Raw genomic sequence first — 72,089 nt, 5'->3', positions numbered from 1 at the left:
AAAAGTTACAAGCTAAAAACAATTGCCTGCACAGAAAAGCAAACGTAACTCTGTTGCAACAAATTTTGTCATTGTAATGATGATAGGATGACATCAATTGTCTTTCTCACAGTCCAAATTGTCTAATTATTAATTATCTTATCAGGAAGAAGCCTATTACCGCAGCTATTTAGTTGGTTTGATTTGAGTGAAATGAAATAATTAAGAAACAGATCACAGAATTGAAAATCTACATTTTCTTAATTTGTTTGGAACAATAACATCTGACCTCAAAAACCCACATTTCCATTTATTTCAATCACCACAATTTCTTCAGCATATCAGAAAATTGATTATTAAAGTAGTCTAGAACATTGTGTTCCTTTCAATTTGTTAAGCAATTTTTGGCTAAGTATTTCATAACTCACTTGGCTATTCCAGGTCCAGACATTGCCAATGAGCAACTTTGATATTAGGATCTAGGAATATGTTTTCCATTCTGACTGAGAAAATGTTTGTGAGAATTGAATTGTCAGGACAATCAGAGCTGTCTTGTGGCTGTTTCCAGAATATAACAACTGTTTATAACACAGAGTTAGCACAGCAGTGAGATAAGATATATCTAAAGATTATAACCTACTGCTTTGAAGTGAAGATTTAATGGTTTAAAAACAATTCACTTTAGTCAATTTTTGATGAGCATGTCTAATCAAAGAATGGATGTTGAAAACTCCTAAGCTGTCTTCTATCTGTACACATGGCACTCCCTTCTGCTTACTGCATTGCATGGTTACTCACTTCACATCTTACCATTTGCTCATTGCATCCATTACAAGACTTCTACTATTCCAGCATTTTTTTCAACTGCAGGAAATTGAGTGTTTTAAAAAGCAGTTATGTAAACAACCTATTTATTTAATTAATTGTATTTAATAGCATAGAGTAAAAGAACGTAAAGACACTCTTTTCCAAACATCACATGCTACAGTAAGCACTTAAATGTTTCTGCCCTTTATTGCAACTGAATAAGACATAGCAAAATTTGTTGTATTGAATTTTCTTATACTGTTGATAGTATAAAGTATGCTAGACACAAAGTTACTTGGAATAATTTGTTTTGTCTCTATTTTTCTCCATTAAACTCTGATCCATATAGATTTAAAGAGGAAAAAAGGTAACTATATTAAGAACAGATAATTTGCTTGCCAGGGTCTTGAGAAAGTATGAGATAACAAAGTGTGGAGCTGGATAAACACAGCAGGCCAAGCAGCATCCTAGGAGTATAAAAGCTGACATTTCGAGCCTTGACCCTTCATCAAAAATGGGGTATGGGGACAGGATTCTGAAATAAATAGGGAGAGAGGGGGAGGCAGACCGAAGATGGATAGAGAAGAAGATAGGTGGAGAGGAGAGTATAGGTGGGGAGGTAGGGAGGGGATGGGTCAATCCGGGGACGACGGGCAGGTCAAGGGGGTGGGATGAGGTTAATAGGAAATGGAGGTGCAGCTTGAGGTGGGAGGAGGGGATAGGTGAGAGGAAGAACAGGTTGGGGAGGCTGGGACGAGCTGGGCTGGTTTTGGGATGCAGTGGAGGGAGGGGAGATTTTGAAGCTTGTAAAATCCGCATTGATACCATTGGGCTGCAGGGTTCCCAAGCGGAATATAAGTTGCTGTTCCTGCAACCTAGGGGTGGCATCATTATGGCACTGCAGGAGTTCCCACAACTGCACCTTCCAGTCGCAAACCATTTTAACTCCCCCTCCCATTCCTTGGATGACATGTCCATCCTGGGCCTCCTGCAGTGCCACAATGATGCTACCTGAAGGTTACAGGAACAGCAACTCATATTTCACTTGGGAACCCTGCAGCCCAATGGTACCAATGTGGATTTCACCAGCTTCCAAATCTACTCTCCCCCCACTTCATCCCAAAACCAGTCCATCTCATCCCTGCCTCCCGAACCTGTTCTTCCTCTCACCTATCTCCTCCTCCCACCTCAAGGCACGCCTCCATTTCCTACCTACTAACCTCATCCCGCCCCCTTGAACCATTCGTCCTCCCCTGACTGACCTATCCCCTCTCTAACTCCCCACCTATGCTCTCCCCTCCACCTATCTTCTCCTCTATCCATCTTCGGTCCTCCTCCCCCTTTCTCCCTATTTATTTCAGAATCTTCTCCCCATCCCCCTTTTCTGATGAAGCACCTAGGTCTGAAAAGTCAGCTTTTATGCTCCTAGGATGCTGCTTGGCCTGCTGTATTCATCCAGCTCCACACTTTGCTATCTTGGATTCTCCAGAATTTGCAGTTCCCATTATCTCTTGAGAAAGTACATTGGGCCTCCAAAATGCTGCACCTCATTGGTTATGAGCTGCACCCACTATTTTCAAAGGGTTGAACTTTTTAATCTCAATGGTGCCATCAAGAAAGATATTGAACAGAATTTAAATTCTTTCCTAGAATAACATAGGGTGAATGGAAAATCGAGTAAGTGATCACCTTATGCACACAAGTGGATTTTCTACTCTTCAATTTGAAGAAACTGTGAATAAGATGTGTACTGGGGATTTTGCATTAGATATTTTTCTCATGTCTAATTTTTTTGCCTACTTCTCTATTTTTCTCTGCATGATTACTTGGTCATTGCTGTCTTCTGGTTTTAGTTGGAGACCATAATTAGAACATCACAGGCTGAACAACACACATTCTAATTTGACTCATGCCATCAAGTATATATTCACACAAAACTCAGAAAATGTCCATAATTGTTCCAAGGAACATTAATAAACTTAAAATGCGTTCTCGATCAACTCCATTCCAATACGATCTAAAACATTTTTTTCATGTTTTAATCCAAATGTAGAGCTCAAATCAGTTCGGGCTGGGAGTCAAAAGCCTTTGGCCTGACTTACACAATAGCAATATTTTTTGGGTTTTGTGATAACTGCAAAAATAGTTTATGTGAGGATGGCTCCAAAGTGCTGTACGCAGCCCAAACGAGTGCTTATCTCTATCAGTTGATGGTAATTCTTTAACATTGAATGACCTCCATGTGATTTAAAGCCAAGATGTTGCAAAGTGTTCCTTAACATTCTATTTTGCCCACTGAATACTAGCGTAAAATGTGGAAAAATTGACCAAAATCAGAATTTAATTTCAGCAACACATCACAGCTTTAAAATGCCGCAAAAAGCCCAGTCCAACAATTTAAGACACAATCACGTACAATGAATAACCTGTGAACAAAAAATCATTTAAAAATACTTCTGGTTTTAGTAATTGAATGGGATCTGACCTCATTCGCGAATTAATTGCAATTACGTGACCACAAAAATCTGCAGATTTCCTGCATTTAGCGCTAATGGTGGTAGACCAGCTACATTTTTCTTTCAATAGGGCCAATTTTCCCATTACCAAGCCCAACAACTGAAAAATAATGCTGTGTAATGTAAAATTTGTAGATTAGTGCAAGTATAAAGGAGCAATTCTTTTCTTTGGAAACTGTTGCTTAAAGTATTACACTAAACACGTTGCTTTGGTCTATGGAGCTAGGAAGAAAGGGAAATTCATTCGTAGACTGTTGTCAACACATTCATTCCAATATTCTTGGTTTCTTTCTGACAAACCCAACATCTCCACTTCACATTAATCTGTTATTAGGGGTTCAGCAGAGTGAATATACAAATTTTATCCTAACTCAACAGTCAGGAAATTCATGGGATCAAATGCTAAACTAGTTATTAATCTTGCCTAATTTTACTCTTACTTCAACCTAACATTAACCTTTTATCACTCCCACAAGTATTTCAATTTAACCACCTAATTTAAAAATCCTTCTTGGAAAACAAATAATTTTAATGTTGTAGTGAATATCTGATGGCATCTTACTAGCATTTTTCTGCTAAATTCCATAAAAATGCAATGTATTGTCATTTGTATTGCTTGAGGATATAAAAAGAGTCATATCAGAGAGCATTTGTGCTCAAGTATTTAATATAAAAATAAAATCCCACAGGTCATTCCAAATTTTAATTTGGGCAGTTCTAATTTATCAAAGTAAATTTGTTTAGGTTTGTTTTGAGATTCATCAAATGTGCTATCACTTTAATCGATGCAATGCTTGCTTTTATTTAGCCACGTTCAGTTTGTGCTTCAGGAGTTATTTATGCCATTTGAAATTAGTACTGCAAACTAAATGAGAGAATTGTATCTTATTACAAAAGATATCTCCAATTCGTCCACAGTGTCGCTGAGTGCTGTAATTTGATTTATAAATATCAGATAATGTTTGAAATAGATTTGTTTCTGGTGATTGTTTTCTCTTTTCCCCCTCAGGATTGAAACATATATATGACTCTTTAAAAATCAAGTCCTGCTTTTACTGTTTTTATTTTAAGGATTGTATACACTCAATTCTAACAAAACAACAGACTTATAATTATTTGGTTATGTTTTATTTACAAACACCTCATTTCTGAAGAAGTGTGAAACGTTAGCTTTCCTGTTCCACTGATGCTGCCTGACCTGCTTTGCTCCTCCAGCTCCAGTGTTGTCTCTACAGTCAAAATGTGTTGTTTCTTATCAAATCATAACTAAGTTGGAGCTATTGAAGAGAACTGAGGAAATTTTATGGCAACATATGAAATTCTTGTGCAATGGATCCTCATTACAGCCACCTTGTTTAAAAATATACCAAGTACATTCATTGTCACTGTCCCCCTTTCAGTATTAGGACCTAACAGCCTGACTGGTCGAGTGTGAGAGAGGACAATTACTTTGTAGTCTAGCAAAAAAAGGGTCTTCTCTTAAACATGATGTGATTCTTAAAATGTGAGGCTGGATGAACACAGCAGGCCAAGCAGCATCTCAGGAGCACAAAAGCTGACGTTTCGGGCCTAGACCCTTCATCAGAGAGGGGGATGGGGAGAGGGAACTGGAATAAATAGGGAGAGAGGGGGAGGCGGACCGAAGATGGAGAGTAAAGAAGATAGGTGGAGAGGAGAGTATAGGTGGGGAGGTAGGGAGGGGGTAGGTCAGTCCAGGGAAGACGGACAGGTCAAGGAGGTGGGATGAGGTTAGTAGGTAGCTGGGGGTGCGGCTTGGGGTGGGAGGAAGGGATGGGTGAGAGGAAGAACCGGTTAGGGAGGCAAAGACAGGTTGGACTGGTTTTGGGATGCAGTGGGTGGGGGGGAAGAGCTGGGCTGGTTGTGTGGTGCAGTCGGGGGAGGGGACGAACTAGGCTGGTTTAGGGATGCAGTAGGGGAAGGGGAGATTTTGAAACTGGTGAAGTCCACATTGATACCATATGGCTGCAGGGTTCCCAAGTGGAATATGAGTTGCTGTTCCTGCAACCTCCGGGTGGCATCATTGTGGCAGTGCAGGTTGCTGGAAATGCTACACTTGTCCCCACACCTCCTCCGTCACCCCTATCCCAGGCCCCAAGATGACATTCCACATTAAGCAGAGGTTCACCTGCACATCTGCCAATGTGGTATACTGCATCCACTGCACCCGGTGCGGCTTCCTCTACATTGGGGAAACCAAGCGGAGGCTGGGGGACTGCTTTGCAGAACACCTCCGCTCAGTTCGCAACCAACAACTGCACCTCCCAGTCGCAAACCATTTCCACTCCCCCTCCCATTCTCTAGATGACATGTCCATCATGGGCCTCCTGCAGTGCCACAATGATGCCACCCGAAGGTTGCAGGAACAGCAACTCATATTCCGCCTGTGAACCCTGCAGCCATATGGTATCAATGTGGACTTCACCAGTTTCAAAATCTCCCCTTCCCCTACTGCATCCCTAAACCAGCCTAGTTCGTCCCCTCCCCCGACTGCACCACACAACCAGCCCAGCTCTTCCCCCCCACCCACTGCATCCCAAAACCAGTCCAACCTGTCTTTGCCTCCCTAACCGGTTCTTCCTCTCACCCATCCCTTCCTCCCACCCCAAGCCGCACCCCCAGCTACCTACTAACCTCATCCCACCTCCTTGACCTGCCCGTCTTCCCTGGACTGACCTATCCCCTCCCTACCTCCCCACCTATACTCTCTCCACCTATCTTCTTTACTCTCCATCTTCGGTCCGCCTCCCCCTCTCTCCCTATTTATTCCAGTTCCCTCTCCCCATCCCCCTCTCTGATGAAGGGTCTAGGCCCGAAACGTCAGCTTTTGTGCTCCTGAGATGCTGCTTGGCCTGCTGTGTTCATCCAGCCTCACGTTTTATTATCTTGGAATTCTCCAGCATCTGCAGTTCCCATTATCTATGATGTGATTCTTGTTTGGTGTAACGATCACTTTTCTTTATTTACCTCTGAGGAAATAAAATGGGAAAAATAAACATTAGTTTAAAAAGGAAAAAATATAAGGGCTGTATCGTATTGAAATTGGCTAGGTGTCAATTTTTCTGAGATTCCTAATGGGTTTTCTCATGCCATCTTCACAAATTTCCTTCATTACCTATTACCATACCCCTGTGACACCCTGTTCATTGAATTCTCCCAGTCTTAGCAGCACCTGAGATTCCTGGCACTGGCACCATCTTTAATGCTCAGCCATACACCCGGTCAAGTGTTGGCAGATTCTGTCTGCTATATACAGTTTCTGCCAACTACCCCAGGCATGCTAGACAGAGGAATGTTATATCCCTACTTTGCCAATAGGGAGCTGGAGGTCTTGGTGGGTTGAGTTTGTACGGCCTCTGCGTTTGGACTGTGCTTGGAAATATTGGCGACTGGTGTCCAAGATGAAGGGCTGGATGAACAAGTTGAGAGGTTACTGCTCTGACTTAAATGATGAGAATTATCACCATCATGTTTCTATCTGGTGGCTAGGAGAATGTAAATTGCAGTTCAATGAAATGAGGTGGCATAATAATGTGGATTTTAATACATGCAAATCAGCCACTCGCCACTCACAAACAAAAATCTATCTCACTATTCAATGCTTGGATGGAAAACTGGAATTTTTGCTTTCAATGTTGAGAAGCTCCTCACTGGACATCTCACATAATTCTCCAAACTTCCTCGTTAATGCCTATTTGGTTCAGTGCTGGTGAAGTTCCCATCCAAAGTATGCAAGGAGTAAGTTTGCACCTCAGAAAGAACTAAGCAAAGCTAAGTGATCACTTTGAGACAACGGTAGAACTTAAGGGGGCCTAAACAATGTGAACTATGTTGATAAATCTAGTAGAATCACAGGCAAAATCCAGCGAAGCTGATCTTCATGTTGGAAACAACTCATTGCATCTTTTAACTAAGTTCCATCTGTTGAGGTGAGATTCTCACCAGGCAGAGGTGAGTTGCTATTAAGAAGGATTATTGTTAATTAACACCTTACTAACTACAAATCTCACCTTATTAATATGCAGCTTTCTATCCTATCACCCACCACAAGTAAACTAGATGTCAACAATTCAGAACATGGAAGCCAGGGCAGATGCCTATTGACTGCAGTTCGCCATGGGCTCTCAGGGAGCCTCCATGTTGGTCACCATGACATGGCACCTCAAGACATGATTAAGGAGCATCAACTGCATGGGCATGAGCAACCAATAATTGCCAATCCCACAGGACCTTCCTGACATGTATTTGATCCACTTGCAGGATGTTTGTGAAGTTAATACTGGCTTTTAGGGGCAAACTGGTAACTTTCAACTCATGCTCCTGGACTGGTACACCGTGAGCAGATTGGACCAGACTGTATCTCAGGGCTGTATACTTGCTCTCATAGCACTTACTTACTTAGCGTCTACCTGCATACTTATTGGGTCCTTGTTTTAGCTTGTCACAATTTGCTGAGATTATTAGTGCAGTGACAAAACCAGGAAGCTTGTTTTGTGGTCAGTTGTCCTCAATCAAGAGGCATCTCGTTCTTTGGCACCATGCCACATTAGTCTCACAAATGCATCCTATGCTAGCAGTTTATGCAGCAAACACATTGCACACACAGCACGCAAGCAGCTTGTCTGAACCCTTCATGCTGGAAATCGAAAATGTACAATTGGAAAGAAAATGACCACAAATGGTGACAAAGAAAATCCTTTTGCCTCAGGGACAGAAGCCCTCCATGGATGTCAGCCAAACTGACACAGCCAAAACATGAAAGAATTAGCCCAATCTTACGTTTTTGCCTGTATTAAACCAGACAAATTGCTACCATCTGTTGTAGGTTCACAAAATCATCATAAAATACCAGCAACACCATCTCTCTGCCCCCTTCCTTTGTTGTTTGATCTCTGCCATTCTATCAGAACTGCAGGAAAAATTATATTCAGAGATACTGAAAGAACTAATTTTAAACTGTAAAGGAAAAAGAATTACTAAGGTCCATCTAATTAATGTATAAATTAGAGACTGTAAACAATATCACTAAGACTCACGAAGTTTGCGAGAACAGCTCATTCTACTTTTGTGGATTGGACCTGTGATACAAAACTGTATTTTCCCTGACAATATACATTGTTTCCCACTCAGAATATTTGTGTCAAACTGATGTCTTTTTCATTATTTATGTATAAATGTGTATTTGAAGTAATATGGTTGTAAGCTGAAGTTTAATAATAGTGGATTAATTATTAATAATCCATCATCTTTTTGTAATTTTTTATGAAGTACGAATGATAAATAGAATTCATAATGCATATAATTACTTTTCTTGTTCATTATAAAACATGGTGTGCATGACTTTTAGATTCCAAATTACAGTCAGGTTAATTAATTTTCATGGTTGCATTAGAAACATGCACAATTTTCATGCCTCGGGAATAGTGGGGCTCAATTATCAGTGCACTCTTCCCAGCTGGGTTGTGGCAATGAGGTACATTTTTATCTTAAAAGTTCGTAACAAGACTATTTGGGATATGAGAATTGGAGGTGTATCTGCTTCAAAATCAAGAGCTGATCTCCTACCCCAGCCCAGGCAACCTCAGCATATTGGATGGTGCTTAATGTCCTCCTCAGCATTTAGATTTTCAGATCCTAGCACTTTATGTGGCAGTAATAATTTGTGCCATGTTATTGACGTAATAGTCAGCATCTATTTCTAAAATCGTACCATTTTATTAGCACATTATTGTGCAAGTACATAGCTTGCCAGTTGATTACAAAAGTGTTGTTTAAATATTTTACAATGATCATTACAATTACAAATTTAAAATTTCATGGAAATTAATGTGTACCATACATGTACTTCCTCCAACACTTTTTCCAATATGCCTTGATTTTGACAGAAGAAAATTTTACTTATTTGGTCATCACATGCGACTAGCGCTGACGAAACATTGTGCATGGCATGGCCAGTGTTCCTATTGTTAAGAAAACATACATTCTCCAACTCAGTTGGAAACAACTCCATAAGTCAGCTGCCAGTATATTAAATGCTTTAGTCTGTTTCATATCCCTAACACAGCAGACATCACAGTTCAAAGTGTTCTACATTGTCACAGGTACAAAATGACTTTATTAAAAAGAGAAATAGTGCAATTATTTATTTGGAGCCAGGAATTTACAATCTACATCTGTTGATCTTGATTACCATCAGGAAAACATGCGTCATTCCCTTCATTTGTTGGATGGTTACACAGTCAGTAAGTTCTGTCATTAGCTAAAATTTAAAATGAACTCAAGAAATTCCTACAAGTAAACCCGTGAAAACCTCTGTTGACGGGGGAAGGGCGTGCTCTGGTTTAATCTGCTTTGCTTGTTCATCATAACTTGCTTCTCCCTTTTTAATTGCCTGCATCTAAACAACAGAGATGAGAGCAGAAGCAGCCGAGCAGCAGAGAAACATTGCTTTTATTGAAAGACGGTGTGGGAAGGACATAACAAGCAATTGTTGAAAATGTTAGAGGACACCTGGAATAAGGCCTGCTTACCCTCAGAAAAGATATGCTTGCTTTGGAGATCCAGATGAGGTTCCCTATGTTGATCCTGGATACGGACATTTTCTTACGAAGAACGGTTGACTGGGTTGGGCCTGTTCTTTTGGAGTTTGTAGAATTAGAAGCAATATTATTGAAACAAATAGTATTCTTAGGAGATTTGTCAGGCGCATAGGGATAGATTGTCCTGGGAGAACCAGCACCAGATGGCATAATCTCAGAGTAAATTGTCACCCAGTTAGGATAGAGATAAAGAGGAATTTCTTCCCTCAGATGTTAACTTGTGGAATTTTTTAGAAAGACAACATTCAGACCATTAAATATATTGAAGGCTTAGACAGATGGATTGTTTTAATCAGTAAGTAAATCAATGGTTATGGGAAAGGTAGGAAAGTAGAGTTGAGGATTGTCAGATCAGCCATGATCTCAACAAAAGGTGGACCACACTTGGTGGGGTAAATGGCCTATTCTAATCCCACATTTTATGGTTTTATGGAAGATTTTAAGAAGTCTATTATTAAAAGCCATTTGGATTAGCGTCACCTGAACTACTTGGCCATTGTCATCTCCTGTTTGGGTTCTTTGCCTGAAGGCAGGTCCTTGGTGATCATTCACTGATCCAAAGCAAAATGCCATGATAATTTACCGCCACTACAGTGAGAAAGCAGGAATAAGGGGAGGCAATGATATAGTGGTTAATCCAGAGACCTACGTACTGGGGTAGTAGGAACTGCTGATGCTGGAGAATCTGAGATAACATTGTGTGAAGCTGGAAGAACACAGCAGGCTAAGCAGCATGAGAGGAGCAGGATAGTTTGCCATTTCGGGTCGAGACCCTTCTTCAGAAGAAGCATCTCGACTCGAAATGTCAAACTTTCCTGCTCCTCTGATGCTGCTTAGCCTGCTGTGTTCATCCAGCATCACACCTATGTTCTAGGACTAGGTTCAAATCTTGACACAGCAGATGGTGGAATCAAGAGTTTAATGATGACCATGAATCAACTGCCAATTGTTGGGGAAAAACTCATCTGGTTCACTAATGTACTTTGGAAAAGGAAGCTGCCATCCTTCTCTGGTCTGGCCTACATCTAACATCGTACAGCACGGAAACAGATTCTTCAGTTCCACTTATCCTTGCTGACCAAGTTTACCAAACTAAACTCATCTCACTTGCCTGCATTTGGCCATATCCCTCTAAACCTTTCTTATTCACATACCTATCCGAATGTCTTTTAAATGTTGTAACTGTACCTGCATCTACCAATTTCTCTAGCAGTTCATTCCATACATGAGACACCCTGTGTGTGTGTTTGTGTGAAACATTTGCTACAATGTGGAGGTACCAGTTTGGATATTGGGGTGGACAAGGTCAGAAATCATATGGTACCAAGTTATTCACCCAACAAAGGGGCAGCGCTCTGAAAGCTTGTCATTTCAAACAAACCTAGTGTTGTGTGATTTCTAACCTTGAACAAGTTGCCCTGAGGTCCTGTTTAAATCTTTCTCCTCTTAAAAACACGCTCCTTAGTTTTGAAGCCATCTATCATGGGAGAAAGACCTTTGCTATTCACCTTATCTATGCCCCTCATGATTTTATAAAACATCCATAAGGTTGACTCTCAACCTTCTATGCTCCAGTGAAAAAACGTCCCAGCCTATTCATCCTATTCTTATGATTTAGATCATCTTGTCCAGGCAACACCCTGGGAAGTCTTTTCTGAGCCCTCTGCAATTTAATAATATCCTTCCAAGAACAGGGTGACCAGAACAGTACACAGTACTCCAAAAGTGGTCTCATCAACATCCTGTGTAACCTCAATATTATGTCGCAATTCTTATACTCAGATGTCTCAGCAATGAAGGCAAATGTGTTAAACACTTCTGAACCATCCTGTTTACCTGCTACTTTCAAAGAACTAAGTACCTGAAACCTTTGGTCTTCGTTTAACAGCACTACCCAGGTACTTACCATTAACTGTATAAGTCCTCTGTTGTTTGTTTCACCAAAATGCAATACTGTGCATTTATCCAAATTAAACCCCATCTGTCACTCCTTAGCCCATAGCAATATGATTGACCTTTAACTAGCCTTTGGGCAATTCATGAAAATGCTAGCCGAACCGGTGGTACCATCATCCCATGAATGAATAATTTTAAAAAACCTCAAGTCTTCCATAGTCAGAATAGAGGAGTGAATCCTCCCCTATTGATGTTAGTCTGATCTACAAGCTAGGAAGTTAGGCAAATGAAGTAAGAAGGCCCCCAGTTTTCATGGGTACAGGCACTTCAATGAGATGAAAGCTGCTTACTCAACACCTGTTTCTGCTTTAAATAACTACCAACGCAACTTTGAAATTGACAATAGCACAAATTGTTTTGTGCCATTTGCCAACTGGTATGTGGGCACTTTGAGTTTTATTCTAAGAACAATAGTGGCTTTGGAGAAACATCTTAGTAACTAAGAATAGCACTGTGCTCCAAACCTACTAGTGAGCAGCATCATAGGAAGCCTACTATAAACTAAATAATAATTAGAAACAAGTGTTTTGTTTTCAATTCACTTTATTCTGTATTATAATGGCTGTGCCACATAATTGTCATTGGTAGTTGCAAATGACTTTGTTTTACATCATAGCATTTGGTTCAAATTGTAGCCGATTAACTGATTAAATCCTTTTGTTTTCAGAATGTTGAATCTAATTACTAGATATTCCACTATGTTGCAGTTTTTGACCTCTTCATTAAATGTGAATTCCATGCAATTTCCTCAAATTTATAGCTACTAGTGAAGTTTAAGGTTGTATTAGGTCTCTGATAGCAGTATGATCTGTCTTACAGTATTACAAATAAAACTGAGCTGCCCTAGGTGAAAGGGACACAGGCAATTTGAAAATACAGGCATACAGATTGTAAGGAACACATATGTCAAACTCATTTTACAATGTGCTTTACAAGATTATGCTGATTAAAAAAACAGTCATGCCTTAACACATCATCTGCATTACTACTTTGAACTTATGATTTTCTTTTATTGCTGTAAGTGTATTTGGTCTCAGGAACAGCACTATAGATCAGATAAAGTTCATATTGCTCTTCACAATGAAATAAAGATCTGAAGGTGCTTTGAAATTAATACAGAAACTACATTATAAACAATCCTCAGAGTAGCTTTCTTGAATGTCATCAAAGCCACAAATATGAATGCTTTATACATTCAGAAAATGAACTACAGGTTGCACAGATCCTGTGTGTGCAGTCATATAAGCAAAAGGGTGCAATACCCCAATACCCTTTTGCATTTGAGATAATTAACATCATGTTTGTTATATATACTTATCTTGGAGTCATGTTGGCTGACTGTCATATTGTTTCATAGGCACTGGGGGGAACATCTGTACATTAAGATCCATGACTCTCCAAAGCCAGGTGTATACCGTAATATAAACAAATATAGATGACCACACAGTGCTGCTTTGTTACTATAATGCGAAGATATGAACTATCAATTTTCAATGCCCATTAGGAAGATGATGTTTGTACCTGAATTATCTTGCGCTGAAATAATTTCAAAAGAGAATTGACTCTGACTTAAAAATGACACCTGTAATCACCTGACCACAAGATGAGCCAAGTTTCAGGAAATCATCAATGAACAGAACAGTCTGAACTGAAATCAATATTTTTATCAAATTAACTGAAACTAGTCAATGACAAAGGAGACTGTCTGTCTGGTTTAATTTGCACTTTTATGAGATCTTCACATATTGGAAGTATACATCAGCGGCAATGATTCAGCTTGGAAATAATGCCCAGATGTTCTGATTGCTCAATAATCATTTTTGCAGAGTAGATAGGAAGAGTGAATGGGGACCCTGTGGAGACGCCGTAGCAGACTCCAAAGGAATTGCTCATGAAATTTAAGATTGTACTGGTCAATTCCTCCATTCCTGGTGCCTCCCTTAAAGTATCTATTTAAATTAGCAATCTTAGATGCGCCACGCTGCATCCATCCCATACTCCCTCCAGAGCTGATCCCCACTGCAGTTAACAAAATAGTTATTCTGAAAAAGTTAGAATATTAAATACCTCATCTAATGCCTGAATAACTATTAAACTGGTTCTCAACTTCTATTACGCCCTCAACTACATCTCTCCCAAATCATTAATAATCTCCAGCCCTGATGTGATTCCCGCCTAGTACCCCCAGAACCCAATACTTGCTGTTATCAAATCGGAGAGCCTACTCCTCAGACCCAACAGATCACTCTGCCCCTAGGACATGATATTCTCCGCCCCCACCCTCCGGTACCTGGCCCCCGTTCCCCTGCTCTGGACCTAAAATCCCCTTCCCTGACTATCTCCCACTTCAGAGTCATGTCCACCTACCCCGCTACTCATTACCCAGTTCCAGGACTGACACCCACTTCCTTTGCTGCCAGATCCAACTCCTTCTTCACAACACCACCTCCACTTGTGCCAGACATAAACATGGCCCACCTCCAAACTCTGGCACCGTTAATACCCACCCACCCCTCCATATCCCAACCACTATCACAACACCCTGTGCCTGATGACTCACCCATCAACCTACCCAAAACACTCTGTCACTTACTGGGCACCATGAATACCTGGTTGTCTATGACAACTCAGCTCAACTCTGTTTCTCATGCCACCAGACTGCATCCATCCTATACCGCCTCCAGAGCTGACCCCCACATTCCCTGTCCTGCTGGTCCTGACCAGCCTTTCCCCACTCCGGATCTGACCACCTCTTACCTCAACATCTGACCCAACTCCTCTCAATCATTCTGGACTCAGCAATTTCATTACTCATGACAAACATAACTAATATTTCCTTCCTTCTCATCCTTTCCCCACAATACATCAGATTGCCTATTCATTCTGACCTACCATAAATACTCCATCACCTAACTAGCCCCCTTGTATTTGATGTATTTGGTACCCTACCATCTTATCACTTGGGACACTACCCACCTGGCTTCCTACACCTTCTTACCTATCATCTTGTTTACCTGTCACCCTATCCCCTATCCACCTGGCACCCAATTGTCCCAACACCCTAACCTCACATTTACATGCAGACTCCCTCACAGGAACTGCCAAAGAAGCTGCCTGTGTTGCCCTAATATTTAAATTACAGAATATGGCGACTGAATACATGAGAAAGAGTGCTGGTCTGTCTTCCCCTGACTGTTCTATGTTGCAGCAATCCCGTCAGAATGGACATATGGTGCCACATTCCTGAAGGAGCCCTGATTGCAATCTCATTTCAGAAGTGTGGAGATTTTTTGTTACGTTAAAAAGATCGGAAAATAATCTGCATGTGATTGCCAACCTTCGGAAAATCTTGCTCAATTTTTTTTCCCTAATCTCTCCTGGTATGTTGGCATTGTGGACTGGCTAGCATTTATTGCCCGCCCTTGAGAATGTGGTGTTGCGCTCCCTTTTGAATGCTGCAGTTGATATGCTGTAGGGTGACACACAATGCCCTTAGGGAGGGAATTCTAGTACATTAACCAGCGACAGTAAAGGAACAATAATATATTATCAAGTCAGGATCTTGACTGGCTTGGAGATGAAGACGCAGATGGTGGTGGTTTCATGTATCAGCTGTCCATTTCCTACCAGGCATAAGTAGAAGTGGGTTTGGAAGGTGCTATCTGACAATCTTGGATACATTTCTGCAGTGCACCTGGTAGATAGTTCACACGGTTGACACTGAGGATCGGTGGTGGAGAGAGTGGATGTTTCTGGACGTAGTGCGAATCAAGCGGGCTGCTTTGTCCTGGAAGGTGTTAAGTTTCTTGAGTGTTTTTGGGACTGCAATCGTGCAAGCAAGTATTCCATCACACACCTGGCTTGTGGCTTGTAGATAGCAGACTGGCTTTAGGGAATCAGGAGTGAATTACTTGCGGCTGTATTCTTAGCCTCTGACCTGGTCTTGTAACTACTATTTTTATGTCATGAGCTCAGCTGCGTTTCTGATCTGTAGTAAACCCGAGTATGTTGATAGTGGGGGATTCAGTGATGGTCACGCCATTAAATGTCAAGGGACAGTGGATAGGTTGTCTCTTTTTGGCAATTGTCATGGCCTGGCATTTGTGTGGTGTGAACGTTACTTGCCACCTATCAACCCAAGCCTAAATTTTGTCCAGATTTTGTTGCATTTGTATATGGACTGCTTCAGAATCTGAGGAGATGTAAACGGTGCTGAACATTGTGCGATTATTGGCAAGCAACCCCCATCTGACTTTATAATGGAGGGAGGGTCATTGATGAAACAGCTGAAGATGGTTATGCCTAAAACATGATGCAGAAGAACTCCTACAGAGATGCCTTGGAGCTGAGATGACTGACGTCCAACAACTACAGCCATCTTCCTATGTACCAATCAGCTGAGATTTTACTCCCTGATACCCATTGATTCCAGTTTTGTTTGTGCTCCTTGATGACACACTTGGTCAAATGTGACCTGAATGTAAAGGGCTGTCACTCACACCTCACCTCTGGAATTCAGCCCTTTAATCAACATTTGAACCAAGGCTGTAATGAAGTCAGGAGCTGAGTGGTCCTGGCGGAACTCCAATTAGGAGTAACTGAGCAAGTTATTGCTTGAAAGCACTGCTGATGACACCTTCCATCACTTTATTGGTGGTCAAGAATTGGGTAGTAATTGGCTGGGTTGGATTTGTCCAATTTTGTGTCCAGGACATTCCTGGGCAATTTTCCACATTGTTACATTGAAGAGCTAGCTAGGGAAGCGGCAAGTTCTGGAGCACATGTGTTCAGCCTTATTGCCAAATTTTGCAGTATCCAAAGCCTCCAACCGTTTCTTGATATTGCATGGTGAATTAAATTGGCTGAATCGGTAATGCTGAGGCGGCCAAGATGGATTATTCATCAGATACTTCTAGCTGATCATTGCTGCAAGTTCTTCACTATTACCTTTTGCACCGATTTGTTGAGTGCTGCCATCATTGAGGATGGGGATATTTGTGGAGCCTCTTCATCCAGTGAGATTTTAATTGTTCACTACTATTCATGACTGGACATTGGGTAAGACTACAGAGCTCAGAAATGACTGGTTGTTTTGGGATTGCTTGGCTCTGATCATCATTTGCTGCTTGTGCTTTCTAGCATGCAAGAGGTCCTGTCATGTAGCTTCACCAGATTAACACCTTATTTTTAGGTCCAGATATGAGAACACATACATGAATTGCAGTGAAAGCAACTTCGGGTGGAAATGTTGCAGGAGCTGCAGAAGGTTCTCTCTCTCTCTGCTCAGCTCTTTTGGGAAGGACTAGGCCCGGTGACAAAGTAAATTTGAGAAATATTGAAACACCGAGAACTCAAAAATATCCATAATGTTCATGAACGCTAGTCATCTAGGATCTCTAATCAAATATTTTCTCAGGTTAAAACCTAGCAACCTCAAGAAAACCATAAAGACTTTAAAGCACATAATGTCTTCCTTTCTGTATTGGACACCATGCACTGATGCTTATATGTGTTTGTACGTTGTTACTTTTCTTTAGAAAGAAATTGCCCTTCTTTCCACTCAAGAAAACCTTATATTTGGCATTTTTGGTGACAATATGCTAGTTATGTATATTTCAATTGAAATAACATACAGCTGCATGCCAAAACAAGCAGAATATTTTTGTTGAGGCCAAGCAGATGGGTTGAAAAGGAGGAGCTGGTTCATTGCTCATCATTTGGTTGTAACAGCATATGTAGCACATATTAGGATAAAAGTGGTGCACATATAGCAAATTACATGTTTTCCTTTGGTGTTCTTAATGGAGAGACAACGACTGTAATTTTCATCTTCCCCTTCTCTATCCTTTTCAAACTAATGTCAAACCATTGCTGAAGGACAGGCAATTTGCTTAACTCGCTTGGAGATTATTTTCTATTTGTTTATGGATTTTAAGTTCTAGATAAAGTTCTAGGCAGTCTAAATCACTGAGTTTATTTATTGCAAGAAATTGATCTTAAGAAAACCAGGGGCTTATTGACAATAGAGTGGTCAAACTTTCAATGTATTCTAATTAACTTTTTAATGTACATAAACAGAGATAGGATTGTGAGCAGAGATATTCTGAATGCTTCAATGAGAGAACAAAATAGATTTTATAATCACTATGAAGAGCTCCAAAAAATTCAAACAAGCCATGTTACAGGTGAATTTCAATATACATTTTGATTTCCAGTTCCACTTTTGCCCATTCTATTCTTTGCAAATATAACAAAGATGCAATCATGCAACTAATTTTCTATTGTTATCAATCATCGCATTATCTATGAAACCATGCAATGAAATTAATTCACCTTGACTACTTCCTGGCTGAAATTGATAAGGAAAATTTACTTAGTCAAAAAGCAGACTTTAAATTAAGTATAAAATCCGAATTAGTGTATTAACTGGCTACAGACTGTTCTTACTGTAGAATGTCATGAAACATTATCAGCAACACTTTCCTGCCAGCTCAGGATTCATTTCCTGAAGTGATAAAATTCTGCTTGCGTGCTGTGATTACCTTCAAGATGGATTCTTCATGATTGAATGAAGGGTGGATGTTGTCTAGGAACCTAAAGCATAAGTGGAACATGTATGGTCCTTTATCTGAAGAGACCTATCAATCAGTTAAGGATATGTCCACAGCCAGGGACTAAATATGCTTTGCAGCTTCTCAGCCTGATAGCAATGGGCAGGATTGATTTGAGGATTCAAACAACAGGAATTATACAAATAGTATCTTCTTTAATCTTCATATTCTTGAAAAAATTGTCGGCAAGGGTGCAATCTTCTGAGCTGGAGTGACTAACCTGCTTTCTACTTGTCAATCTCATCCCAGCCCTGAAGTCATTTAAATTAGATGCTTTTGGATCCATCTCCAATTAAGTAATCAGAACCGCTGTGCTTAATGTTCATTCAGGCGAAGAAGAAATGATTCTTTTGTATATTGTTGGAAAAAGACATGTTGTTGAACTATGATGTCTTAAACCTCTCAGGACAGGAAAATGTTACCTCTGCTATTCTGCTTTGGTTCCATACAGGAAAGAGGTCGGTAAAGAGTTTAGGAGTCTTATGACATTAACAACCATTCCCTTTCGTTTAACCATGGTAACCATGGTACATGACAAGACTTCACCTCAGTCACAGGGCTACTATACAGAACAATTTTCTCACAATGGTTTAATCTTACATCACTTCCAAATGGTGATGTAGACTGCCCCATACGCGTGTTCACATTAATCTTTCACACTGCACTATCACTTGATGATTTTCCATGGTGCTTGGAAAAATAGATATTGAATACTTATCTGGTCACATTTTGCTTCTGTAGTCTGTCATTTTCCAGTAGGGGTCTCTGATTCTGATAAAAAAATAGACAGAATGTTTTTTAAGTTCTTTTTTATTTAATCTGTGGTACAGGAAGTTGATGGTTGGCATCCCAGGGCAGCAAGTTTCAGTGTTAATGGGGGCATATAACCAGGTCCTTGGAAGTAGATTTGAAGGCATGAGATAAATTAGAAATATCACATTGGACATAAATGCCACTATGTCCTTATAGCCTCCTGATTTTCATGGAGGAGGCTTCTATTTTTCACCTAATTTTCCTAATCAACCTGTATAGAGGTGTTATTACACACCTCTGGAACAGGTGGGACTTGAACCCAAGCCCCTTTGATCCAGGGGCAGGCCTGCCTAGCAGCAATGAGAAGCAAAGTAAGATCAGTTAATGAAGCAATCGTCAGACATTTCCCAAGGAATTGGAATTTTACTGACAATACTTTCTGCAGCATTTCAATTCACAGGAGACAAATGTCAGCTGGAGGTCAGAGCATCTTGGAAATAATATGCAATCTGCAGGTCAAAGGCACAACTTGTTAAACTTGTGGACATCTGTAGGGTTAGGCTTGCAGTTGCAGAATTATGATATCACAGAGGATGGGGAAGAAATTCATTTCCTTAATGATTTTGTGTCTCCATTTCCACCTGCCTCACTTGTGCCATTTCCCTCAGCAACATTTTCACTACAAACATATTGAAGACTGATGGGTGTGCTTAAGTGGATGGTGATCCCAGACCTTAACTGGAAGATGTTACCAGCAGTACTGCTTCAGTGATTGGGTTTGCAACCAATGTCCAGAAAAAAAATGCAAGGTAGGAACATCAATCTAAAATTTCCAATATCTTGCTCAGTATCAGGAGAGAACTTTTCTAATTTCCTCAGGCCTTGTGTTTTTCTACATAAATTATGTTTGAGGAAGGGGAAGGGACAATAGACATGTTTGATTTTGCTGGCACAACAAATTGGCCGTTTGCCTCAGCTGAGTTAGATCTCATCCTAGCGGTGTAATATTGTATTCAGTTTAATATTGTATTCAGTCCCTCTTGGTGAAGAAGCAAGTATGTGCATCGTGCAAGGTAGCTAGGGGTGGAATGTGTTGTTTACTGGTGGCCAAGAAATGCTTTTATTTCAACTTGCTGTGGGATTGAGATGAAGATCAAGGTCAGCCATTTATTCCAATGTTGAGATGAGTGCCAAAATTATGAACTCTAAAGTAGAGGAGAAATTAAATTGAAACCTGAAGAAAGATTGAAAATTCAAAACACATTACTATTTCTACTTGTAGTCATTCAAAGAATGTCTACCTAGATTCAATTCAAGTGCTCTAGTTAGATGGCAAATAGATAATTCTCACTGTCTTTAGGGAGCAAGAGCATCTCATTACTTCAGCCTAGTAAGCTCTGTGATACTGGAGAAATAACACATTCTTTAACATTGGCTTAGCATTATATCAATCACAATGACTCAACTTTTAGCATCTAATGTCAAAGGAATCCTTAATATTGACATCAAATTGAAGTTAAATTTGTCTTTCCATTGTCCCATGAAGGAGAAAGAGGTTTATACAAAAGGCACACACATTCAGAGCTCAGATCCCAAGGGAAGCTAAATATACAAGAATATTTGTGATTACCTTTCCACTGGGAGATGAATGACATATAATGATATGAGAGTAATGTTACAGGGAATAGATTTTCAAAAGGAATGGTTCTTTTCAAAATCTGAGATAGCTGGGTGAATGGCCAAGATGCATTATATATGCTGAATGTAATCGAAAAATATGGCTTTGACCTGGTGAATTATGATAGCAGTTCTACATGAGTGTGAGAATGTGGCTAGATGATGATTTCAAAATCCTGTGAAGCTGTTGAAAGAATGAAACACTGAAGGACTTAAAGAATTTAGTCCTTTTTAATGACCAATAATTGGATACGCTTAGGTATTTATCCCTCTCAACACAATCTGCCAATTTTAGTACTTGATGCTATTCTTTGAATTCAATAGTAAGCATTCTACAACTTTGTTTATACAACTCAATATCTCATGTTGCAGAGCACCAAGGTGCCATTTGTGACTTGGGTCCCATTGATAGTATGTTATCCATGTTGCTTTTGTCTTGATTGGGTTTGCAGAAAAATGTTAGTTACACCTTCCTCTCTCTGCATAGGGTGGGGGGTAAGGGTGGGGGGGGGTGCGTGGGGTAGAGAGAGATGGAGAGAGAGACGGAGAGGGAAAAGGAGACAGAGGGGGGAGAGGGAGAGGCAGAGGCAGAGAGACAGAGAGAGAGAGACAGAGAGAGAGCAACACCAATTATTAATTTGTCTGATGGAATTGCTTGATTCAGCATAATTGAAGCATCTGTAGAGGCTGCAGACCCAATCAAGGTGATCAAATCAAAGAGCTCATCATTTTGTCCACTAAACTGCCTGACTAAATTCCATTATGTACTTTCCCACATGTGTTTGAGGTTGGATGGAATAAGTCTTAAAGTTTGACACATAGTTCTCAAAATTACTAGAAATTAAGAACAAATCCCTTGATTTATTGCTCTTTCTCTCCTTCAAATTCAGGGTGTGAAGCATCCATTCTTGTTCAGCAATTTCTGTTAGGAAATGTGGCATTTGGCAATGTATGAAGGCAGAATCAGCTTTTTGATGATGGCCTTTATTTCTCTGAACACCTACATTCAGGATCAAATAAACTGCTTGGGTGGACAAAGGGAATGCTGGATGAACATAGCAAAACAGGCAAATTCTGGAGGAAAGGAAAGTAACTGCTTTCTGTACATCGATCCCTACATCAGCACTGGGATATTCCCAGGTTGTCTGTTCAATGTTCTGAAGAACTGTACAGGCCCTTGAAGAAGGTTAGTGCTATAATAATCGGAATATAGTAAATATGCTCAGAGATCATGGGAGCTGCAGATGCTGGATAATCTGAGATAACAAAATGTGGAGCTGGATGAACACAGCAGGCCAAGGACATGCTATGCTGCTCAGTTAAACAAATTGTTATGTGTCTTCAAATTCCTAGATGTTGACATAATCACTCTTTTATCTTGAACGGATGAGAACTCTTTGCTTTTTGTGTAACTACCATCGTGCCAGGCTAGAAAACCTCTCCTCAGCTACAGTTGTGGTACACAAAAGCCTGATTCTACAGTGCACCCGCGAATGTTGCCACGACAACATTTACACATACAATTGGTACTTGGCTAATTAGTTCTTTACAGACAATATGACGACTATATTACAAATAATACAAGTATAATCTAATGCGAGAGACAAAAGTCTGGCACATTGTTGTGAAAGCCCATGGTGCAATTTGTCAGCTGAAAGAGACATGAAAAACTGGTCTCATGAAACCATATTCTAGCTTTTCAGTATTTACAATGCAACAGTTGTGTATCTATATGGTTGAGATTTAGGCATTCTATTGAGAGGCTTTGTTGTTCTTCTTTCTGTAATTTCTTTCTTATTGTTATCTGAAGGGATTGAAGACATAGTCTTTAATCAAAGCGTGATTTCAGGTAAACAGCATTGAGCTTGGAGAGTCAACCAAGCACTTTCACAGAAAATCTAAGCTTCCACATTTTTGTGTGCTGCACAGGCTATGTTTATTTCTACATAAATATATCCCATCCCCACAAATGTTGATGATATTCCAACCCTCGAAATAAAGTCTGTTTTGCTGTCTAAAGAAGCTATATTACATCTTTTAAACAAAACTGAGTAGATTCAATTGGCCCATACTCTGCAGTAATGTTAGAATGTAACGAGATAACACCATGTAGGTTTGATATATATCATTTTTGTGTGTCTGTTTTTCATATCCACTGTATAAAAGTCATTCAATGAACAGAGGTTTCTTTAACCTTCATTGGCACGAGGCCTAATGTTTTGGCAATGAACATGTATACCTAACTCTAACTTTACTCTTGTTCTTCCTCAGCTGTTAATATTCTGTGCTACATGCACTTTCACCATAATCCATCACCACTATATTCAAATCAGATCTTATTGCATCCATTCCTTCCCTGGCTTCAAGAATAGTAGAGTTGCTTTAGTTTTCTCTAGTTTTTGAAATCTTTAGGGCTTTGAAATTCAAACTTTTCTTTAGCCAGCATTTCCTAATTTATTTCATATTCACTCCACTTCCTTTCTATGTTGATGCTGATATCCTGCACTGTGGAGTGTAATGAAAATAGTCCGAACGGTTACTTGACAAGTCTCCAAAGTGGATTTTCCAGCATTCGGATTTTCATTTGGGAAGTGGATAGGATTAATACTAAAAATTACAGAGGCAACATAATTTCACAATAGTCAGTCCGTCTAAGTTGTCAAGGTTACAACTTGGAGACAAAATGTGGTATGCTTTAAATCACTTGACATTCTATCTGAAGCTGCTTGTGCCCTCAGTAGAAAACACCAACAAGTTCTGGTAGTTTATTTTATACATATTTCACGTAATCAGCCTTTTCAAAGTGATTGCCACTTATCAATTCTTCGATTTTTAAAGCTGTTAATGAGACAAACTTAAAGTTAAGGTGATACTGAGCTTAATTTGAATGGACTTAAGGCAGAAGTAGATTGATTCTTGTTAAGATGGGAGGCAAAGGTTGTTGTGGGTAGATGGAAATGTGGAATTCCAAACACAAACAGGAAAATAGAGTCATTGAGTCATGTCGTCAGAGAGTAATTCAGAGTGGAAGCATACACTCGATGCCTTGACCGATGAAGGGCAGCGCGCTAAATGCCACCTTCACCACTCTGTCCACCTGTGATGCCACTTTCAACGAACTATATACTTGTACTCCTAGGTCCCTCAGTTCCACAAAACTCCTCAGGGCCTTACCATTTACTGACTAAGTTCTACGTTGCTTTGACTTTCCAAAGTGCAACACCTCACACTTATATCTATTGAATTACTAATCTTCAGCCCACTTCCCAACTGATTATGATCCCACTGTAACTTTTGATAACCATCCTCACTATCATCGATACCTCCTAATTTTGTATCATCCACAAACTTACTAATAATGCCTTGTACATTCGCATCCAGATCATTTATGTAAATAACAAATAACAAAAGTCCCAGCACTGATCCCTGTGGAACACCACTAGTCACAGGCCTCCAGACCAAGAAACAATCTTCAACCATCATCCTCTGCTTCCTCACATCAAGCCAATTTTGAATCCAATCATCTGGCTCTCCCTAGATCCCATGTAACCTAATCTTCATGACTAGCCTGACCTTGTCAAAGACCTTACTAAAGTCCATATAGACAACATCCACTGCCTAATCCTCATCCATTCTCTTGGTAACCTCTTTGAAAAACTCTATAAAATTTGACATACATGACTTCCCACACAAAAATCCATCCTGGCTATCCCTAATCACATCTTGACTATACAAATGTTTGTTGATCCTGCCTCACTTTCCTCTCTAATAACTTGCCCACCGCTGATGTCAGGCTCACTAGCCTGTAGTTCCCTTGCTTGCCTTTGCTACCTTTCTGAAAAAAAATGGAACAACATTAGCCACCCTCCAATCTTCTGGGCCTTTACCAGTGGCTAAAGATGAAGCAAAAATCTCTGCAAGGCCCTCTGCAAATTCTTCCCAGCCTCGCACAATGTCTGACGATAGACTTGATTAGGCCCTGGGGATTTATCGACCTTAAAGCACTTTAAGGCTGTAAACACCTCTTCTCTGGTACTATGTACGCAGTCCAAAACACCCCGCTTGTTTCCCTTATTTCCTCAGCATCCATGATTCTCTCCAAAGTCAACACTGAGGAGAAATATTCAGTAAAACTCTCCCCCATCTCCAGTGGCAGCACACACAAATGTCCATGCTGGTGTTTAAGGGGACCTATTCTCTCCCTAACCACCCTCTTACTCTTAATGGAACCTCTTGGAATTATCTTTAACATTATCTGCCAGATCCATTTCATACTTTCTTTTTGCTCTTCTGAGTTCCCTTTTAAGTGTGGCCCTACACTTTTTATAGTCATCTAGTGCTTCACTTTAGCGCAATGGCTTGAACTCAGTAAAAGCCACCGTCTTTTTCCTGACCAGAGCCTCAATTTCCCTCATCAGCCAGGAATCCCTAAACCCGGCCACTTTTCCCTTCATCCTAAGTGGAACATACTCTCCCTGGACTCTTGATTTCACACTTTTAAAAGCCTCCCATTTGCCAGCCGTTACTTTCCTTCAAACAGATTTACCCAATCGACCTCTGCTCGATCTCACCTAATGGTCCCAAAATTGACCTTGCTCCAGTTCAGTACCTTAACCTGTGGACCTGTCCTATCTTTTTCCATAACTACACTAAAACTAAGAGATTTAAAGCCACTGGACACAAAGTGCTCTCTTACTGACACTTCAGTCACTTGCATGACATTGTTTCCTAAGAGGAGGTCCACTGTTGTACCCTCTTGATAGGGCCCTGTACATTGTGATTTAGGAAACTTTCTCAGACAAATCCCACCCTGTCCGGGCCTTTTATAGTCTGTGTGGCCCAGTCAATACGGGGGACATTAAAATCTCCAACTCAATTATTCCTACAGGTATCTGCAATCTCTCTACACATCAGATCGTCTAGTACCCTTTGGCTATTTGGAGGTCTACAATACAGTCCCTACAGAGTGACCATAGCCTTCTTGTTTCTATATTCTAACCATATGGCTTCCCTTAATGACCCCTTAAGAATATCCTCTCCAAGCACTGTTGTCATGTCCTCCATCATCAAATGGACAACTCCCCCTCCACGCTTACTTGCACTTCTGTCACACTTGTAGCTTCTTGGTTGGTGGAGGAGGCTTGAGAGTTGAATAGCCTACATTTGTGCATGTTTTGTCTGTTTGTATGCTTCTTTGTTCTAATCAGCAAAACCAGTTAATCCTGAAAATTGTAACACATCTGACCTAACTTTATGGCCAAACACTAAAAATCATTTCAGTTACCCATCAACAATAAATAATTTAAGATTTGATGGTCATGATTTATAAATAATTATACTAGTAAAAAAAGATTAGTTAGTGTCTTTCTGGTCTAATTTTCACTTGTCAAATAAGGTTAGTTGGTTGAACCATTTGCTATAAAATCAATAAGAGCAAATTTGAAGCAGTTAGGGCAAAATAGATATCAAAAACTGGGAACCAGTTCCCCCAGATAAGAAAGTATTGTGAAAAATCATTTTGCTGTAAAATCTGCTGCATTCCCGGTGCTGAATGTAAATGCCAGCTGAAGTAATCATGTTTGGAAAAGATAACATGGCATTTCTGAGATCTAATGTTCATTCTGTGAATGGCTATTCCAGATAAAAACCTGTTTCATCAGTCATGAAAGAACTCATTGCAGAAATAAGATACTTTCATTATCAAAGTATTATTTTGAACGTCAAAGAGTTAAATACATCAGGGAGGGGACTAGCAGCATAACTATAGCTCTAACCTGGACTGGGTTGACAGAGTGAACCTTGTTAGCCAAGCTTGAGGTGTATAGCATACCCTAACCTTGGCCTGGCAGTAGGTAATGCGTTAAGGAGTTGAGCAGAAAGCCTTCAGGGTTTGTGTGATACCTTTAGGTTAACATGATAGTACACTGACTCCAAGTTTTTACAACAGAGTGACCCATTGCTGATGTAAGATTGGAAGTTGTCTACAAGATTGAAGACAAATCGCTAGTTTTCAACTCTGCATAGTAGCTTCCCATTTCATAATGCCCAATTATTTATGCAAATTTACAGAGCCATTATGAACAAGGCAAACTACGTGTGGTTTTGAGCCATTATTAGTGGAATCATTGAAAATAAATTGTTGTTTGCTTTACGTTGCCTGCGATTTTGCTGAAAAACCAGGTTTGGCACAGCGTTCATTGTTGTAACAAGACTTTCAGATCTTGAGTATGAAGAGCTCAGTGCTTCTACCTTCAGAACTGTACTTTATTAAACTTTCCCTTGTTTGAGAGAGCCCCATTAAAGTTATTGGGTTGCCAGATTGTCACAAGGATTTAGTAACATGGTAAAAGGCCCTTTGGCCTATTGTGTGCAGTAGTCTTCAAGTATCTATCTCCCTCAATCCCATTTTCCAGCGCTTGGCCCATAGCCTTGCATGGTCTGATTTTATACCCTTGACCCCCAACCAAGACTGTTTCAGGCAAATAAGGAAGTAATATGCTGCCGATGCTGGAGATTTGATAAATTAAATACTTGCTTTGAAGAAGAGCCATACTGGTCTCAAAACATTAACTTTGTTTCTCTTTCCACAGATGATACCATGTTTGCTGAGTTTTACCAGCATTTTCTGTTTTTATTCATGTATGTTTAGATCAAGTCCAGAGGGTTTGCAAAGCTGCTTGCCCTTAAATTGTATTCAATTCTTTTGCCAGAGTGGGTTATGTAACATTTGAAGTTCCATTTATCTTCAAAGTCTCCACCCCTTTTATGTATAGATAATAAAATGTGAGGCTGGATGAACACAGCAGGCCAAGCAGCATCTCAGGAGCACAAAAGCTGACGTTTCGGGGCTAGACCCTTCATCATGGAGGGGGATGGGGAGAGGGAACTGGAATAAATAGGGAGAGAGGGGGAGGCGGACCGAAGATGGAGAGTAAAGAAGATAGGTGGAGAGAGTGTAGGTGGGGAGGTAGGGAGGGGATAGGTCAGTCCAGGGAAGACGGACAGGTCAAGGAGGTGGGATGAGGTTAGTAGGTAGCTGGGGGTGCGGCTTGGGGTGGGAGGAAGGGATGGGTGAGAGGAAGAACCGGTTAGGGAGGCAGAGACAGGTTGGACTGGTTTTGGGATGCAGTGGGTGGGGGGGAAGAGCTGGGCTGGTTGTGTGGTGCAGTGGGGGGAGGGGGACTAACTGGGCTGGTTTAGGGATGCAGTAGGGGAAGGGGAGATTTTGAAACTGGTGAAGTCCACATTGATACCATATGGCTGCAGGGTTCCCAGGCGGAATATGAGTTGCTGTTCCTGCAACCTTCGGGTGGCATCATTGTGGCACTGCAGGAGGCCCATGATGGACATGTCATCTAGAGAATGGGAGGGGGAGTGGAAATGGTTTGCGACTGGGAGGTGCAGTTGTTGGTTGCGAACTGAGCGGAGGTGTTCTGCAAAGCGGTCCCCAAGCCTCCGCTTGGTTTCCCCAATGTAGAGGAAGCCGCACCGGGTACAGTGGATGCAGTATACCACATTTCCACTCCCCCTCCCATTCTCTAGATGACATGTCCATCATGGGCCTCCTGCACTGCCACAATGATGCCACCCGAAGGTTGCAGGAACAGCAACTCATATTCTGCCTGGGAACCCTGCAGCCATATGGTATCAATGTGGACTTCACCAGTTTCAAAATCTCCCCTTCCCCTACTGCATCCCTCAACCAGCCCAGTTAGTCCCCCTCCCCCCACTGCACCACACAACCAGCCCAGCTCTTCCCCCCCACCCACTGCATCCCAAAACCAGTCCAACCTGCCTCTGCCTCCCTAACCGGTTCTTTCTCTCACCCATCCCTTCCTCCCACCCCAAGCCGCACCCCCAGCTACCTACTAACCTCATCCCACCTCCTTGACCTGTCCGTCTTCCCTGGACTGACCTATCCCCTCCCTACCTCCCCACCTACACTCTCTCCACCTATCTTCTTTACTCTCCATCTTCGGTCCGCCTCCCCCTCTCTCCCTATTTATTCCAGTTCCCTCTCCCCATCCCCCTCTCTGATGAAGGGTCTAGGCCCGAAACGTCAGCTTTTGTGCTCCTGAGATGCTGCTTGGCCTGCTGTGTTCATCCAGCCTCACATTTTATTATCTTGGAATTCTCCAGCATCTGCAGTTCCCATTATCTCTGATACCCCTTTTATGTATTCCTGTTTTAGATTCTGCAGCCTTAATATCAACACAATCAAAAGCTATTTGTTTACATTTCATTAATATTAGACCTTGTGTCATTGTAGGGATACTTCAATCTGATTGATTGAAGAGCCTAACTGTCGATTGCCTTATTTATAGATGTCACAGATTCCCTGAAAAAAGTGTTATTCTAAAAAATATCAGTGTTCCTCAGCTCAACAATCTTCACCTGCTTCATTAATGACTCTACCTCCACCATAGTGTCAGAAGTAGAGATGTTTGCTGCTAATTGCATGATGTACATCACCAATTGTGACTCCTTAGATACTAAAGCAATCCATGTCTGTAGGAAGCAAGACCTGGACAATATTCATGTTTGGTTCATGTGTTAAGATCCCAGATGATGTTCTTCTTGACTAGCGAGATCCCAGATCAGGAACCCAGCTTCATAGGCTATAATTTTATCTGTTTTCATTTTAACAAAATGGTTGCTTGCTAAATCACACACAATACAGATTTTGTTTTTAACAACAAAATGGAATTTTATTACGGGTGAAACAGTAGAATTTAAAAGTCCAAACATTTCTCTTAAATACAAATTCAAAGGTTTTAAACACACAGTAAAAATATAACCTAAATAACCCAAAACAATTCCATGTAAATTTGAAAGAAAGAAAGAAAGCAGATTCTGTATAGCTCCCAGAGCACCACGACTGGCACAGTTCCCAAAAACGCCTCTATGACAAAACACCAGAATCCTTGTATCGAACGCTTAAGTAGATTTAAGGCATGTGCAACTTTAAGTTTTAGACTAGAACGGCTATCGCTTCTTTCTGGAGCTGCCACATACCAGAGTTTCAAAGTATTCCCACCTATGTAACCACTTCCAGAATTTTATCCCAACACTCGTCCAGCCTGTGAACAACAACTTTTCATTGCAAGATAATCTAATTCATTATATCCATCAATCCCTTTTTGGGTGCTCTGCTCTGAACAGATCTTCGCAGAACTAAAACAACCACCAAAGGAAAAAGTGAAACTAAAAAGTATTTTAGTCATGGATATTTCCTTTCGACGTTAAAAAGAACCTCATTGAGCTACCATTGCAAACAATCTAAAATAAACAAAAGTCCATTGGTGCACAAATCCATTCACTCTACACTGTCTTTAAAATACATCACCATTGTAGCAGAAATACTTACAAGCTAGCTGTTTTAACCTCAGGCTTACAGAAAACTCATTCATTACTAACCAAAACCCAGACACAAACTAACCACAAATATCATTAAAAATTACGTAAATCCCATGGTTTATATTACACATGTAGCAATCATGCCACTTAAGTGACAGGCAATGATCATTTCAACCAAAAGAAAATCCAACCATTTTCCCTTGACATTCAACAGCATTCTTACTGCTGAATTAAACATTATCAACTTCCTGGGTGTTACCATTGAACAGACTCTGAATTGACCACCAACTTAAACATTGTGGCTATAAACGCAGGAATTCTGCCGTGAGTAACTCACTTCCTGTCTGCCCAATGCCTGCCCACCACAAGGCACAAGCCACGAATGCAACAGAAACAGAAGTTGCTGGAAAAGCTCAGCAGGTCTGACTGCATCTGTGAAAAGAAAAACAGAGTTAATGTTTCAAGTCCAGTTACCCTTCCCCAGAATGGGTAATGGGACTCGAAACATTAACTCTGATTCTTTTTTTCTTCACAGATGCTGTCAGACCTACTGAGCTTTTCTGGCAACTTCTGTTCTTATTCCTGATTTACAGCAACCAAAGTTCTTTCACTTTTTATTAAGTCAGGAATGCAACTTGCTTGGATGGGTGCAGCTCAAAAACTCTGAAGTAGTTTGATGCCATCTATGACAAAGCAGTCTGGTCCTTTTGTCATCCTAACTATCTTCATTATTCACTCCCTTCTTCATCCAAGTATGGTGGAAGCAATGTGCACCATGGACAACTCACCCAGACTCCTCAGACATTACCTTCAAAACCATAGAACTGGAGAAATGCTCCAGCACAGAGGAAGCCTTTTGGTCCATCGTGTCCATGCTAAGCCAAAGGTACCCAGATGTCCTTTCTAATCCCGTCTTCTTGCATTTGAACCAGAGCCCTGCATCTTTCAGCACTTCAGGCACAGATCCAGGCACTTTATAAAATAGCCTAAGGTCTCCACTTTTAGCATCAACTCTGGCAGCAAATTCCCAGACACTCACCAACCTCTGCGAAAAAAAGGGATTTTCTTCACATCCCCACTAATCCTTCTGCCATTTCGTTTGAATTCATGACCCCTGGTTTTTGAACTTTCTGCTAAGGGAAACAGGTTCCTCCTGTGTACTCTACCTCTACTTCTCACAATTTTGTATAACTCAATCATGTCACCCTGAGCCTTCTCAGTTCCAGGGAAAACAACCCCAGCCTCTCAAATCTCCTCACAGGTACAATTCTCAAGACCTGGCAAAATTCTGGTAAGTCTTCTCTGCACTTTCTCTGGAGCAATTATGTCCTGCCTGTAATGTGGTGACCACTATGGCTGGACCAAAACTTACCATGATTTGTTTTGTTGGAAGAACAAGGGCAGCAGATGCAAGGGAACACCATCAACTGCAAGTTCCCCCCGAAGCCAAATACCACCCTGACTTAGAGCTATATTATTGTTCGTTCACTGTGTCACTTGGTCAATATCCTGGTTCTCCCTTTTTAACAAATGTGGTATACCTACATCTGAAAGACTGCAACGGTTCAAGAAGGCAGCTCATGACCACATTCTCAAGAGGATTTAGGAATAAATAATAAATGCTAGCCATGTCAGCTCTGTCTACAGTACAAAAATGGATACAAAAAGTGAAGGGAAATTTTGACCTCATTGCTTTGTTGTTGAAGGCAAACCCTGGGCCATTGCTTGTCATTGACTGCAGATGTTGAGTCTAAATTTGGCCCTTAAAGTGTAACTTTGATCCACAAGTTGTTGTCGGTTATCGTTTATTATAAGCTGCTCAGGCTTTGGACCAGTGCTGGCATTCAAATGCGTTGCTTCAAATAACTATTATCTATTTGTCTGGATAGCTCCTAGTACTAACTGATGGAAAGATCACATTGCAAATCAGTAAAAAAACATTTGTTCAACTTGACCAAAGTTATAACAGTCCTATAGGTTTATGACTAACATCATAATTCATTTCACAGACTGTATGAAGTTATGCTTGACTAATGTGTGCCTATATTTTAGTGGATGATTAGGTATTGAAAAAAAATGCCTTTATCTACTCTAAACATGACCTAAAGTGAAATGAAGTAAAGCTGGATAGAAATGTATCTGAAGACGAGATAGGTATCATGTTTCCATATTTGGAATTTAAAACATGCTTTACTTAGCATCTTAGTCAAAGACTGAAAACTCTCTTGCTAACTATAAAATACAATATAAGGACTTAAGCCCCATGTTAGTCAAACAGGAGTCAGTGCACACTCTTACGACTGATTTCCTTCTAGTCACAGTTTTGCTTGTAATTCAGTATTTTCAGTTTGACAACAATAATTTTAGAGTTCCTTTTTAGAGGAATCAGGCAAGTTACAATGATGTCGGTTTACCTATGAGACATGGGTTTGAATCTAACCCAGGCAAATGGAATGGAAGTGTCCGACAGCTATAATGGTCCTAAGTGAAATTAGTTCGAACAGCTTCAACCCATTTCCTAATGGGCACTAGTCCATAGCACAGAACTGCCTGTAACTTACTAATAGCTGGATAAATTCACACAAGGAGGCACTAGGGACAACTGGTGTAGGAAATAAAAATGTTCCCTGTTGAATCCATGATTGAGCCACATTGTTAGGATTGTTGAGAAAGAAAGATATCCTGAAATTAACTTGAGCTACACCTAATCTACGTTACATAGGATAGGAATATGTTAAACATCTCTGCACTTCATTAGAAAAGTAAAAAATTAAATTGGCAATAAAATGAAAATTCCATAATATTTGTTATTGCATCACAACTTATTTGTAGAAAGAATAAAACTTGTTCGAACTTAATAGATTGGTTTTCAGAGATCAATACTTTATGTTGGATGTACCTTTATTATCTAAAGGAGAACAAGTTTGCATAACGATATGGAAACAAACTTCACTTTGAACATTATTTGGATGTAAAGTCCTCAACAAGCTATTACTAAAACAATTTATTGACCCATTTATCAAAATTTTAGTCTTTTCGGAGTAAAGTGGACATTGGTGGGATCTAAACAGATTCGTATTGAATTGGGCTGGGCCACTTCACCCATTTTGTCAAATCAACATCTGAAATTGTACTAATAATAAGATTACATTGGATGCAAAATAAAAGGAAATGAATAAGTCTCAATGAAAGTCATGGGAGAACATAACTCATTATTAATCTTGCCAAGGGAAGGAAGGAAGGAATAAAGGAAGAGTGACTGGACGGAAAACCAAAACTGGTATAGGGCTGCAGGGAAATGATGGAGCAGTGCATTTGAACTTCATTTGACAATTTGTAAAGTAAAGGTTATGTAGCATGAGCTTGATTCGAAGGGATTTTCCTTCCTGTGCCAAGAGTAAGGAAACTAAAGGTGAAACCCTTTACATTACTGAGGAACTGAAGCCTTTCAAATAAGATGTTAAATCAAAACCCTTTGCCCTCTCAAAGATCCCATGGCAGTCATTCAGGTAACTGCAGGGGAGTTTAGCTGATGTCCTGACCAATAATTGCCACTGATTCAACATGAAAATTGATTATCTGCTCAGTACTATGTTGCTGTTTGTGGGAGCTTCCTGTGTAGTAATTGGTCACCATGAACAATAAAATATTAGGCTATCTTTGAATCATAGAATTTGTACAGTTCAGACAGAGGCCATTTGACCCATTGAGTCTGCACTAACCTTCCAAAGGCTATCTAACTGAGACCCAAGCCCTTACTATTATTGCCTCACATTTACAATGGCTAACCCAGATCATCTCACATACCTGGAAGCCACAGGGCAATTTACCATGGTCAATCCATCAAACCAGCATGGCTTTGGACCCCAGGAAGGAATCAGAGCACCCAGCAGAAATTCTCACGGGCACAGGGAGAACATGCAAACTCCACACAGTCAGTCACAGTCACAGCTGGAATCGAACACAGGTTCCTGTGAGGTAGCAATGCTAACCACTGAGCCAGTGTATTATCCTATAAGTCCCCATTTCTGTGACCCCTCAGGACAAAGAAAAATCTGTTCTCATTCTGCATATTTAAAGAGGGTTCATCTGTGCAATTTTAAATGCTCTCTGCCCATTTTCTACTAGGGGAGATGGGTTACAATTCTTTAGAGCCGATGAGGTTCTCCAGAACATCCAAGAAATCTGATTGAAATTACATTGCTCGGCTATAAAATACATTAGAATGCGTTTGTCTAAAGTGAATGAACTGGACAATCACAGGTTAAACAAGACAGTTTGACTTCATTAATAATTTGATACTAATATTAATATTTTGTTCTAGGGCATATAAATAAATTTTTTCAAAAGTGTTATTTAATGCTTGGGATCTGAATTACACAAGCATTAATTCAGGAATTATGGTGCGATTAATTTATTCCAGTTCCTTGTAAGTTGGAAGAAAAAGCAAGTAAAGATTTGGATCTGTGTGCTGCCAACATGATCATAAATTATAAGTTTGCAAGCCCGCTGGTCTTGTTTTGTGATGTTAAAATCGACGGATGCTTTCATAATATTTTCTGGCACATCACGTAACTGGTTGAACACTCATTCTTCCTGGTTCCTTTCCTCAGTTGAGAAATTAAATGAAACATCCTTATTTCAACATAGGCACCTGCTGCAGGGCAGATTTTGCAAATCTTGTGCTGGACAGCTATATAAACAAATTTGTGTTGGATGCATATCAGCAACGTGTAAAACTGATCTTGATTCAAAAAGGCCAGACAAATCGTTACTCCCAATGTCAAATCGATAAGGATTCCTTTGTGAAAAGGCAAGTTAGCCCTTATTGACACTGGCAGGGTTGATGGATACATACATCAATTTGGATTGAAGGTAAACTGCGCCAAAACATGTAACAGGGCCGGCTTGAAATAGATCTGCATGTGCTTAAGTCTGATTCCTAGGAAATATTTGAATTTTCTTTATTCCAGAATAAGGAATCAGGATAAGGGCAGTACTGTACTAGATTGTTGCTGCACACCATAGCTTGGTGAGTTGCAGAATTTAAAATGTTTGCCATCACAGTTATACCAAATTGCCAGACTGTTTCCATGCCTGTGCCTGTATCCTGGAACTGAATTTTCAGCAGGTGTGGATGATGGTTTACAAATTTCAAAGTACTGAACAGAAAATGCATGCGTCTTCTTCAGCTGCACAATCTCAGCTAAAATATGGAAATCAATTTTCATTCAGTTGGCTGCCCATTTCCCACCTGTGAAAAGGATACTCAGTAGTCCAGCAGATGAGGGTACCCTCAGCCTACTCACTGATACCCAAGGCTAGGTGAGCATTTCAACTTCACCTCCCATTCCACAGATGACAAGTCCATCCTAGGCCTCCTGCAGTGCCAAAATGGTGCTACCCGAAGGTTGCAGGAACAGCAACTCATATTCCACTTGGGAACCCTTCAGCCCAATGTTATCAATGTAGGCTTCACAAACTTCAAAATCTCCCCTTCCCCTATCACGTCCCAAAACCAGTCCAGCTCATTCCCGCCTCCCTAACCTATCCCATCCTCCCACCTGAAGCAGTTCCCCTATCTCCTACCTACCAGCCTCATCCCACCCCCTTGACCTGTCTGTCTTCCCTGGGCTGACCTATCTCGTCCCTATCTTTCCACCTACACTCACCTCTACTGGCTCCATTCCTGCCTCTTTGACCGGTCTTTCTCCTCTCCACCTATCGTCTCCTCTATCCATCTTCTATCCACCTCCCCCTCGCTCCCTATTTATTTCAGAACCCCTTTCCCCTCCCCCTTTTCTACAGAAGGGTCTAGGCCCAAAATGTCAGCTTTCCTGCTCCTCTGATGCTGCTTGGCCTGCTGTGTTCATCCAGCTCTACACCTTGTTATCTCTTGTCTGAGGAAGAGGCAGTTTGCACATGCAGATTGGTGACCTTTGCACTTTGTAGAGATCTTTTGTAATTTTCAAAGACAAGTTGGTGAAGTGCGTACTTCCAGTTCATGTCAGGCAATATGTAAACTGCTGATGCTTTCCCAGGAATACTTCTGGGGAAACTTTAGTGGAATCAGAATTTTTTTTGCTGATTTTGAAAAGACACAGAGATTCATTGCCTGTCCATATGCAAAGTTTAAACCCATGGCTGAAATTTAGAGCTCCATTTACCAAATGTGCGGTTAGGTATTTTCAGGGATGTCTGACTCTCCAAACGCACTATTGAGAAACTTCTTTGGATCAAGCTCCAATCACCCACTTAGGAAATGACTGGCCAACTTCTCAGTGACTCACAAGACTCAATCTTGAAGTCCCAGGTCACTAGAACCTTTCAGTCAAAGAGAAGCTGCCAGCTTCCAAGTCCCAGAGATCATCACTGGATTCTTGGACTTTCAGTGTTTATTTGGTGAAAGGGTCACTGGTTTCAAGACCATCAGACATATGAGCAGAAATTAGGCCATTCAGCCCATTGAGTCTGCTCTGCCATTTAATCATGGCTGATAAGTTCTTCAACCCCCTTCTCCTGCTTTTTCCCCATAACTCTTGATCCCCTTGATAATCAAAAACCTATCTATCTCAGTCTTAAATATACTCAATGACCTGGCCTCCACAGCCATCTGTGGTAGTGAATTCTATAGATTCACCACTCTCTGGCTGCAGAAGTTTCTCCTTATCTCCATTCTAAAAGGTCTTCCCCTTACTCTAAGGCTGTGACCTCAGATACTACCAATGGAAGCGTCTTCCCAACACCCACTCCGCCTAGGTCATTCAATATTCTGAATGTTTCAATTAGATTCCCCTTCATCCTTCTAAACTCCAATGAATATAGTCCCAGAGTTCTCAAACGTTCCTCATATGTCAAGCTTTTCATTCCTGGGACCGTTCTCGTGAACCTCCTCTGAGCTCACTCGAGTGCCAGTACATCCTTCCTGAGACATGGGGCCCAAAACTGCACACAATACTTCTCATGTGGCTTGACCAGAGCCTTATAGAGCCTCAGTAGTACATCCCTGCTTTTATGTTCAAGTCCTCTCAAAATAAATGTTTGGAGATACCTGAAGTGGCCACCCTTCGCCTACAATCCCTTCCCAAAAATGGTGCCAGTTTGAGGCAAAGGGAGGCCTCTATCCAACAAGACCAGGAGAAGTCAACTTGGTGAGGAAGGCAGCCACTTTTCTCACCTGATGGGATGATGGTAATCAGGCCGATGGTGAGTTGAGGCCTTTAAATGGCACTTATTGAATATTTAATAGCCCTAATTGGTGAGGAGTTGAGAAGGTCACCAATAATTATTCTCATTCAGTGCTTAATTGGGGAGGTGTTGAGAGGAGGTTGAGCATTTTGCTGCATCCATCTTGACCATTCTTACCATCTTTCTCCCACCTCCAGGGAAGGGGTAACCTTGCCCCATATGGTGGTATACATCAATTGCAAATCACTGTTAGGCTGAGACACTCACTGGAGTGATCTGTTCATTTCTGCAGCCACGGCCACATCCAGTGGGCAGAATGGAAATGTAGAGTGTCCAGACAATGGGATGCTGTGGTGGAATCTGACTCAGACAGTCATTGCATGGAAACAATTTGTGAGCTTGGAAACAGACATGAAAATGGAAATATTAAACCAGATCGAGAACAGCTACAGAAAGAAAAGCTGAGTAAAGCAAACATAGTAAAGCATATACAATTAAGGAAAAAAGTACTTAAAATTAAGGAGGAAGAAAAGAGGGCTGATGAAAAAAAGGTGACGAGGGTCTTTGAAGTGAACATCTTTCACAAAATGTTTTGTTATAATCTGAAATACACTGCCTGCTTGGGTGTTGGAAAGAGATTCAATGATAATTTTGAAAAGGCAATTCATTATATCCTCATTAGGCAACCCATCCATCGGTATTAGTCTGATGAACCTTCTTTGAACTGCCTCCAATGCATTTACATCCTTCTTTAAAAAGGTGATCAATAATGTACACAGAACACCAGAAGTGGATTCATTAATGACCTCTATATCTATGCAAAACATTTTACTGTATACCTCCCCTCACAATAAGCTATAGCATTCCATTACTTTTTCCAATTACTTTCAGTACCTTCATGCTAACAGTTGTGCAGTGGGAGGAATAACATAGTTTAGTTGCTAGGGAAATATTTGACCAGCCTCCTTTCTTCCAGCAAGTATATGGGAGCCAAGTGAAAGTGTGACATTTCTTCTTTGACTCGCAGAATAATGGTGATGGTGTATTTAACAGTATGAGGGTATGATATATTAGAGTGGTCACTTGATTCAACCATTACACAATGGGTTATATCCAAATATGTGCAAGATAACAAAGTGTGGAGCTGGATGAGCCCAGCAGGCCAAGCTCCTGAGATGCTGCTTGGCCTGCTGTGTTCATCCAGCTCCACACTTTGTTATCTTGGATTCTCCAGCACCTGCAGTTCCCATTATCTCTGATCCAAATATGTGTAAGTCAGTTGATATAACATCATTTTTTGATCAGAATCCACCCACTCTTTGCTTTTGGCTGCCTGCCTAGACTGTTAGTCAGTCCACTCCCTGCACACCCAGACATGCTGTGCTCATCTAAGCCTGTGGTTGCCTGTACATGGTCATGCAATATTGGCAATTTCATAATGTTTTGTGATTCAAGCATAAGGACACCCAGATCCCTCTGTATGTGAGAGGTCTGCAATCTCTCATCATTTCGATAATATGTCTTTTTATATTTCTGCCAAAATGAAATTTCAGACTTCCCATGTTATGTTCCATTTGCCAGATCTTGCAATTAACCTACTTATATCTTTTTGTAGAGTCCTCACTTCTTCACAACTCACTTTTTTACCTAATTTTATGTCTTAAGGAAATTTGACAACGATTTGTTCATCCAAATCATTTGAACAAACAGTGAAAGATTTGATGTCCCATCACTAATTTCAGTGGCACGTAAAATTCTTGTATCATGCCAACCTACAAAATATCTATTTGCTCCTAATCTCTGCTTCTTGTCAGCCAGCTAACTTGTCATCCATTCCAAAATGCCACCCCTTAGACCATGAGCTTCTACTTTCCATCGTACATTTTTGATGTGGCATCTTACTTTCTCAAGCAGATGGTTTAACATGATTTCCTTCTCACCAAACTAAATTGACTCTCCCTGAAAACCTTAAACTTATCTTAGGTGAATGTTATATATTCGTTAATAATAGCTTCTGCCTCTTTCAGTAGGTACTTCCATCTCTCCAAACGAGCTTCAGGCCATTCAACATCCACCAACCTGTGCTGAAAACTCTAGTCAGATTTTGACAGTTGTGAAAAATTCTTTCACAGTATTTGAGACAGCCATAAATAGTCAAGAACAATCAACAACATTCTAAGTCAAGCAAACTGTCATATTTTAAAGTATTGTAAAATAAAATAATCCATTTAACCTATCTACCAAAGTTTACCACTCCTGTCAACAATTCTAGGACATGAATCCAGATCTGTTTCTTTGCCCAAAGAACTGTTCTTTCTTTGCCAATATCCTACCAGTATATCAAATACATCCATTCATTTTGGAATATGTTGCTTAAAGATAAACAAAGTAACTAACTAACAAGCAAAACTGCTATCTCTGCCAATCTTCAGTGATGGAGATAATGACAATGCATGGATTGTGTATTTGGTCCATTTGTAGTGGATAGCAATATTGCAAATGTGTTATTTATTCTGAAATAAAAGTAACCAGAAACATTCATTACTCAAGATATGGAACCTTTCAAAGATGGGATGACTTTGCACACTTGCCATATACAGCTGCTAAATATGGCATTCAAAATTGTGGGATAAATGTACAAAGGGATCAGTAGTGATTTGTTGTTAAAGGTCTAGTGGACTCAACTGGCAATTGCTTAGCCATTCTAATATATTGTCGTTGCCAAACAAAAGTGCTATATGTGTGTTTTATTTCAGTTTGTGATCAGCCACTGAAAGTTACAGTTGATGTAAGGCAATTATTCAAGGAAATATTGCCAGACAATTGCGTAGCTGAGGAGTCGGCTTACCCTTGCAAAGAAACCAGCCCACCTCATTCAAGACAGTTTTGGCAGCCAAGCAATGTTTGATCTTTTGTGTACTTATTGCATTGCTACAGGTAGTTATTCTGATAATGGTAAATCATGTAATTTGCTTGTCACATGAATAAATGATGAGGAGCAGCTGTCTATTCTCAATGCAGTTGGCATTGTCCTCTTTATAGTTGCTAAGCTTGGAAAACCAACAGAAATTTAGAATTGTCAAAAGTAAAGCTATTTTGTGGGGAGAAAAGATGACAGTCAGCTTTTCAGCGATGTGGTGATGAATATAACGTCCCAAATAGATTGAATGGGCTGAGTTATGTTTTCTCCAGAAAAATGCTGAGGGACAACTGAATAGAAGTCATTAAATTGTTGAGGAGAAAATGCTTTTATCAATGGCATAATCAAAGTCAAAGCTTATAAATGTACTGCTGAGTGAGCAGAAGTGTTGAATGATGTAGAGTATATATCTACTTTTACAATGTATTTGGTGGGCAGATGTGAACGTTGGTTATTGGTCATTTGTTGATTTGCTAAGATTGGTCACAAAGAGGACATGTTTTAACTGAACTGATCATTAAATCTGTGAAATGGAGCAAATTGACCTGCTTTGAACTGACACTATTGAATACTGATATTTCACGTGACCAATTTTGACTGATGTTTTAATCATTTAAATTGTCATTCTTAGAACAAAACCAGAACAATTGTTTATCACACAATTATTTATCTCAAATCTGTGATGTAGGAAATCATGGATAGAATGATTTCATTTCCTAATTGTACTGCTAAATAATATGCATTTTTATTGATTTCTCAAGAGTGCATTATTTTCATGATCGCAGTAGGTAACAATGGTTTCTGACCAAAGGTCATGTTTCTCCCAAATTGACCTCAGCACTCACACAACTCTAGCAAGCTATGGGAAGAGGCAGCAGTGAACAAATGCATTTGTCTAAACACTGCACATGTCATTTTTTTTGAAAAGTTCCAAAATTTGAGTGTGAGTCCTCAAAACCACATGTCCCAACATAAGCGAAATAGAAAAAAGCAAAGAGCAATCAAATAACCTTATCCAACCCAGTGCGTGAAATTATGCTGAGAAAACAGGATAGATCAATGTACTCCTGTCATGAACTCACATTGGTCTTTCTAGAAACATACATGCAAACTATGATGTTTTAATGTCAATCAATAGGGTGTAGTTATTTCAGTCTGATATATTGGGACACCAAACTCCAAGAAATTGGTGAATAGAATACACATTCAATCAGAAGATGTGTAAAATATTGACGTTAATTCTAAAAATACCCATGTACTTTTCATTAGCCTGTTTCCTAAAACAGGCCTTTAACCCTAAGAATGAAGCTCCAGCATAATGGAGGGAAGGGGCACAGTGATCACTCTGCATTATTATTTGTATGCTAAATTGGCAAAATGTTGAATTTGTGACAAAAAATATTTTAGCAAGATTCCCTATCATTTGAAGCTATTTAACAGTGTTTGTTAATGGTTCAAACATGTTGTAATTAAAACAAAAGTAAAATTAGCAGTATTTGTAACATACTCCAAACTAAAGTAACTGTGTTAAGGAAAATGACTAATTATTTTAACAGCCTCCTTTCTGAATAAGTTATTGACACAATGGAAATTCTCCAGGCACTGTCGATCATACATGGTTTGTGGGAGACTATGTCACTGAAGGATGGTATGTTACAGAAAGCTATTCTGACAGGGAACATTGTAATTTCAGTGTCAACCTTGGCTCATGGGCAACACACTCACCTCAAAGTCATATTCTAGGCATCGTAGTTCTTAGGATATGCCGTAAAGTCAGATTTGCCATTCTTCAGATGAGAGACTAAACAGAGGTATGGACTGCTCTCACTTAGGTGCATGTAAAAGGTCTGTTGTACTCCTTAAAAGAGAACAAGCAGTTCCACTGGTATCTTGATCAGAAGTTGTCTCTCAAACAACAGCATTATAGATCACCTAAACACTTATTGCTGTCACTTCTGAGAGTTGCTGCATCGAAATTGATATCCTTGCTTTCCTTCAATACGGTAGTAGTTATGTTTTAAAAGTACATCACTGACTCTGAAGCAGGTTAATACTTCTTAAGGATTCAAAATGCAATAGAAATACAAGTTCCTTTCTTCTTACTTTATGCAGTCTAGTACATTCAAAATTAATTAGAATAAGTTCCAAACAGAGTTTATTATGCTCTTAAACTGAATATGATTACTATTTAGAATAGCTCAAAGATTAAATGCACAAAGCTCCTTTGACATCAGCTTCTAAATTCCATGCCCTCTACCACCATGACGCATGGAAACACCACCATCTGCAAGTTCCCCTCCAAAGTGCACACTGTCCTAACATGGAAGTGCATCACTTCCTTCATTATTGTTGAGTCAAATTCTGGCAGCTCCCATGGTAACACTCCACTTAGTGTATCTACATCAAATGGACTGCAGTGGCTCACAAAGGCAGCTCATCAATCTCCTCTGATGAGCAATTTGAGAGCTGATAGTGGCCTCTCAAGCACCATTTTAGCTCCATGAAAGGATAAAAAAAAAGTGGCAGTAGGCCACACTGATGAGAACAATCCTAAAATGAGTTCCTGATTAATGCTGAGTTCACTGACGTGCAGAGGTTACAAAAACTTTGGCATCTTGGATTGGGTATGGAGAACAGTTAGCTGAACTTCCTTTTCCCAATTGCAATCCAGTGACCCTGCAGCACAGTTGAGAAATTCTGGAAAAAACTGATATCTGAAGAATAATCACATCAACAGGATATCAAAGATATTAAAAAGAACAACATAGACGGAAAGTGAGAGAAGAAGTTTGAGGCTTCCAAATGGTATTTGACAGAGTGACCTCTGAAGAAGTCATTTTAAACTCAAAACATTAACTCTGTTTTATCTCCACAGATGCTGTCAGATCTGCTGAGTTTCTTCAGCACTTTCTGTTTTGAATTTCAGACTTGCAACATCAACAGTAGTTTGCTTTTATTTGATAGAGTACTGCACAACAGATTTGTGAGTAAAATTAAAGCTGTCAGAACAAAAGTAAAGAAACAATGCAGACACAAAATTAGCTGAGAGACAGGAAACTGAATGGCAGTGCAATTGTTAATAGATGCTCTTCAGCTTGGAGGAGGGCTTTGTAGCAGAGTTTTCCAGAGATCAATGTTGGAACTTTGGATTTTCCAGATGTATATTAATGAACTAGGCCTTGCAGTACACAGCATAATTATAGAATTGGGGATGATACAAATAATGGAAGCATTGCATTTTATGAGGATAGTGCAGAACCTCAAAAAAAGACATAGGCGAATTGATGACATGGGCAGATAGATAAAACTCAATGAGCAGAAAAATATGACTCAATTCATTTTGGCAGGAAATAGATGGAGACATAGTATAAAACAAAGGAAACAATTCTAAAGGGGATGCAGGAGCAGAAAAATCTTCGTGTATATTTGTGTAAGTCATTGAAGATAACAGGACAGATTGCAAGTGTAATTAATAAAGCTTAAAGGATCATCGGTTTTTATAACAGGAATATAGAATATAAGAGCATGAAGTAACATTGAACATGTACAGGCACTAGTTTGGCTTCAGCTGGACCATTACTCGAGCTCTGGGCATTACAGTTTAGGAGGACTTGAAGGTATTTGAGAGGGTGCAAAAAAGACTCGTGATAGAGGAGTGACACTGACAAAGAATAGTGCTATTACATCAACATGCCAACCCCACTTGACTGATCATTATTGGAAAACCTGAAAAACGACCTAACTTTATGTCTACACTAATAGACAAGGCAGGTCAGAATTGCCATGAGCCTGTGTGTGCTGAATGAGATGACAATATGATAAATGGCAAGCCAAGCCAGGAAAGCTATTTGCATCCAAGTAAGCACCAAGTGAGTGAGTGGGAGGAAAGCAAGGTGGGAGTGCTGAGATACATCCTGTTCTGATGCAAGAAGTAAGTGCCTGTCCCTGTGCACAAAGCAAAGTGGCAGCAGCACTACAATGAACGTTGCTGGTAAACTTCAAAGTGCAGCATTGAAGTGGATAACTGTATTCAAAATGAACCAGAGAAATGACTGAATGGAGTAGTGAGGATATTCTTGTCTGATGCCAACCTTTGTGAACAAGGAGTGCAGATGGTTGCTGCCCAAGGAGCATGCCCTGAGAGATTGGGGAAAGCTGGCCAAGATGGAGGTCTCGAGAAGCGAGTGGCAATCTGCAGCTGACAAATCCCAGCTCAGACTTTCAGGTCAGGAATTGTCACTGATTAGTTTCTCCCCCTTGTTTGACAACTCAGCAACTGCATATAATGAAGTGAATTAAGGTGATAATAATGTTGACCTAAATTAAAACACAAAACCAAGAGAATAATAATCTCTAGATTAAGAGATAATACAGTGTAGAGCTGGATGAACAGAGCAGGCCAGGCAGCATCAAATGAGCAGGAAAGTTGACATTTCGGGTCAGGACCCTTCTTCAGAAAGCAGGGTGGGGGGGAGCTCAGAAATAAATAAAGAGGAGGGGTGGGGCTGGGGAAGGTAGGTGGAATGGTGATAGGTGAGTGCAGGTAGGGAGTGGCGGGAATTGGCCAGTGAGGTGGGAGAGAAGATGCACAGTAACCTCTGAATTACTACCTGAGCCACGAGCAAATTGGCACATTATAAACAAGATTAAAAAGGTAAACACATGGCTCCCAGCTTGGTGTGGGAGAAACAAGTCTGAATTCATTGGACATTGGCATCTGAGCTGGGGAAGGAAGGAGCGGTCTGATGGGACAGGCCCCATCTGAATCATGGTAGTGCTGGAGGCTTTGCTAAACACTTAACTAGGGCTATAGATAGGCTTTAAACTATGTAGTTGGAGTTGAGATGAGTTGCATGGAAAATTATGGGAAAAGTTAAAGGTGGGGAGGATTCAGTAAAGGTTAAAATTTTGTGAATAAGTAATAGGGCAGTGATTACAGAATTGGTCAGGAACCTAACTTCAGACACAGCAGATACGGAGACAACTATGAGAAGGAAGCAATCAATGCAGGCCTGAGGGGACTGTGCTTAAATGCTCACAGTATATGAAGGTAAATGAGTTTGTAGCGCAGATTAAAATTAACAGGTATGATGTGGTGTCACAAAGATGTGGCTGCAAGAATATCAGGGCTGGGAACTAAATATCCAAGGATACATGTACTATTGAAAGGAGAGACAGATGGGCAGAGGGGATGGTGTTGCCTTGTTTGGAAGAAATTAAATTAAATTGACACCAAGCAGTGGCATAGAGTGAAAAGGTGCAGAATCTGTATGGTGAGAATTAAGAAATCACCAAGGAAAAAAGACCACAATGAAAGTAGTGTACAAGCCTCATAGCAGTAGTCAGGATGTGGGGAAGAAAATAAATCAGGAGATAGAGAGGACATGTTAGAAAGGAATGATTACAATAATCATGAGGGACTTAATATGCAGGCAGACTGGGAAAATCGGGGGTAGCAGATCTTAAGAAAAGGAATCCATGGAATGTGAATGAGATGGTTTTTGGGAGCAGCTTGCAGTATCACCTAAAAGGGAACAGGCAATTCTGGATTTGGTGATGTGTAATGAGGCAGACTTGATTAGGGAGCTGTAGGAATCTCAATGGGGCACTGACCATAATATGACAGAATTCAGCCTGCTGTTTGAGAGGGAGAAGTTTGAATCAGATGTAATGATATTACAATTGAATAAAGGTAATTACAAAGTCATGAGGGAGAAGCTGGCAAGAATTTATTGGAAGGCAAGGCTAGTAGAGAAGACAGTGGAGCAGCAAATGGCTGAAGTTTTTGGGGTAATTTAGGAGGCACAGCAGAAATGCATTTTAAGGAAAGAAAGAACATGATTAGAGAGGATGAGACAACCATGGCTAACAAGGGGAGTCAGAAACAGCATAAAAGCATACAATGTGGTGAATATGAGTGATAAGCCATAGGATTGAGAAGTTTTTAAAATTAGCAGAGGATAAGTAAATAAAGCAATTAGGTAAGAGATGAAATGTGGGAGTAAGCCAGCTAGTAATATAAAAGAAAATTGCAGGAGTTTTTCTACATGTTGAGAAGGTAGGAGAGAAGCAAGGATGGCTATTGAACTGCTAGAAGATGAGGCTAGAGAACTATTAACCAGGAATCAGTAATCAGGAACAAAGAAATGGTGGAGGAACTGAATAGTTGCATCAGTTTTCATAGCAGAAGACACCAGCAATGTACCAGAGTAAGGGGCAGAGATAAGTGTGGTAGCAAAAACTAAGGAGAAGGTGCTGGGGAAACTGAAAATTCTGAAGGTGTAAAATCACTCAGGTGAGATGGACTACACCCCAGAGTTCTGAAAGAGGTAGATGAGGAGATTGTAGAGGCATTGTTAGTGACGTTTCAGGAATCACTGGACTCAGCTGGGGTCCCAGAGGACTGGAAAAGGCGAATGTAAACGCCCTGTTTCAGTAGGTAGGAAACTATAGGCCAGTTAGCCTGACCTTGATTGTTGGCAAGCTTTTAGAGCCCATTATGCAGGATGAGATAGCAGAGTGCTTGAAAATGTATGCTAAAACAGGACAGAGTCAGCATTATTCTGTCAAGGGGAGATCATGCCTGACAAATTTGTTAGAATTCTTTGAAGAGGTAATGAACCGATTAGATAAAGGAAAGCCAGCCAATGTGATAAATTTGGATTTCCAGAAGGCTTTGGCACAATGCTACTGAGAAGGTTGGTAAATATGATAAGAGCCCATGGTTTTGGAGGCAAGGTACTGGCATGGATACAGCATTGGCTGACTGGCAGATGACAGCGAGTGAGGATAAAGGGGTCTTTTTCAAGATGGCAGCCAGTGACTAGCGAAGTTCTGCAGGGGTGAGTGTTGGGACCATAACCATCCTCATGTTATGCGTTAACAGCCTGGATAAGGCCATTGTTACTAAGGTTGTGGATAACAAAAAGACAGGTGGAGGAACAAATAGTGCTGAGGAATCAGGGAGGTTTCAGAAGGGCTTGGAAATGCCATTTGAATTGGCAAAGATGTGGCAGATGGCATACATAGTGGCAAAGTGTGATGTTATATGTTTTGATTGGAGATACAAGCATAGACTATTTTCCAGATGGAGAAAGACTTTGGAAAGCTGAAACATAAAGGGATTGGGAGATTCAGTTCAGGATTCTCTTAAGGTTAAAATGCAGGTTCAGTTGGCAAATGTAATGTTGGCATTTATTTCAAGAGGGCAAGAAAACAAAAGCAGAAATGTACAGCTAAGGTTGTACAAGCCTCTGGTCAGACCACATTTGGACTGTTGTTAACAGTTTTTAACCCAATATCTAAGGAAATATGTGTTGACAATGGTAGGAGTCCAGAGGAGGTTTACAAGAATGATTCTCGGCATGAAGGGCTTGTCATATGAAAGGTGGTTGAGGACTGTGAGTCTGTTCTTAGTGAGTTTAGAAGGTTGAGAAGGGATCTCATTGAAACATAAAGGATAATGAGATGCCTGGATAGAATGGATATGGAAATGACATTACAAACAGTTGGAGAGACTGGGACCTGGGGCATAGTCTCAGAGTGAAGGGGTGATTCTTTAGAAGTGAGATGAGGAAGAAGTTCTTCAGCCCGGTGCAGTGACTCTGTTAAAATCACTATTGCAGAGGACTGTGAAGGCCTAGTCATTATGTGCATTTAAGACAGAGATAGGTGGGTTTTTGATTAGTAAGGGTACTGAGGGCTACAGAGAAAAGGCAGGAGGATGGATTTGAGAAACATATCGGCTATGACTGAGTGGCAGAGCAGACTTGATGCACTGAATGGCTTAAATCTGCTCTGATATCCTGTGGTTCATAACTTTTGGATAATAATATTCTGATGCTTTCATATAAGCCTTTTGGTGCTCACTAGCAAAATTCTCATCTCATTGTTAAAACCTTGGATGGAAAACTGGACTGATCATTTTTAACATCAAGAATCTCATCTTTGCAATCACGCCATATTTTCCCAACTGATTTGACGTGGCTCAAGTTTTTCAGGGGCAGGGAAGATTCCACCCTATGACTTGAACAAATGGAAACATTAGATTTTTGGAAAGAGAAGAGGGAAAAGCAAAATATTTGTATGCGGGCTGAACGAAATGTTACATACATAATTACTTTTCAGCTCTTAATTGCCGTGGCCTATTCATCAGAAAATTCCATTCATCAGACTGAATGTGTACTTTTTTTTTCATGAAGTGAAACAATGAACCTCACAGTCAGTTAATTTTGTCAATTTTGTATGTTCACCTGTAATCATGCACTTTACAAACAGTAAATCACCTGCACATTCCTAATTATAACATTTGTTGCAAAACCATATGGAGCTTATTACAATTGTTCATTATGATGATTATGACAAATGTAAAAACAAAAACTTGAACTGTTCATTATCACAAAACACTCCCCTGGTCCCCAACTGTAGTTTAATAAAAGTGAACAAGGGAACTGAAATGTTAACAGGCTGAGCTCTTGATAACTTTTGTCTGTCACCCCCTGGTTTGTCGTAACATGAGTAATCCTCTGCATTTAGTGATGCATGAAATTTTTTGGATCTAATGGAACTATAGAAACAGTATCAGACTGTTTTATGATGTGTCTACTAGGTAGAGACTTCTCTAATTAATTTCATTTGTGGCTTTTTGAGCAGTTTTTGATCCTCACGTGTTAGCATTCGATTTGCACTTGGGGCCCCCGAAATTGAAAGGACTGTCTTCGAACATAACACACAACCACAGGCTTCTCTCATATGTGGTTATTTGGAATGTGCAAGGCTGAAAAAGTTTAGATGGAAAAAACTAAACTGGCGGGCTCTGAAGTAAATCTGCTTGCAAATCAATTCGGGCATTGGGCAAAGTATTATTATGGCACAACATACAGCAGAAAGTAAAGTTTTAGTTTTGCTTCTGCACTGGGAGCAGTATAGCTATTAATTTTAAATAAAAATCCAGTTTGTTGTAACAGTCACTTCTCAGAAAAAGAAGTGGCACGTCTGTTTTCTGCTGCCACATGTCATTATATGACTAACATGCTCCACTTAAAGGGCATCGCACTGGTCCCACATTTTCTACTATTCCTGTTGAATTTGGAACAAGGCCAATTCTTTTAGCCAAAAGTTGATTGTAGTTGAATGCATCCAACATGCTCATATTTGTCCTGCCTCTCCTTCATCTCAATTCGTTAGAGACTTCAAACTAACAGTGTATCATCGCTAAAATTGTTCCAAAGGGGTTGAAAATAATTAACTCAGCATACGTAGAATATGCAAATAACATAACCCCATGACCATCATTAATGGGTACCATGTGTAATCTGACATGTGTTGGGTTTCTGGAAATAAAAATTCTCTGCAGTAATTTTCAAGTTCATCATATGAAGACACGTGGATATAAGTTATGGCTTAAATCAATATATTCTGAAACAAAAGGTGTTAGTTAAATTTTCAAATTTTCTCCCCTCTGTATTTTCAAAATGAAAAACAACTTAGCATTACATTAATGTTTTATGATGGTGGAACTCAGCAGGTCTGGCAGCATCTTCAATAAGGATCACTGGGCTCGAAACGTTAACTTTGTTTTCTCAACACAGGTGCATGCAGATCTGAGTTTCTCCAGCAATTTCTGTTTTTGTGTTTCAGATTTCCAGCATCTGCAGTTCTTTGTTTTATTTCCATGTTTTAATATACACTAGAAGTGAAGCAGCTATGGTTCACTAGATTGAGATTAAAGGGTGCACTTTGACAAAGTGAATTAATTGTTCTGTAAGAAAGACAGTTGATTTAATTGACTGATAGAGCTCTGGAGGGATTTAACAAAGTAGACACTAAGAGGCTATTTTAACTGGCTGGGGAGTGTAGAACATGGAGATTACAGTCTCAAGAGCAAGGGCATTCATCTAGGACTGAGATGAGAAACTTCTTCAATCAGAGATGTGAATCTTTGGAATTCTGTAGCCCAGAACACTCTAAATGTTCCATTGTTGATGTGTTGACTTTTAGCCTCTCCTGGTAACAGAGGATGTGAGAAATAGGCAGGAAACTGATGTTAAGGCTGATGGCCCTGAAGTGACAGGAATGGTTTGCGTTAGTTTCTTTGTCTCTGCTGTCAGCTCCACTTTCCTCTATTCCAGACCATGTAATTCCCTTCCAAAAAACAACTAGAGACCAATTTACATCTCTGTGTGTGTTAATCATCATGTATCAGGTAGAAGATGTCTCACAGAGTTTGTACCCTGACTCCTCCTCATCGAATGTTCCTCTTGTAGGGTTCGGAATGATAATGCTCAATATTTCCCGTGCTAATATATGTGAGATTAGGAACTGTGCAACTTAAGATGTCAAACATGGACCCTTTATTCTCATGTTGCCATATGTTGCTGTGTGTGATTCTGTACAAAAACCCATTTCATGTTACCATTTGTCAACATGTGGGGTCCACATGTATGTTAATCAGCCTAGATTCTTACATCTCTGTCTACCTAGGATGTTTGTCATTTGGTTAGTATCATCTTGAGATTCAACCACCAGACCTATGTTGACTGTAGATTTCCCCTGTTGAATATTCTCTGACAATGGTCTCCATAACAGCAGGAGATTGCTTGTAGCCAGTACTGATCATACTCAGTGTTTTACCACAAGAGTTTCAAGCTTTGGATGTCGCAGTGCAGCTAATCCTTCACACGGGATTATCCAAATGGAGATAGGGATGTGGGGTGGGAGGGGTGGTAAATCTTATCAAGGCAGTACCCTCTGAATATTACAGCAGAGACAGAAATTACGTGGGAGTTCTGGCACATGGCTTACTCTCAAATGCCAACATCCTTCATACCCATGTGCTGAGATTCAGAGATAATGGGAGCTGCAGATGCTGGAGAATTCAAGATAACAAAGTGTGGAACTGGATGAACACAGCAGGCCAAGCAGCATCTCAGGAGCACAAAAGCTGACGTTTTGGGCCTAGATGAAGGGTCTAAGTCCGAAACGTCAGCTTTTGTACGCCTGAGATGTTGCTTGGCCTGCTGTGTTCATCCAGCTCCACACTGTTATCTTGCTGAGATTCACTCTGTATTATACAGAGCAGATAGACTGTATTTTAAGTAAAAAGTGAATAGGAACATGAAGGGGAAAGCAGAAAGGATTAAGATAAGAGGCTGAAGGGATCGTGAAGGAGAATAATTGTAAGGATGTTTCTGAAAGTGGAGAGTAAGGTGACTAGGCATTAAGAATAGCACATGGGGTTCCAGAGGACAATAATACCTTGGTTAATAAAATGGTCAGCTAGAATGGATGGGGATTATGAGTAACCTGTTTAATTTTGCAGTCCTTTTCCTCTCATTTCTGCGCTGCTCGATGCCTCAGAGATTGGATTAGTAGCCACCAATCCTGTAAAATTATCATTACTCACTTTGATTCCTTCCAGTGTCTGGCTTTCCTCATCTGATAATTCTTCATTCTAAAGTAAGGTTGCTTGGCCTATTTCAGCTGTTGCATTAGCTCCTGATTACAGTTTACAGCTGAACACCAGGATTGTGCCTTCTGCCACTTCATTGGATGTCCCACTGTTTGAACACTGAAGAAGATGTTTTAGCATAGTTCCCGAAAACAACAAAATGGAGAGAAAAATTAAGCATGATGTTCAGAACATCAATTCTTTTAAGCAATGCTCATTTAACCCTTCAACAGCACACAAGCAGTAATTTCAAGACTACCTTGCTGCTGTAGACCTGCCATTATGTTTTGAATTGACTATTGTAATGACTGTTTGAACATCTCCTATTGATTTCTGGTTGCAATTAACTTCCTGTGTTGCCTATATTATCTTCATAGTGTATTGCCGTTTTAACCCTAACTATGTTATTGTTGGGAATCTTCTTGAGATAACCTTTGTTGATTGCTATCCATATTATTTATTGGAGGATATAAATTGCAGTGTAATTTGTGGAATAACTGTAACTTTGAATGTCGAACAGGTGCCAAGAAAAGGGAGTTGAATTAAGATCAATTTATTCATGGGATCTATATCAGCAACTGTTCAGAAGGATGAATGAACATTATGGAATGAATGCTAGCATTGCTTGATCATTTCTTTGGAAAATTGAAAGAAATTTAATGCTTTCTTTTAAGAATGAATGATGAATAGATGGTGTTAGAGTGGAAACCCTTGCGAAAATAACCCATGATGGTGAGTGTTTGATTGGTCTTTGTCTTCTTGCGCTTTCTTTTATTTTTGTGAATCTTTAAAAGCATTTGAGAAATTTTGGGGGAAATTAACATTTTGCAGAGTTATATCAAAGCATTTGGAATTACTGGAGTATCTTGTTTTTGTCCATTCCAGTAAATATCCCTCTAATGCACTATTTGGCAGAGCTCATCTCCATTTCTAACCATCATTTACTTGCAGCACATTTTCATTGATTTTAACGTAAGCCATTGATTATTATATTCCGTATTGTCCCCATTGGTTTTACTAGCTAATTGTTGCACTGTTAAGCAACCAAATGAAGCAGGAAATTATGACTGACCGCAAGCCAGTGTTAAATTACAGAACTATGTTATCATAATTATTGCAAGATACTATCCGTTATTAATGGACAATAACTGGAAATGATGCCCACAGGTCAATTCATTACAAAAATGACACTAGAGAAAAGTAGCCTTCAATTAATTGAATCATATTTCCTGACTTTCTTCCAATGTAACACAATGATTAATGCAAGTCAATGTAGTCCAGTGCCATTTCTTTCAACTTTTGTTGGATCACAACCAAAGCATAGTCAGCCTAGTTTAAAGCTTTATTCCTTCCTTGTGCTTAACTAGAGTAGTTTCCCAATGTTGGCTGGATTACACATTTCTGGGAATACTTTTCTTCAAGACTAACGTTCAATGTTAAATGAGATAAAGGAATGCAAGTACAGAAAATAAGGCTTAGAACCTAGATAAAGGTGGCATAAAATAGTTTATTTAAAGATTAATTTTCAAAACATATGTTTGTAAATTTATATTATTCAAGAAAGAAATGAGAAAAGACAGAACAAGCCTTTGAAATCATTCGCAATGTAAATTGTGTGTAGTTTGTATAAAATTCTGCTGAATATGTACACTGAGCTAAAGCTTTTTATGCCGTGTTGAATTTTTTTTTTGAGTTATGGCCAATTATCTTCAATTTCACAGGCTCAAATACTTACTTTGTGGGAAAAGGCTGTGGCAGTACAATTTTATCAAAAATGCCTTCCTTTAATTGTTCAGCAATTGGACTGTTGCCTTTGTTCATTTCTCAGTTTGTTAATACATCAAGCAGCAAATCTTGGCAAAAAAGAAACTTTTCAGTTAATTAAATTTTGACCATGTTGGCACAGGCAAAGAGAATCTCTTCAGGACACAGATCTGTTGTATAAGGTAAGGGGTTAATGAAGTGGTTAATGTACGTGTTATATTACCATTCAATGTACGTATGTCAGTACAGTGCAGTAAGAAAAACAGTGCAGTAAGAGAAAAGGAGTTCTACTTGGATTTTAGAGGGAAGTAGGTATATATATACCTGTTAATTAAGGTTCACATAATTTTGCCTCCACCAATGGCGGAGACAATGGTGGATGGTGGGGTCGGATTGTAGATGGGGGAAGTGTCGGAGGATGATGCCTTGTATCCGGAGGTCAGTGGGGTGGTTGGTGAGGATGAGGGGGATCCTCTTTGGGCGGTTGTTGCAGGGGCGAGGTGTGAGGGATATGTTGCGGGAAATGCGGGAGACGTGGTCAAGGGCGTTCTCGACCACTGCTGGGGGAAATTTGCCATCCTTGAAGAACGTGGACATCTGGGATGTGCGGGAGTGGAATGCCTCATCCTGGGAGCAGATGTGGCGGAGGCAAAGGAATTGGGAATAGGGGATGGAATTTTTGCAGGAGGGTGGGTGGGTGGAGGTGTATTCTAGATAGCTGTGGGAGTCAGTGGGCTTGAAATGGACATCAGTTTCTAGCTGGTTACCTGAGATGGAGACTGAGAGGTCCAGGAAGGTGAGGGATGAGTTGGACATGCCCCAGGTGAATTTGAGGTGGGGGTGGAAGGTGTTGGTGAAGTGGATGAACTGTTTGAGCTCCTCGTGGGAGCAAGAGGCGGCGTCGATACAGTCATCAATGTAGTGGAGGAAGAGGTGGGGTTTGGGGCCTGTGTAGGTCTGGAGGAGGGACTGTTCCACGTAACCTAGAAAGAGGCAGGCATAGCTTGGGCCCATGCGGGTGCCCATGGCACCCTTTGTCTGTAGGAATTGGGAGGAAGCGAAAGAGAAGTTGTTGAGGGTGAGGACGAGTTCGGCTCGGCGAATAAGGGTGTCAGTGGAGGGTGACTGGTCAGGCCTGCAGGACAGGAAGAAGCAGAGGGCCTTGAGGCCCCTCTTCCGCACCTACACAGGCCCCAAAACCAAGCTATGCCTGCCTCTTTGTAGGTTACTTGGAACAGTCCCTCTTCCACACTGACACAGGCCCCAAAGATGGCCTCAAGGCCCTCCGCTTTTTCCTGCCCTGCAGGCCTGACCAGTCACCCTCCACCAACACCCTTATCCGACTAGCCAAACTCACCACACAAGACATTTTTCCATCCTCACCCTTGTCTGCCTTCCGGAGAGACCACTTTCTCTGGGACTCCCTTGTCCACTCCACAATCCCCTCCAACCCCACCACAGCCGCACCTTTCCCTGCAACCGCAGGAAGTGCTACACTTGCCCCCACACCTCCTCCCTCACCCCCGTCCCAGACCCCAAGATGACTTTCCATATTAAGCAGATGTTCACATGCACATCTGCCAAGGTGGTACACAGTATCCACTGTACCCGGTGTGGCTTCCTCTACACTGGGCAAACCAAGCAGAGGCTTGGGGACTGCTTTGCAGAACACCTCCGCTCAGTTTGCAATAAACAACTGCACCTCCCAGTCGCAAACCATTTTAACTCCACCTCCCATTCCTTAGATGACATGTCCGTCATGGGCCTCCTGCAGCGCCACAATGATGCCACCCGAAGGTTGCAGGAACAGCAACTCATATTCCGCTTGGGAACCCTGCAGCCCAATGGCATCAAAGTGGACTTCACAAGCTTCAAAATCTCCCCTCCCCCCCACTGCATCCCAGAACCAGCCAAGCTTGTCCCCACCTCCTTAACCTGTTCTTCCTCTCACCTATCCCCTCTTCCCACCTCAAGCCACACCTCCATTTCCTACCTACTAACCTCATCCTGCCTGCTTGACCTGTCCATCCTCCCTGGACTGACCTATCCCCTCCCTACCTCCACACCTATGCTCTACTCTCCACCTATCTTCTTTTCTCTCCATCTTTGGTCTGCCTCCCCCTCTCTCCCTATTTATTTCAGAACCCTCTCCGATGAAGGGTGTAGGCCCAAAGCATCAGCTCGAGATGCTGCTTGGCCTGCAGTGTTCATCCAGCTTCACACTTTGTTATCTGGCATAGGTACCAAGGTGGTTCTGAGTGGTTGAGCAGGCTTAAATGTAGATAAATTTCCAGAGTTGGATGAACTATATGTCAAGTTGTTGAGTGAGGCAAGGGAGGAGATAATGGCATAGGCAATAATTTTCAGTTCCTCTCTGGTCGCAGGAGAAGTGCCAGGGGTCCGGCAGACAGCCAATGTTATATTGTTGTTTAAGAAAGGAGCAAGTGTTAAATGACGAAACTGCATTCTTGTCAATCTAACCATAGATATGAGAAAATGATTGAAACCAATTCTCTGGGATAGAATTAATCAGCACTTGGAGAGGCAGGGTTAATCAAGAACAGTCAGCATTGTTTGTTAAGGAGAGGTCATGTCTGACTAACTCGATTGGTTATTTCAGGTAGGTGACCAGGTGTGTGAATGAGGGCAATGCATTCAATGTAGTCTAATTGGGTTTTAGCAAGCTTTTTGATAAGGTCCTATGGGAGCCCATGGGTTCCAAGGAAATTCGTCAATTGGATGTAGAATTTGCTGAGTAGCAGGAAGCAGAGGGTGAAGGCTAAGGGGTTTTCTGTGATTGGAAGTCTGTGTCCAGTGGGATTCTGCAGTATTGGGTCCTTGCTGTTTGTGGTATATATCAATGACTTAGTGCGTATGAGGGTTGATCACTAAGTTCATGGATGATATGAAAACTATTGAGGTGGTAACTATGAGAAGGATAGCCTTTGATTAGAAGAGATTATAAACAGGCTGGTCAGTTGGGATGATCAATGGCAAATGGAATACAATCCAGATTAGGGGGAGGATATGCATTTAGACAAGACAAAGAAGATAAGGGAATATATGATGACAGTAGGTCCTGGGAAACACTTTGCTGTACATGTCTACTGCTCTCTTAATGTAGCAGGACAGGTAAATACAGTGTTTGAGATGGCTTATGAAATGCTTGCCTTTATTAGCTGACTCAAAAGCTTTAAGGGAGGTACTGTACACAAATTTGTTAGGACTCAGCTGGGGTATTGTGTGCAATTCTAGAATCCAGATGAATTATAGAAGCGATATGGCTGTACTGGTGAGGGTACAGAGGAGACTTACTGGGACGTTGCCTGGGTTCGAGAGTTTTCGTCATGAAGGATGATTGAAAAGGCTGGGGTTGTATTCTTTGGAGGAGACTGAGGGGGATGTGGTTAAATACAAAAAATTATTGGGGCTTAGATTGATAGACTGGAAGGAACTTTTCCCTCTTGGTGGAAGTATCAGTGACCAGGGCATATATTTAAGGTAAGGGGCAGGAGGTTTAAATGGGATGTGCAGAAACTTTATTCACCCAGAGTGTAGAAGGACTATGGAACTCATTGTCTGTGAAGGTGGTAGAGGCAGAAACCCTCAATACATTTAAGAAGTATTTAGGTGCACACTTGGGATGGTAATGCATGCAAGGTTATGTGCCAAGTGCTGGAAATTGGGAATAGAATAGATACATTGTTGTTTTTGACCACAGACTTGACCTTTCTCTGCACTGTAGACCTCTGACTGTATGACAATGAACTACCTCATATAGCTCTACTTCCTACTACATGCTGGTAGAAGCAGCAAATACAATAAGTTATCACAAGTGGCCACCTGGGAAAATAACCCAAGCCTATTCATGATTATTTTCTGATCACATGACCAATTCTATGCGTTGATTTTCTAAGTGCAGAAACAATAAACTTTTCTTCTCTACCAACGGAATGGAAAACAATGGCTTACATTTATGTGGTATCTTTAAAACAGAAAAGACATTTCAAAGCATCTCACAGAGGTGTAACTGATGGATAGGTATTGACTCAGAAAATCTTGCATTCACATCTTTTGTGGCTCCAGGATGCTGCAAAGCGCTCTTTAGTCATCCACTAAAGTGGCTCTGATGTTGAGACACTAATATAACACAAGAAATGGAGCAGCCTATTCCTGCACAGCAAGCTCCCATTATCAACAATGTGATGACCAACCAAACTGATTGTCACTTGAGCGATAAAGTTTGACCAAAACATCGAGGATAACTCATTTGACCTTCTTCAAAATAGTACCGTGGGGTATTTTACATTGACGTGAAGTAGATCTTGGTTTATTATCTCATCTGTAAGATTGTACCCTTGAGACTACAGCCTTGTCTCAGTACTGCGCTGAATGGCAGCCTGGATTTTGTGCTCACATTTATAATCATGCATGACCTACAAACACACAGGTTTGTTTCGGATGACTGTGAAGCTAAAAGGAGCAGGAGGCATTTGGAGGACCATAAAGATATGATGGACCAAATGATCTCCTTTTATGCTGCAACACTTCTACGATTCTGTAAAATTCAGAAAGGTGAGTTCCAAGGAGGGTGATGGTCTAGTAGAACTATCGCTAGACTTTTAATCCAGAAACTAATGCTCTGGGGCCCCAGGTTTGAATCCCACCATGGTAGATTGTGGAATTTGAATTTGATAAAATAGACCTGGAATTAAGAATCTACTGATGACCACAAAAACACTGTCGATTATTGGGAAAAAAATCTGATATCCTTCAGGGAAGAAAATCTACATCCTCACCTGGTCTGGCCTACCTGAGAGTCCAGAGCCACAGGACTGTAGTTGAACAGCTAGACCACAAGGCTTCGACCTAGGCACCAGGAAAGACAAAGGTAGCCGACACCACTTAGTCCTCCTCACTAACATCTGGAGACTAGTGTCAAAATTGGGAGAACTCTCTCACAAATTAGGCAAGCAACAGCCTGACATAATTATATTCATGAAATCAAATCTGACCGAGTCCCAGACACCATCATTACCATCCTTAAATATGTCCTGCCTCACCAGCTGGACTGACCCAAAAGAAATGAACACACGGTGGTATACAGTCAGAAGGGAGTTGCCCTGTGCGAAAAGTAAGTGGCTTTGGTTAAAACATTTTGAGAACAAGATGCAACTAAAAAAAAAACTTCTTAAGACTCTTTAATCTCTTCTAGATTTCCGTTGGTACTGTTTTCAGTACTTTTGTTCAAAATAAAGTCTTTTTAAAGGGAAGAAGACCATTCAAGGCTGAGACAGGCACTAAAAATGCCTGCACACCATCCAACGTTCCCAATCATTGCTCCTAGAGGGAAAAGTAAGCCATCAGTGAACTCTGAATTCAATATTCAGCCCAGAGGGATATGAATCACCCAGAGCAAATTTAAGAAACCTCTTCTTGAGCTTGCATTGTGTTTGCTGAAACAAAGTAGAAAGGCATGCAAAACTGAAGTGGCAAGTGACAAGGAGCTTGAAATTATACATTCAGAAAAAATGTCATCAGCAAAATGATGATCTACCTGAGTTTGGTCAAACCACTGCATTTTCTTCACACCAGATGGGAAAAGTTATCAAAAGTAAGTTATTTCAGGTAGGTGCTAATGGGAATTATGAACAGTTCAAATTTGGTTGGCTGAGTTGGGAGCAACATATTCAGAACAAGACCTAGAGACGTGGGCTCAGGTATTGGACAACGAAGGAGGCGTTCACATTCAGAAATTGTTAAACTTGATTTTGAGTCCTGAGGGCTGTAAGCTATCTAGGTGGAACTTAGCTCTTTTACTCCTCTAGCTTGTGTTGGGCCTCCCTGCAACAGACTTGAATTAGAAATGTAGCCATGGGAACACAGTGATATGCTGAAGTGGCAGGCAACTGGGAGCTCAAGGTCATTTTTACAGGTAGAGCAAAGACATTCCACAAAGTGGCGACCCAATCTGTGTTTTGTCTCTGCAGTGTAGAGGACATCACATACAAATACAGTAGACTAGAGTTAATGCAGTGCTTCACCTGGAAGGTATATCTTGGACACTGAGGAGGGACAAGGGTTGTACTTTCTGTGATTGTGTGGGAACGTGCTGGCGGGTGTGGGGAGCAGTGGGGGTGGAAGAGGAGTTGAACAAGGTGTCCTGGATGGAATGGTTCCAGTGGAATGCTGACAAGAGAGGAGGCGAGGTATAAATGTTCAGTGGTGACATCCTGGTGGAGGTGACGGAAATGACATTTTATGATCAACAGCGGCTGGTTGGGTAGAAAGTGAGGGATAAGGGGAAGCCCATCTGCAACATTGCATGTTTTAACGTCCTTAAAATCAAAACAGACTATGATCTGTTCAGCCAGGATGTAGCCTGGGATCTGACTTGTCCAGTGATAATATTGTCATACACCACTGACATCATCACAGAGTGATGTCAGCATCAGTCATTGATGAAAGGCCAAGGGAGAGAATATTGAAGCAGAGTTTCATCTTCCCAGTGAAAATATGGGGAGAAAAGCTGACACCAGATGTGAATGGAGGTTGTCACTGAGACTGGGGAAGGCGGAAGCTCTTAGTTACCATTACACTGGCTTCCTGTTTGTGTATGTGTGCTCTTTGTGGTAGTGTTTCAATGAATCTCAGGCTTTTGCGACTGAAAGTGGTTCACTATAATTTATCTTTGAAGTGATGTCATGCTTACTTTGAGGGAAATTGCACCTGGCAGTGTCCCATAATGTCACATTAGATAAATAACTGGGCAGAAATAATGGGTAGTATTGTTGAGTGTTTGATTTGGCTACTGGCAGAATTCCATGCATTTCTTTGAATAATGAAATAAGACTGCACTTAACTCAAACTCAGAAATCTAAGAGTTGAAGACAAGTGAAAATGGCATTTGCAACAGATAGTTTTATGAAATTGTTTATTTTGGAAAGAAAAACAAAAGAACAAGGTATTATATAAACAGAGAAAAACTGCAGAAAGCTGCAATGCAAGGAGACTTGGGGGTACTTGTGCACAAAATAGAGAAAGCTAGCACAAAGGTCAACAGAAAACTAATGTCATGTTGGCCTTTATTTCAAGGAAGTTGGAATATAAGAGGAAGGAAGTCTTAATGCAAGTGTGCAAGGTGCTGGTGAGACCACATCTGGAATATTGTGAGCAGTTTGGTCCCCTTACTTAAGCAAAGATATAATTTCATTGGAGGCAGTTCAGAGAAGGCTCATTAAGAAGATCCCTGGAATGAAGGGATTGTCTTATGAGCAAAGGCTAAATGGGTTAGAACTCTACTCACTGAAATTGGGTAGAATGAGAGGTGATCTCATTAAAATATATATAATTCTTTATGGGTTGACAGGGTAAACACTGAGATGTTTCCTCCCATGGGATAGTCTAGGACTAGAGGGCATAGTATTAGAATAAAAAGACTAATTTAAGACTAAGATGAGAAAAAAATGTTATCTCTCAGAGGGTTTAGTGTTTTTGGAACTTCTTGCTAAAGAGAGTTTGGGGGCAGAGTTTTTATATATATTTAACACTGAGATAGACAGATTCTTGATCAGTAGAGAAATCAAGGTTATGTGGAAAAGTCAGGAAATTGGAATGAGGAGATTCAGATCAGTCATGATTCTATCGAATGACTGACCAAACTCAAGTGTCAAACAGCATATTCCTGTTCCTGTTTCTTATGGCCTAATTATTTTGCCAGCACTTTTTGTGGTTTAGGAGGTTAAGGACTGTATTTGTCAATGTCCTGTACCCTGTTGCACACCCACCCACCTCGCCATGAATAGTCAAAGCCTTAGTTTAACAGAGCATGCAAAAGCTGACACTTCAGGCATTTCAGCCGTGATAAGACAATACTGATAAAGATCCAACAGCGAAGTGCTGTGGATGCTAAAAATCTGAATTATGAACAGAAAATATTTGAAATTATCAGCAGCTTTGGCAGCATTGGTGGAAACAGAAGCAAGTTAATATTAGAAGTTAACTCTATTTCTCTGTCAATAGATGCTGCCAGACCAACTGAAGATTTCCAGCATTTTCTGATTTTGTTATACAATATTAATGATTTGAAGCTTTTTTCATTTACAGAATTTATTTTAATTATGATCTTTTTATAAGGTCAAATAAGACAAAGGAAATGTTTTCAGTATCCCCCATTTAGAATTTCTTCAATTAGTGCATTCAAGCCCCCAATTTGGACCTGATGACAGCATCTGGATCACAGCTCAGTGCAATACTGAAGAATGTCTAAACACCAATTTTGTGTATATGAATGATCTTTCACTTTTAAACAAAAATTAAAAGCATTCATGTTAATTTTGAAATTTGGTTCATTTTGAATTGTTATTAAATTTTGGAAAATGGCAAGCCTGATTTCCCATTTATTGATTTAAAAAATATAGTTTTCTAACCAATCTACTTAAATTAAAAATTGGATGTGTTCCAGATGAGTTGGATTGAGACGAGATGTCAGAAGCAACCTTAAATTTCAAATTACTTTGAAATTGTTACAATTATTCAAAATCTTTAGGTGAAACATTACTATTGAAAGACAATGATTTTTATTGTTACTGTCTTGTCAGTTCTTGAATATCATCATCTTAGTTAAAATCTAGCTACCAATTACTGAAGATCCAATATATCAATGCATCTAATCAATAGTCGTTATTTTTATTAACCTCAAACAATATAACCAATCTTATTTTAATTAGTAGTAAGGTCATATTCATAATGGTGCAGTTTAAAGTATAGTTATTTGGAAACAGATTCTTGTGGAACATGCATGTCAAGAAGTGTGGAAAGAATAATTCAAGAAGTTGAAGGATCTAATTCATTTCATACAATTGAACTTCTCATAATGAATAATTCAAACAGTATTGATATATAATCTAAGATATTTAAATTAACTCCAAAGTAGAATTACTGAAAATGATTGGATAACATGCCTCAAGTTTTGCTTTCTATATTTTCTCACAGATTTGTAAATGACTTATGCCAACATATCGCTGCTGTGCCAATAGTAATACCGTTTTAAAAATAGAAGCTGCATAAATATCTCAGTTATAAGATCAGATTTGACCAACAATGTACATTAAATAGGTGTGGAGCGGATAGTAATAGGGAAGTTACAAGCCAGGATGCTAACTGGAGTGTGATGGATTGCACAGTAAAGAAAAGTCTATATTTATATATGGCATTTGGCTACATACTTTAAATTTATTTTAATTCAGATTCTGTAGCCCAATGAGCAGACATTTGCTTAACACAATGTGGTTGGATGAAATACATCAAAGTAAGTTGAATGATTCTAATAATTGTTCTATATCCTCCATTGTCAGATATCTGAAACTGTTCAGTGAGTTTTAAGGCTTTTTCCATCTCAAGTGGATCTGTTAGCCAGCTATTACATATGGTAGCAAATGGTTACAAAAGCCATGTTGTCTTTCATACACTGAAGAAAAAATATTAATTTTCTAGTCTGCAATCTGTTCTTAATTTCTGTCAGAAATCCTATCCATACAGTATCCTTTTCAGAAAAAAAGATTCCCTCATGGGTCTCAATCTATTGAACGGGATGGCTGGCTGCTCAAACTGAAAGCCTGCTTCAGAACACTTGCAACTCACAGAGGATGAAACAATAAGGGGAGACTATGTTAGGGTGATGGTCAGATTCGTTTCATTCATTTATGAGCTGTGTGTCAGCATTTATTGCCCAATCAGTAGTCAACCACATTGCTGTAAGTCTGGAGTGATTCGTTGGCCAGACCAGGGAAGGGTGTTCAGATTTCTTCCATAGAGAATCAGTTTTGGAACTTTATCAACAATTTGCAATGATTTCATGATTGCCACTGAGTGAGGATTTCATTTTTTGTTCCAGACTCAGATTTCACTATCTGTCATGGTGAGATTCAACCCCATATCCCCATAGCACTAAACTGATGTACGAGATTGCTTGTCTGGTGATGTTACCACGACATCACTACTTCCCCAAATTGCATGATAAGGCGCATCAGAAAATCACTGGGAGAGGAATAAACCATGTTAGCATATAGGGCACAGGGTAGGATAGTTAAGGAAAAGCAATATTGTACCTCCTGGCGCACAAGCATAAGCAAACCCTATCTGCTGGGTTGGGCAGTTCTCACCTCTCTTCAGGTTCTGGGTTTGTTGAGTTCTGGCCTAGGAAGTGCAAAAAACCTTTCTAAATCGATCAGATTTTGTAGTTCTGAAACTGTAACATAGTCCTTATTAGATAACTCTAAAAACTTACCAAATTTCTTATTTTCTTTCACCCTAAAGTCTCCAAGGCTTGAATCCTATTTTCTCTCACAAATAATTACAGTTATCTTACTTTTAATACCTATTGATTTAAGGCCAGGAGTCAAAATTTCTGTGACTTATACTCTTTCTAATAAAGTCTCGCACATTGAATAATATACACTACATGTACAATATCCTACAAAAGATTTTGCACAAGCAAATGCGATAATCAATAAGATGCAAGAATGTTAAATTCAAATATGTCAAAGGAGAAAGAAAACCGAAGACTAACAGTTTGATGCAAATTGGTTGCTCAACTATCTATATTATTTTTAAGATAGCAATTAAGATTTATCTTAGAGATTGCACAACTGACATGGACTCCAAATGCAACAGAAAACAGGTCCATAATTAATGTAAATGATTTTGAAAGCTCATACTGGGCCTGATTGTGATAGAGACACATCCAATCGATTTTATTTTCACAGGTAACTTACAACTGAATATATTTTACCAAATTAGTCACCTGATCAGCATGAAGAAAGAGCACTGCATTACTCCATTGTCCAATTGAAAGAAAAGCTTGCCACATTTTATATTGAGTTATTGTAGAAATTTTATACTTATAGGTAATTGCAATCTTTAAGGAAGAAGCTTTAGTTGCAATAAGAACAAAAAAGTGATTATAAACTTGAGAGAGTTGTTTCTAACAAAGGAATACTACAGGAATATATTTCTGAAAGCAATTACAGGTTTCTGATCAAAAAGTGAGGAATGTTATCTCTCAATATATTGGCTACAATGTGGTTTTGGTAACTATTAACTCACTACCATATGTATTAGCTGGATATGAGACAAAAATAAGATGGAAAAAGCTATAAAACTTGCTGAACAATTCCAGATATCTGACAATGGAGAGTACAGATCAATTATTCATACCATGTGACTTCTTTTGATCTACTTAATGCAACCACTTAATGTTAAACAACCCTTCCATACGATTTTATTCTCAAAACCATGATGATGTTGGAAGAAATTTCTGTTTTGGGACTGAGATAAGTGATTGAAAATAGGTGGCTACAGACAGATAATTACGATAGCTATATCTCCAACCCAACTGTGCATGAGTCCTTTCTCTTGCTTTCACTGATCCTATTCCCAACAAACTGTTGACCATCTTTACATCCTCGTTCTGTTATAGAAGATGTTAAGGGCCCTGGAACATCCTGGTTATGATGTCACAGAGCTGGACATCACTGAGTATAAATATTACAGTATAGGCAGAGTTAGACCACACTAGATCTTTAAAAGCTCAGCAAGACACACCAAGCATGGCTACAATATGGGATTTGAACACAAAAGAAGATAGATTAGTTCATATCTATTGTAACCTAAACATTTAGAACGTGGTGTGCCCATGATTGCCATGTGTAGCAGTATTTAGAATTAAACTATAGTGAGTAACGTTGCTTTGAAATCTAAGCCTGAAGATAGTCCTTGATTTTTCCTTCTCCTCGTTCAGTCTGTAAAAGATCCAAATTCATAGAGAGGCATCAAATCACATGATAAAAAGGCTCCTATGTGAGCCAAGAGAATTAGTAGCTCCTCTTCATGAGGTACTGTCCATTACTTTTCAAATTTGCCATTATTTTCTGCTGTCCTTACATCACATTCTCGACCATTCTGTCCTTGCAAACTATTCTTTACATCCAATCTCATTTTCTTCTCAAGTTCTTGAATGTGTTGCTGTCTCCCGATTCAATGCCCATTTATCCAGCACATTCATGTCTGACCATCTCCACATAGATTTCTAAATCAGCCATGGTACTAAAACAACTTTTAGCAATGTCACAAAATACGTATTATCAACTGAGACTCTGGTAAAATATGTCTTCAGCCTTCGTGACCTCTCGATAGCCATTGACATGTTGACCACACTATCCTTCTCCAATCTTTCTCTTCTGACACATAGCTGGGAAGGTCTGCCCTCACCTGCTTCCAATTCTGCCAATGTAATCATAACCAGAGTATCTCCTGCAACAGTTCCTAAACTGAAAGCAGTGCACCATATGGGCTTTGCCTATGGCTCTGCACAACTGAAGCATCACTTCCGTACTATTAAATTTCAACTCTCTTGAGATAAAGATTCAATATTCTGTTAGATTTTCAATTACTCCTGAACCATGCACCAGTTTGGAGGCAGTTAATGCTTTCCTTATTGAATTTGAATATCTGTACAGTGTTGCCAATGAGAAATGCATTGTAGAACATAGAACATAGAACATAGAACAGTACAGCACAGAACAGGCCCTTCAGCCCACGATGTTGTGCCAACCATTGATCCTCATGTATGCACCCTCAAATTTCTGTGACCATATGCATGTCCAGCAGTCTCTTAAATGACCCCAGTCACGAAGCTCATCCTCTTTCTGTTTCCTGTAACCTTGAGCCACTGAAATGTGCAAGACGGTGTCATAGTGTAACCTGTTCTGGTGGTAATGTATCTAATCTGTCCTTACTTTAGTTATAAGAATTATACAGAAAAATAGGGTATGTGAAAGAAATGATATAAACATAATGGCTTCAGTCTGAAGCTTAATTTATTTTGAATAAATGAGAAGATAGCAGCAAAAGAAGGATTAATATCTCTTTAATTATTGGCATCTGAGTATGTATGTACCACATAGAACATTATTCAGAGTTAATTACACACACACTATGTTTTAATTTGTTCCTTTGGACTAAGGATAAATACAATGGAGCCCCAGTGTACTGATTGTGTATTTAATGGCATCTGGAAACAAAACTGTATGAAATGTGTTGCTCATGAGCTTTAGAGCACCAAAATAAGTTTAAATGTGTCAGTGATATTTCCTTTTGCCAACAAGTCTCAATCCTGTTTAATAAAATCGCATTCAAGACAAATAGAACAATCAAGGTTTCTGTGTGTCCACGATGTTAACAAATCCAGAAAACTTGTTGGCAGATTCTGTCATGTCTGAGGTTAGAGCCCTTCTCTAGTTTTGCTAATTGTTCATTGTATCAGGACATTCAGGGCTTATTTCTGACTGCAGGATTGTCAGCAATCTTATTGACAAAGCTACAAATGCACACCTAAGCCAATGCCATTATGCCATATCTTTAAATTATGTTTAATTCTTTACCTATTCAAAGCCATGATATAGAAGTTTTAGATAATGTACTAAAATTATTAGTTTCATGTAAATATTTGCAAAGAGATAAATTGAATTTGCAAAGTGCACTAAGTAAATGACAAAGGAAAAAAGATAAAGCATTTTGTGTGATTTTTCATTTGCAGGGGAAATTTTTGATTGGAATTCTTGAGCTTTGATTTGTTATTTTCAGGGAGTACCAGTAAGCAGTGGTAGTAGATTTGATGCAATCCAAAGACGTCCAAATGAAATGAATGCTTAAAAGTAGTAAAAAGCGATGGACCTTACATTGGCCTCTGTGAGTCTCCATTAGCGATCACCCCCCATACAGGGCTACTGCCCATAAGATCACTTTCGATCTCTATGCAGATATGGCCAATTCTCTATTCAATGTGACTCAAATATATCAAGACAGAACTTTCTTTAGCAGTTTTCCAAAATTTAGTTGCGTAGCATGTGTGATCTCATATTTTCCATTTACATTGTAAAATCCTTAAATAATTTACTTAAGTTCATGACAAAAGATCAATTTTGAAAATCCTTATTGCAATTTCAAAACAGAAACTTCTGTTTCACTACAGTTATTTCACACTTTTTTTGTACTGAGCAAGTGTCTGTTCTCTATGAAATGTAGCAGTCACAGCCCAATAGCAAGTTGGGAATTATTGCAAGATGTTTCATTGATTTCTCAGGACAGTTCAGGGATCATGGAACAGCAACTCAAAAGATTGCAGACAGGGAATGAAAGTCAGTGAATTGTGAGGCAGAAAGAGTTTATTGCCCATGTTAGAAGTGCTGATATTTAGCTATACTGCTATGAAGGCAACTGAACTTCAATGAGTCTATACAGTTGGGCATCCAGTGAGAAGTCAAGATCAGCTGAAAAGTTCTGTGTAGCTCAGGCTCAGGGAAATGCTGGGAGATAGAAAAGCAAGGTCCAAGGATTTGAGTCATGTTACTGAAAAGGCAACCAAATGACATGAATTCTGTGTAGGATTTTCATTGGGATAACTTTGAGGGGGCATAATTTTAAGTTGATTGGAGTAAGGTATAGGGGAGATGTCAGAAGTAGGTTCTTTACACAGAGAGTGGTGGGCAAGGGGAATGCGTTGCTGGCAGTGGTATGGAGTCAGATATTTTAGAGACTTTTAAGCGACACTTGGATAAGCACGTGGATGATAATATAATGTAGGGGATGCAGGGTAGATTGATCTCAGTAGGATAATAAGTCGGCACAACATTGTGGGCTGAAGGGCCTGTGCTGTGCTGTACTCTTCTGTGTTCTTTGTTACCTGTTGGTAACAAACTGGAAGTGTGCCAGGCAATAGATACTGGAGGGCAGTCTTTGAAATCAAGGGTAGCACAGACTCAGGAAAGCAGGTTGATCAACCAGAACAGGAGCAGTCATTGAAGGAATCTTTGAATGGCTCGCAAAAGGAAGTTTCCAGGACAGATCAACTCAAGTGAAGAATTGTAACCTGTTCTGATTTTTGATGACCCATTGTGTCATTAACATCTGGGTAATGTTAAGGAGAAAGTCATGGAATCTGTTTTGATTATATGTGCTATTTGATGTGCACTGTTTGATCATAGTCCAATATCCATATCTAATATTCTTTCTGAATGTTATAATTTTAAAAAAAATCTCTAGTGTAGAAACAGGTCAGTTGGCCGATTAAGTCTGCACTACCCCTCTAGGGAGCATCCCAGCCCCCAAATAACCTTCAGTTTCCCATGGCTAACCCATCCAGTCGGCGCATCCCTGGACTCAATGGGCAACTTAGCATGGCCAAACCATATATCTGGACTGTGACAGGACACCAGAGCACTCAGAAGAAACCCCACGTAGACATGGTGAAATCATGCAAACTCCACACAGTCACCCAAGGGTGGAATCAAACCTGGGACCCTGGCACTCTGAGGTAGCAGTGCTAACCACTGTGCCATCATTAGAAATAAGTTGCCCATGTATTATAGATTGCGTCGGTGTTCTATTTATACTGTAAAGTATTGCTGTTTGTCCACAACTAGGGATTGTATGGCTTTATCATGTTATTAAATGCCACCTTTTGTCTACTTTAAAATTAAAGATTATTCGTTTCCAACTAGATCGCCACCATTAGGGCCAATAGTTGAATTTACTTTGACAGCCCTCATGCCATCTGATCTCGACTTCTCACTGGATGCCCAACTGTATAGACTCATTGAAGTTCAGTTGCCTTCGTAGCAGTATAGCTAAATATCAGCACTTCTAACATGGGCAATAAACTCTTTCTACCTCACAATTCACTGACTTTCATTCCCTGTCTGCAATCTTTTGAGTTGATTGGCAATCTCACCCATCATCATAGCGTAGATTTGGTATCTGACCTGGGATCATAACAGTCTATACATAACCCCTCTTATAGGCCTATAGATAATTGGTTTTGATTTACTGCCCTTTTTAAATGTAGACACCGCAGTTTAGTCTAGAGGAATAATCTCAGTCCTCAGTGAAGTGACTGTTTAAATTTGAGTCATGTGTTTACAATAACACAGCTCCCACTCCTTTTCAATTATGATAGAATGGCCACCATTAGGGCCAATAGTTGAATTTACTTTGACAGCCCTCATGCCAGCAGACTATTTCAGCATCCCCTTCTGCATGTGGGAGGCAATGCCCTAGTGGTATTATCGTTGGGCTTAGTGGTATTATCACTAATCCAGAGTCCCAGACAACGTTCTGAGGGCATAGGTTTGAACCCCATCACGGTAGACAGGGAAGGAAACTGGCATCCTTACTTTGTCTGGTATACGTGCGATTCCAAATCCACAGCAACATGGTTGTCTTTAAATTGACTTCTGGGCAATAAATGCTGCCTGGTCAGCAATACCCTCATCCAGTGAATGACAAGGTGGAAAAAATGTTCACTTCTTGCATCAATTGTCTGATACAGCATTGGGAACTTGGTGTCATTTTCAGTTATATGAGGCAATGTGCATCACCAAATAAAACTGAAGTCTGCCTGAGAACTATTTTCCCTGTAGACTCCTTCAAAGGCTATGTCATGCAGAATCCTTAATTTCCCTTGATTTCTAATGCAACGGTAAATGACTTTACTAACACTACCACACCTATGCTTGGTCTGACAACTAACTCCAATTTATTGAGTTATTTGCCTTATAGCTGGTAAATATTATCTTTAGATTCTCTTGTTTGTACGTACAGAAATTATATTGTTTCGAGATATGTATTCATCAACAGCAAATTTGAGAGATGCATTCAAATATTTACATTCAAAGTTGAGGCATAATCAACATGAAAAGATTAATGAATGTTTTTATTAAAGAAACTTATTCCTGTATAACTAGATTCAATAAAAGGTTTTTAAAGAACTTTCAGGCATTTGAGTGTTCTCCATTTTTCACTGTCGAAGACATGTTATTTGTTCTTAAGTGTTTCATTGATAGCTTGACATTGGTTATAGTCACAGTGGAAAAAAAATTACCATATATTAGAGTTTATATTCATTCAGTCAACTATTTTACATTATTCTAATTTCTACATATTATCTAAAGTAATAGAAATGACATTTATGCAATTTCCTTAAGTGAGCACTCTGTTGACAGCAGGGATTTCTTAACAGATGCCATAAATTGATGAAGACTAATTTTCCAGAAACAGTTTTGAGTTACTTGGATAATTACCACTTTAACTTCTTGCATAAGCTCTTCAATAGCTTCATCATTCTCATTGAAAATGAATAAATATATTGTGTAAACTCTTCAAATTAATCTATGTTATCAAGACTAAATCCTAACTTGTACACCACAGTATAATACAAAATACTACATTAAGTAAACACAGATGGTGAATGTTATGAACTTAAAAGTTGTGGTCTTCATAAACATTCTGACATATATTTTTAGTGGAATTATCATTCCCAATACCTACACTCAAACCTGAAATGAAATTGTCAAAATTAAATGCTCTCGACGTTTTGACAGGGGTCACAGGATGAGCTGATGAAAACGATTCATTGAAGGTTGTATTGTTATATCTTTCTTCATTGAGTTACTGTCATTATTGTGGGTGGAACTTAGGGTTTAACGGTAAGCATACACTCTCTTTGTCATCCAAAGGTTCTTAAGGGACCACCATGATCTTCAAAAGGGCCACATCTCATACAAGTATTCATGCTCAAATCCCAAACCTGTTATTAAGAGATGGCAAAGGAACACAATTGATCCTTTATTTTCCAAGACTCCCACAGTTGTAATTCTATGCAGATTTTGTTTTATTTTTGAATAGTCTTTGAAGATACTGGAGGGGGAGGATTTGGTCATTTTACTAACATTTGAATTTTATTTTTATCCCTAAATGTAACATTCCACAGAAGCACTTGCAGAACAACCTCCATGTGTGTAATGCTGTTCAGGATTAAACCGTATTATTAGTTTTTGTCAAATGTACTGTGCACAAACATACAACCTGGCAAAGACTTTTTTTTTATATCCCATCACTGTATGGTTCAATGTTATACTTGAATCACAGAAATATATCTGTTAAGAGCAGATGTTGAGAGCTTCTATGTAGAATCGATGTTCTGTTTTCACGGAGGGAAAGTCCTTCCTATTTTTGTCCGCTTTTCAAAATGATTTTGAGCAATTGTTATCTTTCAGTCCTCTACCACAAACCTCCATTGCAGTGAATATTTGCAGATTATAACTAACTTAAATTCATTCTCCTCACCTTTCCATTTCAACAACCAAATGGAAAACATTTTGGTATGAGTGTTGTCCATTCTTTAATCTGTTTATAAAGTTCCTGTTCATAGTAATGACTTGTAGCTTTATCCTGCCATGAAACTCAAATTTATATTCTTGCCCATGTTTTAAAAACAAGGAAAAACATTTATTTTTCATTTCTACCACTTCTTTTGTCACTATCATCATTGAGTCTATTAAAATAAGTGTATATCTTTGTTACTTCTCAAAAACTGTAATATTCTTTACTATTTGATGTTTTTATTCTTTCTAACATTTAATACAACTGATTGGCTTG

Source organism: Stegostoma tigrinum, chromosome 32 (genome assembly GCF_030684315.1).
Source record: "Stegostoma tigrinum isolate sSteTig4 chromosome 32, sSteTig4.hap1, whole genome shotgun sequence".
NCBI classification, from domain to species: Eukaryota; Metazoa; Chordata; class Chondrichthyes; order Orectolobiformes; family Stegostomatidae; genus Stegostoma; species Stegostoma tigrinum.
The sequence above is the reverse complement of the archived record's forward strand: the minus strand, read 5'-3'. Positions refer to the sequence as shown.